General features: G+C 50.2%; 15 protein-coding genes and 2 non-coding genes across 17 annotated transcripts; 7 read left to right on the top strand and 10 right to left on the bottom strand.

Moving 5' to 3' along the window:
- Nucleotides 1-541: 541 nt before the first annotated feature.
- CTHT_0004040 (uncharacterized protein) lies at nt 542-1,673 on the top strand (the record flags this gene model as incomplete). Its single annotated transcript, XM_006690884.1, has 2 exons — nt 542-668; nt 736-1,673. 2 exons carry the CDS (start codon nt 542-544, stop codon nt 1,671-1,673), a joined length of 1,065 nt encoding a protein of 354 aa, XP_006690947.1.
- Nucleotides 1,674-2,920: 1,247 nt separating this feature from the next.
- CTHT_0004030 (putative transcription factor) lies at nt 2,921-5,038 on the top strand (the record flags this gene model as incomplete). The annotated part of the gene is made up of 1 exon (XM_006690883.1): nt 2,921-5,038. The coding sequence occupies one exon, from the start codon at nt 2,921-2,923 to the stop codon at nt 5,036-5,038; it is 2,118 nt and encodes a 705-aa protein (XP_006690946.1).
- Nucleotides 5,039-6,768: 1,730 nt separating this feature from the next.
- Nucleotides 6,769-10,948, bottom strand: CTHT_0004020 (helicase-like protein; the record flags this gene model as incomplete). Its single annotated transcript, XM_006690882.1, has 5 exons — nt 6,769-7,588; nt 7,945-10,068; nt 10,129-10,409; nt 10,555-10,860; nt 10,937-10,948. The coding sequence occupies 5 exons, from the start codon at nt 10,946-10,948 to the stop codon at nt 6,769-6,771; spliced, it is 3,543 nt and encodes a 1,180-aa protein (XP_006690945.1).
- Nucleotides 10,949-15,147: 4,199 nt separating this feature from the next.
- On the top strand, nt 15,148-17,378 carry CTHT_0004010 (uncharacterized protein; the record flags this gene model as incomplete). The annotated part of the gene is made up of 2 exons (XM_006690881.1): nt 15,148-15,770; nt 15,830-17,378. The coding sequence occupies 2 exons, from the start codon at nt 15,148-15,150 to the stop codon at nt 17,376-17,378; spliced, it is 2,172 nt and encodes a 723-aa protein (XP_006690944.1).
- A 6,698-nt stretch (nt 17,379-24,076) lies between these two features.
- Nucleotides 24,077-25,357, bottom strand: CTHT_0004000 (uncharacterized protein; the record flags this gene model as incomplete). The annotated part of the gene is made up of 3 exons (XM_006690880.1): nt 24,077-24,368; nt 24,425-25,099; nt 25,158-25,357. The coding sequence occupies 3 exons, from the start codon at nt 25,355-25,357 to the stop codon at nt 24,077-24,079; spliced, it is 1,167 nt and encodes a 388-aa protein (XP_006690943.1).
- A 4,803-nt stretch (nt 25,358-30,160) lies between these two features.
- CTHT_0003990 (hydrolase-like protein) lies at nt 30,161-32,311 on the bottom strand (the record flags this gene model as incomplete). The annotated part of the gene is made up of 1 exon (XM_006690879.1): nt 30,161-32,311. The coding sequence occupies one exon, from the start codon at nt 32,309-32,311 to the stop codon at nt 30,161-30,163; it is 2,151 nt and encodes a 716-aa protein (XP_006690942.1).
- A 2,204-nt stretch (nt 32,312-34,515) lies between these two features.
- On the top strand, nt 34,516-34,839 carry CTHT_0003980 (uncharacterized protein; the record flags this gene model as incomplete). The annotated part of the gene is made up of 1 exon (XM_006690878.1): nt 34,516-34,839. One exon carries the CDS (start codon nt 34,516-34,518, stop codon nt 34,837-34,839), a length of 324 nt encoding a protein of 107 aa, XP_006690941.1.
- Nucleotides 34,840-34,983: 144 nt separating this feature from the next.
- On the bottom strand, nt 34,984-35,066 carry CTHT_0003970. The gene is given in 2 exon segments: nt 34,984-35,018; nt 35,031-35,066. It is a non-coding gene; the product is annotated as a tRNA-Gly (tRNA).
- Nucleotides 35,067-38,123: 3,057 nt separating this feature from the next.
- CTHT_0003960 (uncharacterized protein) lies at nt 38,124-39,935 on the top strand (the record flags this gene model as incomplete). Its single annotated transcript, XM_006690877.1, has 4 exons — nt 38,124-38,131; nt 38,362-38,426; nt 38,821-38,839; nt 39,593-39,935. 4 exons carry the CDS (start codon nt 38,124-38,126, stop codon nt 39,933-39,935), a joined length of 435 nt encoding a protein of 144 aa, XP_006690940.1.
- Nucleotides 39,936-41,013: 1,078 nt separating this feature from the next.
- Nucleotides 41,014-42,232, top strand: CTHT_0003950 (putative cellulose binding protein; the record flags this gene model as incomplete). Its single annotated transcript, XM_006690876.1, has 5 exons — nt 41,014-41,297; nt 41,357-41,430; nt 41,490-41,531; nt 41,605-41,822; nt 41,906-42,232. The coding sequence occupies 5 exons, from the start codon at nt 41,014-41,016 to the stop codon at nt 42,230-42,232; spliced, it is 945 nt and encodes a 314-aa protein (XP_006690939.1).
- A 586-nt stretch (nt 42,233-42,818) lies between these two features.
- CTHT_0003940 (uncharacterized protein) lies at nt 42,819-48,832 on the bottom strand (the record flags this gene model as incomplete). Its single annotated transcript, XM_006690875.1, has 9 exons — nt 42,819-43,293; nt 44,073-44,491; nt 44,550-44,926; nt 45,406-46,254; nt 46,500-46,586; nt 46,912-47,317; nt 48,065-48,269; nt 48,338-48,443; nt 48,739-48,832. 9 exons carry the CDS (start codon nt 48,830-48,832, stop codon nt 42,819-42,821), a joined length of 3,018 nt encoding a protein of 1,005 aa, XP_006690938.1.
- Nucleotides 48,833-50,757: 1,925 nt separating this feature from the next.
- CTHT_0003930 (uncharacterized protein) lies at nt 50,758-51,554 on the top strand (the record flags this gene model as incomplete). The annotated part of the gene is made up of 3 exons (XM_006690874.1): nt 50,758-50,796; nt 50,866-51,127; nt 51,193-51,554. 3 exons carry the CDS (start codon nt 50,758-50,760, stop codon nt 51,552-51,554), a joined length of 663 nt encoding a protein of 220 aa, XP_006690937.1.
- Nucleotides 51,555-51,995: 441 nt separating this feature from the next.
- On the bottom strand, nt 51,996-52,069 carry CTHT_0003920. Its single transcript has one exon. It is a non-coding gene; the product is annotated as a tRNA-Asn (tRNA).
- A 1,227-nt stretch (nt 52,070-53,296) lies between these two features.
- On the bottom strand, nt 53,297-55,305 carry CTHT_0003910 (hydrolase-like protein; the record flags this gene model as incomplete). The annotated part of the gene is made up of 7 exons (XM_006690873.1): nt 53,297-53,579; nt 53,654-53,784; nt 53,842-54,168; nt 54,223-54,629; nt 54,684-54,862; nt 54,919-55,232; nt 55,297-55,305. 7 exons carry the CDS (start codon nt 55,303-55,305, stop codon nt 53,297-53,299), a joined length of 1,650 nt encoding a protein of 549 aa, XP_006690936.1.
- A 1,617-nt stretch (nt 55,306-56,922) lies between these two features.
- Nucleotides 56,923-60,018, bottom strand: CTHT_0003900 (uncharacterized protein; the record flags this gene model as incomplete). The annotated part of the gene is made up of 3 exons (XM_006690872.1): nt 56,923-57,524; nt 57,588-57,755; nt 57,822-60,018. The coding sequence occupies 3 exons, from the start codon at nt 60,016-60,018 to the stop codon at nt 56,923-56,925; spliced, it is 2,967 nt and encodes a 988-aa protein (XP_006690935.1).
- A 1,478-nt stretch (nt 60,019-61,496) lies between these two features.
- On the bottom strand, nt 61,497-62,937 carry CTHT_0003890 (uncharacterized protein; the record flags this gene model as incomplete). The annotated part of the gene is made up of 3 exons (XM_006690871.1): nt 61,497-61,792; nt 61,861-62,413; nt 62,503-62,937. 3 exons carry the CDS (start codon nt 62,935-62,937, stop codon nt 61,497-61,499), a joined length of 1,284 nt encoding a protein of 427 aa, XP_006690934.1.
- Nucleotides 62,938-65,603: 2,666 nt separating this feature from the next.
- On the bottom strand, nt 65,604-67,028 carry CTHT_0003880 (uncharacterized protein; the record flags this gene model as incomplete). Its single annotated transcript, XM_006690870.1, has 2 exons — nt 65,604-65,716; nt 65,783-67,028. 2 exons carry the CDS (start codon nt 67,026-67,028, stop codon nt 65,604-65,606), a joined length of 1,359 nt encoding a protein of 452 aa, XP_006690933.1.
- Between the last annotated feature and the right edge of the window lie 1,314 nt (nt 67,029-68,342).

Here is a 68,342-nt window from a genome sequence, read left to right as displayed (position 1 = left end):
TTACACGTACCGCAAAAATCACTCTGCTTCCAAACGATGCAGAGGGTTTTCAGCCCTTCATCTACACAATCAATGATTGTATTTGGCCTTTGGCCATTTATGCGCGGGTTATGGATAAACTTATAAATCAGGGCTGAGCCTGAGTATGATGACTCGAATAATGGAACGGGGTACGCAGATACCTTGGTACTCTTTCAAGGCTTTTAGGGTTTGTGACAATCGGAAACAGGGGCATCGTGGGGTGCTTCAGGACAGCCCCTCCATGCTTCATCCAATCAACCGCGCAAGAAGCCCCCAGTAACCACGGACTTGGCCAACTCCACCATTGCACCCCGCGTCTTCGTGGCAACCGACCAACAACGCGGAAAGCGATCGTGCCTGAATTTCAGACTTCTGTCGTCGCTCCCCATCTCTGTCAGCTTGTTTAACATCCGACCTCATCCGCTGATTCAACCACTTTTCGACCAGCGCAACAGCAGTCCGCTCCTTACCACTACACACTCTTTTTGGGACTAGCTACCTCTCCATCTACTAGATCATCATGGGCGAAACAGCCCCGCGTCAATACGTTCCTTTGACATGCCACGGCCACTCGCGGCCGGTTCCTCACCTTAGCTTTTCACCGTTGGAGAAAGACGATGTTTATTACATGATTTCTGCTTGCAAGGGTTTGTACAGACCGACTTTCCTCAAAAGTCGTCCTCGTCCGGCCACTGACAAACCTACCTTCTACAGATGGCAATCCCATGCTTCGCGATGGTCAAACGGGTGACTGGATCGGAACTTTTCTGGGGCACAAAGGCGCTGTCTGGCAGGCGAGACTGAGCCCTGATGCCTCGACTGCTGCAACCGCATCTGCCGACTTCACAGCCAAGATTTGGGACACTCATACTGGAGAGCTACTGTTTATTCTCCAGCACGAACATATCGTTCGTGCTGTCGCTTATCCTTTCGACCGATCGGATTTGATAGCGACCGGCGGCTTTGAGAAGAAACTCCGCATTTTCGATCTCCAGGAAGCAAGGAAACAGGGTCAGCCCACCGATGCTCAGGGAATTGCCCAGCCCATTACCATCGAGCCGAGCAAGGCCTTTGAGATCGGGGAGGGTGTTCACAAAGAGGCCATCAAGTTCATTGTCTGGGCGCGGGATCCTAGCATCATCGTCACAGCCTCAGGCGACACACTTCGCTGGTTCGATATCCCTAAGCGGGAGTGCATCCGTGAGGCAAAACTTGACGGCGAGATCAAGTCTTGCGAGCTCGTGTCTCTCGCGCCCTCCTACACCTCTCAGACCGACATCGGCGGTGGCCTTCCCGTCCTGGCCGTTGCTGCGGGAAAGACTGCTTATTTCTGGGGCGGTATGCGAGCTGATGAGGAGCTTAAGCAGATGAAGCTTTCCCATGGCATCGCAAGCGTTGGAGTTGACCTCAAGAATCGAAAGATTGTTGTTGGAGAAGAGCCAGGCACTTGGGCCCGCGTCTACGACTGGGAAGATGGCAAGGAGCTCGATGTGCACAAGGGCCACCATGGCCCTATCTGGTCGATTGCATTTTCCCCTGATGGCAACCTTTACGCAACTGGCTCGGAAGATGGCACTATCAAGATGTGGAAGAACTGTGAGGGTTACTATGGGCTCTGGAGGGGTGGCGTCTCGAACAATAACACCGACTAGGAGATGGTCGAGAACCCACCTTCCATCCCAAATGGTGATGGTCCTGTTGGATTGCCTGTTACTCGAGCACCTGTTCAAGGTGTCGCCATTGCTGAAACTGCCTTAACGAAGGCAGTAAGTATTTCGACTCTCAATCCTGAAGCTAGCGGTCCCCTCCAGGAGAGAGTAGGTGGCCCCAACTTTCTCGTCGTTGGGAAGACAGAAAAATCGGTGTTGCCAGCAAACCCTCATCGCCCCATTCGCTCTGCCTGCTCTTTTCTGGTCCTCAACTACCAAGAAAATGAGAGACCGTCAGACCAGTCGACCCCTTCCCACCGTTCCGCACAGAGCATGCATTCAAACATATTGGAAGACAGCCCTGGCAAACGGAGGATGGAAGAATTTATGCGTCGATCAGCCCAGTATATGATTAGTGCTGTCAAGCCTCTGTCGTGAGGTTTCTCCAAGATGGCGGAGGACGATGCAGGAGGAAACATGGGCTGGACGCCTTCATCTACGAGACTGCATGAAGGGTGGCTGTTGTATGGCTAGCAGTAAACGGTCGACTATTGACCTGGCAGTTTGGGGTTCCCGGTTATCCAAAGTTATCCAGCGACGGCGAGCTTAACCCATTCCATCTATGTCGTATTGAATTCGGTAGTTTGAGAGCTCGCCAATGTTTGGTGCAATAACTGAATAGCAGTTAAGCCCCTGAAAAGCATCTGGGGCCCAAGGACATGAGATTAGAATATTTGCTCTATAAATAACATTAGTTTAGTCCCTCCGGCCATTTGTTTGCTGACAATCTATTGCAGTGTCACATGCTTTATCTTGGATGCATCAACTGGAGTCCATTTTTGTTGTTTCGTTGCGTTGATGCAAAGTCCCAATCGAGGTCAGCTCGACGGCATGTCGTAAGTTACAGTGTATTATGCTTCACTGTAACACCTGATGCGTGACAGAATGACGGATCAGAAGACAGTGGGGTAAATCGTGCACCCAGGTAACATGCATGTGCCAGGGTCAAGGCGCGTTAGTCTCCCCCACACCCACGCGCCTCTCTCTTCGGACCACAACGTCTGAAGTGACGTTCTGTGAAGATCGATTTGAGCAACCTGTTCACAGCGTCCGCATTTTTATTTTCCCCTCTTGTTTTTGCTCCTAACCAGACCCGGTAGTGTCCTGCATATTGAACTGTTCGCCAGATATCCACGCACGATTTGCGATTCGTTACTCAAAGTACAACAGCGCAACTCTCTAACGCCAGCATGGACGATGACTATGGGAGTTCCGAAAATGAGCAAGATGAGCTGGAGTTTGGTGATGACATGGAGGTAGACAATGAAGTCGAGGATGAAAACGAGGACGAGGAGGAAGACCAGGATGAGCAGGACGAGCAGGAAGCAGAAGTCGAGGCAGAGCCCGACGTGGACGCGGAAGCCGAAGACGATGCGCAGCCTACCGCTCCCGATGGCGGTGCCACTCAAGATGCCACGACGCGTGTGTCAGCATCGCAAGCACCGCCAAAGACTGCTGGCCAATGGCGACCCATCCTGCGCCAAGAGTATATTGACGCTCCTCTCTACGATATCGTGCCTACTATTGCCGCTCCTCAAGCCACCAGCATCAATGCTATGGCCATCACCCCGGACCTGCGCTATTGGATGACCGGAGGCTCTGATGGCTATATACGCAAGTACGACGGTATGGCAACCATTAACGGCAAGCAGCTTTTAACAGTCGCCCAGCGCCATCCCTTTGTCGATAGCGTCGTCAAGGCCGGCGTGCTCATGAGCTACTGGGAAAATGAGGAGCCAGCCCCTCCGAACGCACGTCCGGAGGATAGAATTCTGTCTCCAGTTTACAGTTTGGCCATTCATAGTCGGGCGTTATGGCTCCTTAGCGGCCTGGAGAGCGGTGGAATCAACCTGATGAGTGTTCGTCACGATGAAGGCAAAAGAATACATTGTCTCAAGGATGGACATACAAACGCCGTTAGTGTGTTAAAGCTTGCTCCTGACGAGAAGAGTGTATTGAGTGGCGGCTGGGATAAGGTTGTTCTCGACTGGGACCTCAACAATGGCAACGTTATTCGCCGTTATGAGGGAAGTGCTGGTCAGATCTCCGCGATCGAGTGGCGTCCGCTGAGCGGTGCTCCGATACCCGCCGAAGCAGGCGAACCCGCAACAAAGAGTGATACTTTCTTCGGTGATACGAGGCCACGGATTACCGGCTTATTTGGGCAGGACAACAGTTTTGGGGGCAACACCGCTAACGGCACTTCGGGAGCTGGCGGGGAAACCGGCGGCTCGGACGATCACGATTCCATCTTTGGCAGCCCCGCCGGATCGCTTTTTGGCGATAATGACACCATGGGTGGAGGCGGAGGTTTTGGAGACGAGGACGACGATTTTACCAGGGCAATGGATATGGCAATTCGGGAGGGCTCAAACAACAACACACTGGATCACTCGGGTGATTTCACAATGACTGACGTTAACGGGCCGTCAACAACGCAGTTGGAGTCTTCCACTGTACAAGACGGGCAATCAGCCCAGCAGAAGGGGACTGGTACCAACAGAGGGGAATCTCATGTCTCTAATAGCGACACCATGAGCAGCCAGACCGTTCAGGGGCAATCAGATAGTCAAGCCCTAACAGTTACAGATTCGCAATCGCAGCAGCAGGCTTCTTCATCTGTCACTGACGACCGACAACAAACTCAAACCACCAGCACAAACGATGCAGCACAAACGCAACAGCAACCGCAGCAGTCCTCCGCAGACCAACAATCACAAACCCAGCCAAGCCTCATCGTTGAAGCACCCCAACCCCCGCCGCACAACGACCCCACTCAGTGCTCCTCTACAACCTTCCTCAGCGCCGCCATTGATGGCACAATCCGCATCTGGGACCGCCGCATGCCCAACCCTGTCGCACGCATTAACAACCGGCGTGGCGTGCCCCCCTGGTGCATGGGCGCATGCTGGTCAATCGACGGCAACTTCATCTACGCGGGCCGGCGCAATGGCACAGTTGAGGAATACAGCATCCACAAGGCAACCTCCTCCTGGGAGCCCACACGCGCACTCAAATTCCCCAACGGCAGCGGCCCAGTGTCGTGCGTGCGGCCCATGGTCAACGGGCGACACCTGGTGTGCGCGAGCTATGATATCCTGCGGTTGTACGACCTGAGGGAGAATGCAGCGTTCAAGCATAGCAAGGTGCCGTTTATCATTATCCCAGGTCCACCCAAGGCAGGCGTCATCTCGGATCTGTACATTGACCCGACGTCGAGAATCATGATCTCCATTGCCGGCACGAGAGGATGGACCGGTACCAGCACAGAGGTGATGATTGGGTACGAGATCCACGTCACAAAATAAGTGTGTGAATGACGAGTTGAACGGAGGAAATACTGATATGGGGCTGTTTATACGCCTTCGTGCCGTGATGCGGTCGCTATGTTTTTAATTTTGTATAGGATCCTTTACCTCTCTGTCTGGCCTGGGTTGTGCTTGATCGCAGACGGGTTGAAGGAAAGGAAGGTGCTAGTTGACTGCATCATGATACGGTAGGCAATGTTATACCCATGAAATGCGTTGCTAAGCTAATACCCTAAGGGCATGGCGTCGGAGTGAAGGTCATCTAAAGAAATTTTGAGGAATTGCGCTCAACTCGGTTGCTAGCAATGCATAATCATGTCGCTTCACTGTCTCCATGTTGGACACTGCTCATTAAATGATTTCTTTTCCCCCATTGACTACAGGCCACGTACAGCAATATTTGCCCAATTATCCCCGATAAGAGGAACTGCACAACATCCTAACTTTCCGCCATCTGGACCCAGCACCGTCGAAACGCACGCAGCTGTCAATTGAATGGGTACTCGCTATGCCATACTGCATAATCTCGCGAATAAGGACAGGTTCTAAAAACTGCCTTAATGGCCGCTTTGCCTCTCCCAGCCAGCAGTATAAACAGTTGCGCAAATTAAGTTGGTGACTAAAGTGCTTGCGGATCTGCGTGAGATTTCCTGTCTTTCAGATCCATAAGCCTTGATCCCAATCCGAACCCATCTCAGGAAGGCTTGGTGGATCGTCACTAATAGGATTTAGAGAACAATATTATGTAACTACTAACAGAAGAAATACTTAGAATCTTCGAAAATATAGGTTATATCTATGAAGGGGGAACGCGTATAAGTTAAAAACAGTAGGTTTAAAGCCAGCCCCAGCGTGCTACGATCAATAAGGATATCGCACGGGAAAAGCGGAGCCGGGCACAAAGGACCAACAAAAAAGGTCTCGTGCGGCCCCAAATGGCCGTCTGGCCAAGAGATACTGACGAGGTACCAAAGGACCCTTAAGAAATAAAGAAAGGCTTGAATATACAAGGTAGATTAATTCCTCGTAGGAAGAGGAGAAAGAGTTCCTCGGTCAGCAATACAGTTGCCCAGAACAACTGGCGACCGCAGTGCTTCTGGATCTGCGCAAGAATTCTGGTCTCTCAAATCCATAAGTCTTGAACCAAACCCGAACCCACCTAAGGAAGGCTAGCTGGATCGCCACACTGCGTTTAGTACTTTTACGGGCGCTAGATTCTCGCTTTGCTAGTTACTAACTCACGTTTGGCTTGGCTAGGCTAAGGACCCTTAGTCAGGTTTGGCCAGTGAGTGTAAATAGGGTAATCCTTTCCTTCCAGGTGGTTTAGGACCTAAATGACCAGCAGAAGCAGAGTAGCCATCAGGGCAGTTTTCACAACATGCAACGGTTTAGTTTGTTCGTGTCTTGGCGAAGTTTACGGCGCTCAGGGACACTTCTTGAGTATGTAAACATTCCCCTGCTGGGGTTCACCACCAAGGACGATTTAGGCATGCAGAGTCTTCCTCGAGAGACACGAGCGATATCCTGACACTGCTTAACATCAACTAAGCGGAGAGTGGGGGGGGGGGTAAAGAACTACTTGATTAATGACAACTCCCATGGAAACTTTGTCAGGCTGAAACTTCATTTGCACTGAATATCTCTTGCACTGATGGCCGTTTATGAAGAACAACGAAGTCGCACTTCAGCATGGAAAATGTGGTAACATGTACAAATAGGAACACATCAGATCAAAGGTCAATCAGCCACTCCTCTTCATCAGGCTGCTTCCATTGTGTGGTGCTCGACAGATTGGTATTGGTATTGCCATCACCGGTAATCCCCCTCGAAGACGGAATCAGGGGCTCCAGAGAGAGTTGTGACATGCCGCGAAGTCCAGCAGGGACCGATCCATTCGAAGATGAGCCACTTAATGGGATAAGAGGCTCATCGAGAAGCGACGAAGTGGCAGTGGTGGGCGTAGCAGATTGTTGTTGGTTAGTGTTGCCCTGACCATTGCTGCGTTTGGATGTCTTCGACCTCTTGCTCGACGCAGACCCCTTCTTATTTGTGCCTTGAGGAGCCGAAGATGCAAGAGGAGGGAAGTCACCGGCGTGAATCGGAGAAGAAGTTGAGCTTGCGACACTGCTCCATGCCATATCATCTCGCGTGGTGGTCCTCTGGTTACTGCCCCTCTGAACACTCCCGGCAAACCTGTGGCCGTGGTTCACTCTCTGCCCATCCTGCACAGTTGTGCGCTGGGAGACATTGAAAAAGAGAGATCCATCAACTGGTTGTCTGGCAATCGTTGGGGCTACAGTCTCGTTTTTGTTGTCGCTTTCCATATTGGTCTGAAAGCTCACCCTCCTAGAGGCTGTTGAAGCTGCTCGGGTAGCAATCAAACTGGTGGTGTCACGATACGAGTTGAGCTGATTGTTTGCTTCGTTACCCCGGGAAGAAGGCCAGTTAACTGTGGGAAGCACGGCTGTGTTGGTGGGCGCAGGCTTGATGCCAGGAGGAGGGTTAACTCCGGTAGCTGGCAGACAGGATCTCCGAGCAGCCTGGCGTTCTCTGAGAGACGTCATCAACATTTCACTGGGCTCAGCGCCCATAAGAAGCAGTTTCTCCTCTAAGGATATTTCGTGCCTTACCGACTGGTCTTGGGCCGCAAGTGCTTTAAAATTTTCACAGTCGCAATGGCAAGGCAGGCTGCACATTTTCTGGCATGCATGGCCACAACCTAGTAACTTCGGGCATGGCTTGTCGCATGGGAGGTTGTTGTGAGAAACCCTAGAATGATATCGCCAAGAGCTTAGTGAAAAGCGACAACAAAACTCACGATCACACAAAATGGGATAACCTACGGGTGACAATTGAGGGAGCAAGGGTGGCCGCAAGGACGGATCTCACCGCATGGAAGGTCACACCCTCCAGCATTACCCACCCAATCATCAATATCCTTTATCCAGATCTCGCGCCGATGTTTCTCACACACGAGGGGAATTCCACGCCCGGTATCAGCACACCCTTGGTCAAGAAAACCCTCGTAAATCTTGCCCCAAAGCTCTCTGGACCCGGTGCTTGCATGAAGAGCATTTTCAATGTTGCCAAAGATGTAAAACCCACGACGGGCACGACTTATGGAGACGACAGCGCGGTGGGCATCCTCCACGAAACCCATGCAGTAACGATTGTCCCTAGGGCTTCGAACAATCGAAAGAAGAATGATATCGTTTTCCTCACCCTGATAAGCATCGACAGTGCAGACATTGAACTTCGGGATGCCAGCCAGACCTGGGTGATTGCGCAGCTGTTTCACCAGCGTTTTCCGCTGGCCCTTGTAGAAACTGAGAATGGTAATCTTCTCAGGACTGGTTCCGTTGTAGACGAGATATGCGAAGAACTTAGCAATCATCTCGGCTTCCCAGTTGTTGAACTTGCTGAAATCCGGATTGGTATCTTCGGGCCAGTTATGAGTAAACCACCAACAATTGCGGCCACCCATGCCAGGAACATCAGGTCGATTCTTGGGCGACAGGACGGAGGGGTGATCGCGGAGAGTCTCATAGAAGGGGTTGACGATACATCGGAGTTCCGGCTTCATTCTGCGCTGCTGGTTGAGCATTTCAAAGTGCATATTGAGATCAACCATGCGCTGGAAGAGAGAAACATTGATATTATAAGGCCACTCTGAGAGGTATATAATGTCGCACTTGGGCGCGAGCTGCTTATGGTCACCCACCAGGATCAATTGCTGGATCGATGGGTAGAGAGCTGATACGATGTTTGCTTCTCGAGTCTCAGCAGCCTCCTCAATCAGCATAATGGTTGGCTTGGTGGCTGCCAGAAAACCTCGGTACTTCGTTAGACCTGTTGTAGTGCAACCGATGATATCGAACTTTCCATTGCGGACTAGCTCCACGTTGCCGAGGAATTTCCACTGCTTGCGCTCCTTGCACAGGGCATCTCTCTCTGCCAAAAGTCTGGAAAACTCGGGTGTTTTGGACTCGAGAAGCTTGGCTTGGAAGTAGCGGTAGACCGCGCCTCGAAGTTTCGGCTTGATCTCATAGAGATTTTGGTTGTCTCTGAGGGCTTTCTCAACGGCACGTCTTGTGGAACCCAGGTTGTCTGGCGCCCTGGCCGACCAGACATGCTGGATGGGAATCCACGTACCACGGAGCTGCCACTCTTCATCATCCGCATCTCCGATATTCTCCAAGTCTTCCTCTTCGCATTCAAATCCGAGAAGCTCTTTGCGAGCCCTCTCATCCGTTTCATCGAACTCCTTTTGAGTTATATGACTATCCCTAATGGCCTCGGCTGGGATGAGACTATCTCCGAGCCAAAGGGCGAAGGGGCCACGCTCATCTAGGGTTGCCTCTGTCTCGTAAGAATCATCCTGCAGAGAGTCTTTCTGTTCTTGGCTGATGATGCCGGCTTCCACCAGGTCATCAGGGTTAAGGAGCCCCTCCCCAAAGAGTTTATGCACGAGAGCTCGAATCCTGGCTTCGTTCGCGTGGAGCTCTCTATCGATAGATCTGACTTTCTGCTCTGCTTGGATATCGGTCTTTTGGCGAAGCTCCCAAATAGTGCGTTCCTTGACGAGCTCGTTTTGTGTTCTTGAGCCAACACGAAGGACTTTTGTCCCTGCAGCTATACAATGAATGAGAATTTGATCCAGTGCATGATTGGTTTGAGCGGCTACTATGATGGGCGAGGCCCGAGTACGACGACGATTTGCAACCAAAACCTTGATGGCTTCGACTGAGGTGAACGTCTTGCCAGTACCAGGTGGGCCTTGGACAATCGCAAGCTCCTTTGAAATAATGTGGAAGAGACCCCTCAACTGGGACTCGTCCAGCGAAGTTATGTCCCCTAGATTGGGCTGGCCCCGAGAGATGTCGTAAGTCCTCAAGTCGTCAATGATAGTAGACTCTTCTTCGGGTGGTCGGTGCACAAGTGAGGACAAATCCATGAAGGTGTTTCCTGCCATGAACTCCGGGAAACCGTCATTCTTGCAGGCGCCGATGAGGTACTTGTCGAGGGGGGAGCTAAGCAGTGTTATGTCAGTTTCTGCGCTCTCCGCAACCGAAACCGCCGTCGCCACTTACTCACAACGAGCAGCGTGTTGCAGACCGACCAATGAATGACGGGCAGCTTCATAATAGCCATTCCTGGACTCGATCATGACCATTTCAAGGTCAGGATCGAGGACTGCATCTTGAGGGTTGACCCAAAGCAAGTCCACGAGAGGGGGGTCCTGATCTAGGGCATCCTTGTACCGACGTTGAGCAACCGTTGCAATTTTGCAGATGGTCTGAAAATTGTCGGTGCTCGGTGAAAGTGCAACAACAGTGCCTGGGAGCAGACGTTTGGACTGTAGCCATGGGATCTGGTAGTGAGACTTTTCAGTCGAAAATGAGACCCGACAAACCGCACCAAGGTTACACATCAAATATTTCCGAACATGAACCTAGGGAGCAGAAGAAGAGGTTGTTAGGCCAAAGGGAATCCATGAGACCGATGGGGCAACCTACCCTGGTATAAATACAGGTATCATTGTCTTCCATCACGCCGCGACGGCTCCGGCGACATTGAGCTGCGTACGTGGCCACGGAGTAGCGTAGGCCCTCAACGGCCTCATGCCGCAGAATCTCATACTGAGCCTTCAGATAATCCTCTTTCGAGGGCCACGGTGTGTCGACATGGTTTTCGGGCAAGCTCTCCCGGCCAGATTCTCGTGCCAGGATTTCTTCGGCTGAGGGGAATTCTGGCTTGGTGTGCCAGCTCTCTGGGCCGGAAGGGGTAAAATAGATGTGATCCCTTACAATTTCAAAATCAGACTTTTGTGGGAGTCGCATGTGAGTTAGCGGCATACATGACAGACAGCAAAGTGCTACGCAGCGGATAAACACTAACCTGTCCAGCCATTTCGCCGCCTTCGATCCCCAGATACAGTAATGAGCGCCGTAGCTGACGTTACGGCGGCTCACCAAAAGCCCGAGGGATCTTACTGCAAAAAGTTGAAGAGCTGGGCTGAGATTTTCTTAGCACGCGGTTGGTAAGTACAGGGGATGCTCAGGAAAAAGCGAAGGTAGAAAGTAAAACAGACGGGGTTAAAGTTGCGTCGGTTTCAGGAAGATTGTTACTAGTGGGTTCGCGTTGGGCTTGTAAATGTAGTTGGCATGAATGCGGGGCAACAGCGCAATCAATGCTAGCAAGGAAGTAACAGAAGGGTCCGACCACTGAATGTTTGGCTCAAGCAAATGTTGGAAGTTCGGGTGGCCTAAAAATTGCGGAAATCCGCTGCAAAACTTAATATGCTGGCAGAGTGGGGGGCAAGGGATCCTGGAGCACTAGAAATAGACTTTTTGTTTGCTCCAGCAAGCTTGAGACGAGCAACCACCTCCATACATCACAACCCCTCCGTCATAAGCCGTTGTAAGGTAGCCCGCTGCATGCATTCGGCACTGGTTATAACCGCACCGACACATTTGCTAAACTTGGTATGGCTTGAATATTTCTGGTGCCAGTTTAGTAGCTCATGTATTCGATAACAGGTGCTGACAGCATATGAAGATACAAGAAGTCAAGTGGCGTTTCAATGGTGTGAGGCCTACGACAGGTAGGTAGCAGACCAAATGTTCACAGATCCATAAGCGTTCAGGAACAAGCTACCGGTTTACGTCGCGGCCCTGTGGAGTACGCTTACCTCCTTTTCAAAAGCTCTTCAGGATGAGACAGGCCTCAGCTGTGTGAGTTAGAGTCGTGCGGAGTCTGTCCCGCAAGTGTCTGCAACCTAAGATATGACGAGATTTGAGGGTGAAGCCGCAGGTTCTAAGCTATTATTGAAAGGGAGGGGGATTCAAATGAACTCCTCATAAATATTTGAACCCACAAGGCAAGGTTTGCGCATCTGCTTGCTGCTGGCGCATCCGTCTTTTATACGGGACAAGATCCCAGAGGCCGTGTGGTACCGATAGCCCGTACATGATCCACGAAGTACAGCTCATTGGCAGCGGCGATAACTGTTCGGGTGACCCGACCACCATCTTGAATATGTACTATAGTCTGAGACAAGTCAGCCTGCCAGGAGGCTCCAAGACGCATAGTGCTTGGCAGCACTCACCTCTCTGGGAACTGATACCCAGTTGGGCAGCGACATTCACATATCCCTCAGATAGAGGTGCTCCTTTTCGCTCGATCTTCCTAATTGAGTCTGAGTCCCCGTCCCAGACGCTTCGACAGTACGGACAAGTCACCTGGGCATTCCCCCCTTGTCGCCGTTTGGTTGCCGCCCTGTTTCCTAATGTTAAAGCGTCTGCGATGGCGTACTAACGTGCTTTTCCGGCAAGGAAGGAAACAATAGCGGGTACATACCATGTCTCGAAGCACCCTTTGTGAATGTTTTGGCCACAGGCTGCTCGACACCAAACAACGGGCTCCGTGTTCGGCCCTTCTTCCATCTTAGAGAAGCAGATCGGACAGTCACCTTCAACCGGTTTCCTCTTCCCTCTCCCATTGCAGACATCTTCTCCAACAGGAGAGGGTGCGTTCTCGAATATCTCTTTCAGCTCCTCGCTCAGGAGCGCCAGTTGGTACACAAGGTCGAAACGGGCGCGCAACACACGCGCCAACACATAAACCACATGTTTGCACTGATTTCCTGCTAAGGCATGCGGGCAGTTGCAGCTCGGTTGACGCGCAACCACGACGGTGTATATATTTCCCGTCGAGCCTGTCAGTTCAATCACCTCTTCCGGGCATTCAGGAGTGCCTCGACGAGTGCGAGTTAAAACGTAGAAACGCTGGGTGGTAGCGCGTTGGTAGATATCTTCGAAGGACTTAGGAGGCTGTGGCCGGAATCTGGACCAGAAGGTTTTAGCGGATCATGAGCGCTATAGGCAACCCAGAAGTGGTGAACCCCACCTGCGCAGCCGCTTCTCTGTTTGATTGGATTGACCTCTGTTTCTCGTCTTCGGCTTTTTGGAGGACTGAAGATGATCTTCATCGCTGGCAGGGCGGCAACAGGTGAGACTTCTAGGTAGGATGGCGCCTGCTGTGCCGCCGCTGGAATCGTCGCGCTTCCGCTTGTTGGAAGACATCCTTGGGGAAAAGGTTGCGAAATCAACGGCAGATAGCGGGCCCATTTTGCTTCTTGTTACCAACTACCCAGGGGCGTAAGAGTAACCGAATGACCAAATGACCTAAAAAAAAAAAAAGTCGAGTACGAGCAAAAGGCAAAAGTCTTCGAATATCCCCTACGGTTCAAAAGCGGGAGCGAGGATTTGCTCTTATGTGCTGCCACAGCTCCAACTGTGACGTCGAGATGGAGAACGTGGAGAGGGTCTACTCCATCGCATTGCAACCAGCGCAACCCAGGGAGAATCGGGCGGTCCAGACCTCTTGGCAGAAATGTTGAGGCCACAGTGAGAATTTGAAAGTTCCTATGAATGGGATACTGTACTGGCTCTGCGGTACTGGGGATGTATTTCGTGCTCGGGATTTCCTGTCACCAGGCTGGAGCAAAAAGGCGGGCTCCAACTCTACCATAGTTCCAAGTTGGCTTGATGAATAGCCGGACGCCTGAACCTTTGGTATGGAAAGAATCTGAAGTTCGTTGCTAGGTAAACGCTGTTGCTTCTGCTAATGGTACGAAATCTGTATGAGCAACTGAGGTGTTGGCGCGTCGTCGTTCTGTCACGTGGTACGTCTTTTGGGTACCTTACCCTGACGAGGGGTGGTAAACGATCAATCTCCAGCGCCTCTGGGGATCGCCACACCCAAGGAACAAGAGCCAAAGAACAACTTCGAAGCATCTGCAGTTTGCTGGTAATTTTGCTTGATTCACACAGTTCCTGGTTTTTGAAATTATGTTCAATCCTTAGGTACTTCGAGAATCATCATATCTCTCTTGAGATGCCTTTACCATTCAACAAAGAGTTGTTGGCTTGCCGCACTCATTCCGTCTCAATTCTACTATAAATTTTCTAAGGCCACGTCCGGATACCAGTCTCCTTCTCCAAACTTTTGATCAGGAGAAATTTCACCGGATTCGGTTCAACTGAACTTGTAGCGCTCATGAATTCATGAACTACCCTTATTGGCAATATTCCTTCCCATGGGCAGCAGAGTGTTAAGAGTCTACTGCTGACAGCTGTGGCACCCAACATCGTTCAATGAGTGAGCGGACAATTGACGCAAAAGTCAGATGCTGATGTGAGATGAACGTTGTCACATCTGACCAACAAACGACGTGTCAGGTCCATTTGCCTGCGGAGTACTGGGATCTTTGATCTCCGTTGCATTACCTGTTCCAATTCCAAACCATTTGATCTGTTGAACAAAGCCATTCGCAGTGAGGACTCGATCTTGACCTCGCTCATGAGGCCATGCCAAGCATCAGGTTTGATGAAGAGATAGAGGCTTGACATCCACCATCCAGGCTGGAAAGCTCAGCCTCCAGCCGCGATACCAGGCATCATCTGGCTGGAAGGCCCTGACAAGCCAAATGCTGTGATTGATGTCGGTGTGAGAGCACACACGCAGGGGACCTGCAGTCATCCGGGAACAGGATTTCAGTGGAGAAGACGAGGGATTGCTTAAAGCTTTGGAATACTCACCCATGGAAAGCGCCAGTTATGACGAATCTGAAAATTGAGGACAACTCCCAAAACCATGCCCATACAGGCAGTAGTGTGAAGTAGTTTTTGTGGCTTCTGCAGCAGCTCAAATTGTGATAGCAGGGAGCCAATAAGGCTTTTGGGTCACTGGCCGATTGTGGAGCTTCCATGCGATCCTTGGCCGTCAGCTTTCTGGGCTGCCTAGGCTGCCTGCGCTGCCTAGCTCTACCTGCATCTCTCAGCCTCGCCGAACACTTGCTTGACATGAGCCTCCGAGGCTGTTTGGTGCGCAGATAAAAGGACAACTTCTCGCCGTCCAAACCTCCACGATTCTACATCAACTCTCGAGGCAACAACCTACCGTCAACGTCTAATATTTCGTCTTTGCTCAGTTGCCGCGTGCCGTCAAATTGTGTCGCACTTAAGTAGCAATCTTTATTCTTTTCTCGTCTAAATCTGCGCGTGTTATCCTCAATCGGCCTGCTTCGGCCGTTGCTAAACCCCGAAATGCCCCTCTGCTGGCCCTCGGGCCTCTCGGCTCGCTTGTTCAAGAACCGGGAGAATGACCCCACCAATCCGGAGAAACTTCCCGACAGCGGGTCCAGCACTACCTCCGCATCCGGGTCCACTCTCGGCCCCGAGGCCGATACAAAGCCGCAAAAGTCCAAGAAAACGAAATGGAAGGGTCGCCGAACAAAGAAGAAGAAAAGCGACGACAACAAGACGACGGAAGACAACTCGGATCTAAAGAAGGATGGAGAAGATGCCAAAGTTGAGTTGGAGGGGAACAAGGAGGGGGAAAAGCGCAAGGTGGCAGTAGGCTCCGTCTGCGAGGCCAAGAACATCTACAAGGGCCCAGCCGATGAAGAAGGCAACTGGACCTGGTCAGACAAGTGCCCCGACGATGTGGAAGAAGCTGCTGAGAACGAGGAGACGGCTAAGTTCGCCATCATCGTCCGCAAGCAAAAGAGTAATGACAGCCGGAAGAGTCTCGAGGCTCACAGCATCATCATTCAGAGCCCCTGGCTCCGAAAGGCCCTTTCCGATATCTTAAATGGCTATCACGGAGTCGTCTGCGAACTGTCTCGACTCGAATTCGAGGCACCCTTCAAGCCATTCGTGCACCGATGGTTCGTGTTGTGTATGAAGATATGCCGAAGCAAGGACATGTTACTTACAGATTGCTCAGGACCGAGTTTACCAAATACCTTGAGAAACCCGACCTAGACGAGAAGACAAAGGAGCACATGCAGCTTCTGTACAACATCCTGGATTACGAGATCGGGGACAAGGTCAGGGCCTTCCAGGACTATCTGCGCAATGGTGTTGTCAGTTTCAAAGATCTCTGGATGATCTTCCAACCAGGACAGATTGTCGTGTCCAAGCACATCGGCAAATTAAGTGGTTTTGAGATGCTCGAAACCGAGTACATGTCGGATCAATGCGGCAAGTTCTTGCAGGTTCGGTGTGACTCTGTTGAGTACGATGGCAAGGAGTTTGGCCGCTACATGGAGTCAATCAATATTCCCGAGTTTTTGGGAACCAAGAAGATCACTGGTCTCAAGGTTTACCCTCTTCACTTCCATGAAAAGCAGGAGGGGTTGAAAGCCGAACTGATCAAACGCGGCGAGATCTTTGAGAAGCTCGCTGGCCACCATTACAAGCAGTACACTGGAAAGGCCATCACATGGGATCGGGAGGGCAACGAGGTCGAAGTCCAGATTAACGGCCGCATTGTTGTCGATATTGACAGCTTCAATCGGTTCAGCCCGTTTAGGGCGCGCTATGTTAACGAATGGACTCCTGCCGACCTAGAGAACTTTACCAAGTACAAAGCAGAGAAGGGTTTGCCCGACGATAAGTTTGTGTTACCTCCCTACTACCAGATGATTGCTCGTCCACGAACGAGCGGATACTCGCTCAAGTACAAGAAGTGGGTGGACTTCTTCGTCGATCAGATCAGCGAGATCGAGTGGAATGAACACGCTTTCGACAGGCTGGTCCTTCCTCCCGACCAGAAAGAGCTCATTCTTTCTTTTTCCGAGTCTCAGCTCGCTGGTAGTAAATTTGACGACGTCATCTCAGGCAAGGGCAAGGGCATTATCTGCTTGTTGTCAGGCCCCCCTGGCGTGGGCAAGACCCTGACCGCAGAGGCTGTCGCCGAGAACCTCAGGGTTCCGCTACATATGCTTACTTCGGGAGAACTGGGTTCGGATCCATGGGTAGTCGAGCGTGAGCTGACCTCCATTCTTGAACTGGTCGCCCGCTGGAATGCCATTCTGTTGCTTGATGAGTGCGACGTATTCCTCGAGGCACGCAGCACGCACGAGTTGGAGCGCAACAAGATTGTATCAATTTTCCTACGCACGCTCGAATACTACGAAGGCATCATGTTCATGACGACCAATCGTGTCGAGGACATTGATGCCGCGTTCCAGTCACGTATCCACGTCAGCATCGAGTACCCCGACCTGAACTCCGTCTCGCGTCGTACCATCTGGTCAAACTTTCTCAAAGGCTCAAGCCTGAAGAGTTCGCTCACGGATAGGGACATTGCGGAGCTGGCCGAGCTGAAACTCAATGGTCGTCAGATCAAGAACGTACTGAAGACTGCGCAATTGCTGGCTGCCCGCAAGAAGAGCCCTACGCTTGACAGGGAGTTTATCGAAACAGTGTTGAAGATCGAGAAGAAGAGGCCAGGTGTTCCTCAGCCTGATAAGATGTTGCACTATATGTAATTTGTCGGGACTCTTGTGCTTTCAGTACATGCCGGCTTGAAGGCGTTGGGGAGCAAGGCGCCACGGTATCTCGCTGAACTTCAGCAATACAAACATGAGGGATAAAATTTATATAGCTGATTTCCGCATACTATCTGGGTGTTAACACTCAGTAACAATTTGGAGTTAGTAAGATTTCAGACTCATGCTCAACAGAATCGTCTTCAAGCCAGTAATAGGTGAATCTCGAAGGGATTGTCAAGGCCATCGATGCCCAGAAGTCGTGTCACGAAAGATTCCATGTGTTGTCGACGGGATCGTTTCATAGATGTATAGTTACGTGGAACTCGAACTGTTCTGAAGGTGATTTGCGCATGGTAGTGAGGTGCAACTTAGCTACAGCAGCTGCTCATTCACGTGAACCAGGAACATCATCGCTCATCTCCGCAAATGCACATATGTAGAAGTGTATATATGGGTCATTTGCATAAGTTTCTCATGCAGCTAGTTGCGATACAAGGCCTGAAACAAAGATATATGACGCCTGTTCCGCTTCGTATGTGCCTCATCTGCCCCAATGGTGCCACGTGCTCCCTGTTAAGTAGACAGAATTGATCATTACACTTCGAGGTAGGTGAGTGGTCTACTCAGGCTGACTTTCTTGAAATATGTTGTAATGGTTCCATCTTCGAGTTGCAATATGATCTTGACAGCTTTCACCCACGTGCTCCAGCCTGCCCCTTCCGGGGCCAGCAATTTAGAGTTAGGGCCAAAGCTGTCAACAAGACCAGGTACTATAGTTTCCTTCTACATGCCTATCATTATAGGAGGTATAAGAACTGGCTAATACCGTTCTTGATAAGCAGAATCTAACTTGAGATCACCGTTCAACACGTCTACCTTAAGATCTGGGGGTCTCACACTGCTGTGGAATGAGAAGAGTATGACTTTCTAGGTGAACTAGTGTAAAAATAAACGCTTACAACGTATACCGTGGTCAGATGCAAAGACGGATGAGGAAGGTGCAATGAGACAGCATAGACTGGAGTGTGGAAAATAAAGGAGTTGAACCGAGGGGGTTGGTGCCTAAATAGGCTTAAAAGGCGGCGGAGGTGTGGCCGGGGACTAGTCACTTCTGAGCGCGTGTTGGTGCACTTTGGGGCAGCCAGGGTAATGAGTTGACAGGCTGTCATCCTGCAGGTTTGCACCAGAGGAGGAGGTGTACCAACGCAAGTAGTACACAGCCTAGCCCAAGCAGTTAGCTAGGCTTTAAGGTACACCGATCGTCATAAGGGAATCAAGAACATACCCCGGGAGGACACGTAGATTAAGTGTAAAGCTTTGTACTTGGTTGTCATCTGTTATGTACCTTAACATACTTGCGGGAGCGATGATTTGTCAGCTCAAATGGAAACCAACATATTTCCTCTCTCTCTTGCTTCACTCTAAAAGTGCAGTTCTTTAGGTTAAAACTTATGTACCCAGCCCTATTACATAACATATGACAGGACCAATATATTGCCTAAGCGCTCATTAGTTAAGTAAGATGCATGAGCATCCAACGATGCATGGTGTTTTTCGTTTCTCGTATGTACTCGGGGTAAGATCTCTGACCTCTCATGAAATGGAACCGTCGTATTTTGAATAGTCACGCCCATGTATGTATTAGACAGCTATAAGACTTTGTGCGATTAGATGAAGTAGGCACCGTAAAAACTGCGTTATCATTACTTATCTATGGGCAACATAGCCACTATGCCACGGCAGTGTTCAGCCTAGGCTTGTTCTCAAGACAGCTCTACTATCTTGAACCGGGTCAAGGCTCTGTTGTCTATATTGCGCGAAACTAGCAAGTGACCGTTACCCAAAAGACTAAGGTCCATTTCCGGGGTTGACAGCTGACCTCCGGTATCTTGTTAAATTTTTTAACAGTTCAACCTGTACCTTGGACTGCGGTAGTGAAACGAAATGGTAGGTGTTACTGGTTAGACGAAACCAAAAACAGCCGTATTTAGCGCCATTACCCCACCTGAGCAAGGAAGTCTGCCGTGTCTAACGTGCTCTCCTGGTCATCTTGGTTTCAAAATCACACAATTGATCTTGATTAGATAACTATCACTGACAAGAGGCCTCTCGTTCATCGATGGGCTTCTCTCAACTTCGTTCAAAACAAAACTATGCTGCCTGAGCCCTCTCACTTATCTGAATCAAGCATTTATGAGACGATGAAAGGAAAGGATCCCTTGGATTAACTCTCCTCTACGAACCGTCGGAGCCTTGGATGGACCCTTGTTCGTACTTCTGCTTACTCCAAGGTTGTTATATGCCTAATTTATGTCATCTTGATGTCAATCATCACTTAAGTTCATGGTCTCTTCGGGGGTTACGAAAGTCATAGAGATATTTTTTTTAAAACTGGGCATGGCTGCCCAGTGAACCTGAAATCAAGCATGTCCGGGTTCACAGTTATGGCTATAACATAGATTGGGTTACCAATAAGGAAAATTCTGTTTACAATTCATGACCTGGGGTAAAGCTTACTTGCGGATATCTATGACAGTAGCTCTGACTTCTGCAAAGATGGGAATGCAAGTCCAACCTTGATTGCCTTGTTACCAAGCACCCCGTAACCTGTCCGCATATTGACACTAAATGCCGCTTTGTCAGACGCCAATTGTTTTCATTGCCCATAGCACCGGGGAGGGGACTGAATTGGTTGTTAAAAGAGCAAATTTCAGCTTGACTTTTATGGGACCCCCTCCCTCGGGAAAAATATTACCAAGCCAAGTGCAAATGCTTACTAATCGTTACCTTTTGTCATACAGGAAAATCTCCTAGCCAGCCAAATCCGCTGTACGCTTCCGATTTCCGAAGAAGTCACGCTATGTTCTTTGGAGCCCATTATAGGGGAGCCATAGCTGCTTGAATAGTTAAACTTATTCGATCTTTGACAGGACAAGCAGCGAGGGCTGTTATCAGAGAGTTAGCAACTGGAATCAGTGCGTTTGACATAAGTCATCAACTCTTAGAACACGTTTCATGGATCCTAACCTTGTGCTTCACGTATCAGCAAACCAATGAAGAATTTCGACATATCTGCAATAAGGCACGGCTTTGGTCCTTTTTGAAGGATTTCCAACTAGTCTAGAGCAGATCTTCTCACTAATTGTTGAAAGAAGCTCAACCATTATGGGTATGCATATCAATTCCCTCCCAGAGCATTCGAGTTGTCCGTACAGTATGCTCATTACATCATTCTCTATATCCAGGTTTATCAGGTGAATATATTCAGTACACGGAGAGAGATTATCGCCGGCGTTGCAAGTTTGAGTGTCCCACCAACTTCAAGTACATTGTTCTGCAGCGAGCACTTCTGAAAGCGATTCAAGAAATTGAGCCTGAACGTCCATCAGATGTTTTCTCATCCTTCTTCTCCTTTTTCTTCCAGTTTTGCTTACATGAATAATACAGACTGATTCCAACATCGTGACAACTTTTAAGCACAGCTGAAGCAAATCTCCGACTTGTTGTGAATTGTCTCGGGTCTAGATGTGGTTTTTTTGCCAATAAATGAGAAGCAACAAAATGGCTCGTGTAAATGGTTTACAAACGCATTACCGCACTGTCCACAAATCTCAAAAAAAGACAGGTTGTCTGCCGAGAAGGTGGGTACCTCGATGCGAAACTGTTCATCCGGCAGTTATATCCGTTGTAATGGCTGTAAAGTTTCAAAAAAGAAGTATACCCATCCCTTCGTCTTCAGCTTCTCCTGCCAAGATACGCCCATCCAAAGTAGCAACTAGAATGAAGAAGAAATCGGAAGAATACATTTCCTGTTTGGCTTTTGGGCGAGTGAATTGCATGTGACGACATCTTGTTAGGGATAGAAGTCTGGATCAGCTGTCCCGCAGCGGTGTAATGGGGAGCCAATGAAGAGCCCACTTGGATTGAAGGAAATGGCCGATAAACAGGGTAAGAACGGGTCCGGGGAGCGACCAGTCAGAAGGAAGAATTATCACCGTCGTCGCTGAGTGACGACGGTGACGAAGATGCTTGGCAAGGACTTCAGAACTATGGCAGGCACCCCAAGGACTTCGAATATTGATATGTAAATAGAACCGCCCATTCCCCCGAGTCATGACGAAGACTCCCCAGTAAGCAATAGAAACAGTTGTCAACCAACAGCTAGTGGCCGCGTTAAGTCACGTACACTACTTTGTGAGGACCCAAGTTCTTCAGATTCTACAGCTTGGCCATTACCTTCGAATCTATCTCAGGAGGTTATGGAATCGTCACATATCCCTATCTTTATACGAAATTGCTAGAAGTTTGAGCTCGGCAACCGGATCATAGCATATCGAGAGCAGGAGCGGAAGACACGTCGACGCCTTCTCGCTCACATTATCCAAGCTTGTGAATATGTTCCAAGTCCCAGATAGGGACTCCTGACGCGCGATAAGACATAGCCGCTAGCAGTTGGGAGGGATCAATCCATATGCGTTCCGCGACGACTCAAGTTTCTCGTTCCGAATGATTGCTGTCTGATGAATCTGAGCCGAGATTGTTAGCCGCAAGTGACCACGGTGTGGTCACCGTTGACATACCTCGGTCAGCCCGGGCTCCACTGAGGTCAGGTGCACACTTGACCTTATATAAGAGCCGTGCTCATCCACCTTCACGCGCGTATAGTTTGGAAGGTAGAGCGTTGTTATTCTGCGGCACCCATTGTGCTCGACAGATTCCCTCAGGGCCGCGTGTTCTGCAGGGCAACGCCCAAGTAAATACTCCCATCCACATTCATCATTTTCTTTTACATCCAACAGAGATACAGAGAAGGAGAGCGTCCCGTTTTGTCTCAGATAAAACGCTAACTGAAATGACCAGGCATTACCATGAATCGCAGAGAAAGATGGGATCCTTTTCCAGCTAGGACACCACTTGACTGGGTTACAGTCAAGGTCTAAAGTCCACAAGCACCCGAATTCCTTCTTAAATTGCGTATAATCCAAATAAAGAAGTTTTCACGCTGCAGGATGCTAAGAGGGAGGATGACGAATTAAATGACGACTGGCGAACTTTCGGTCGCCATGGACTAATGCCCCAGTAGGGCGGAGCTACTGTAAAATGCTGCGTCGTGAAGTCGTACTTCGCCATTTCGTAGCTTAATTGCAAGCAGGTGTTCGCTGCGAGCAAGCGGCTGTTGCTTCTTGCTCGAACAAGTACGATGTCAGCCGATCACTCCATTCTTTTTCAACCGACCCGCTAATTCTCAGAGGTTTCGTCAGTCTCACAAATAGTTCCTGGATCAATGAAGCAGAGGAGCAAAGGTAAGGAATAAGAAAGTGAATGCAGGCCGGTACAACCAGCAGTACTGTGTGAAAAGCTGCTGTTATGTGATGAATATGATCGACAATCGCTGCAACTGTTCGTTCCTTGACTAGCAGGCGGGTAGTACTTTTCCCTCCTTACGAGATATGTCTTGAGTCGTGCGCAGTTTGTTGCAGTGAAGAGAGATCGTCGGATGCAGTCAACTTTCCTATCCAGTTTTAAACATTAGGAAAGAGCAAGAATTGACTCAATTGAATGAGCAGGGCGTCAACATATGAGGGACTGTGCATTAAGTGATAGCCAAAACTTGCCTCCGCGTATGAACTTAGTGGGCTCCAGCTTCTTTTCCCAGTTGCACTGAGCCCCCTTCTCCTCGCCCTGAGCTGCATGAAGTTATTTTTGCATGATTCTGAGAGACATATCTTCGATATTATCGCGTGTGATGCTTGACGATCAATTCAGAGCCCATTCTTCGGCTTGGTAAGAAAACTAGATGTTGCTTGATGAGTGATATTGACCAAGGACCATTTGTCCGCGACGATCATGCGTCCAGTAATAGTTTCTAACTGCTTAGGTGCTTTGTGCCTTGCCACCGGGTGCAGCTCGTTCAGTTGCTGGACCTAAGCCAACCATTCAAAAATCAGTAACAGAAATTCTGTAAAGTCTGAGTGAGGTCTCGCTACAAGCACTTCTCGACAGAGGGCTGGACTGGAGTGCCTCTCTCACTATGACAAACGCGGTCGCCGGAGGTCATTGGTTCTGTGGACCAATTGTGTTTGGGGGAAGATAGCTACGACGCAGGGGACACTTATCTTAGGTGACGACTCAGTTGAATAACGTTGGCGCGTTTTCCGGGGAGCTCACAAAATTTTGTGCAAGGACGCCGTCAAAATGGATTATTGGTCAGCTTTTTTAAGGACTGCATTACCCGGGAGAGCATGAAAATTCTAGGATAGGAACGTGCCGCCCTAGGCGTTGCGAATGGCCATAGCTTCTTCGCTGATGCAGAATGGCTTGACGATGTGAATGAGACCTTTACTTTTCGACAAGTGGAAGCAAGACGCAGATTTTATCGCAAACTTCAGAAATTTCAAACCATAAAAAAGCATGATGAATTGACAATGAAGTCGAAGAAAGAAGCCTTCGAGGAACAACGGGTCGTGATTGCTACAAACACTCCAAAGAGACTGCAGTTGAGTGGGAGGGGATGATGAAGAGACATCAGAAGCTTCAAGACTGGACAGAAGCCGAAGCCGTGAGAATCTGGCTGTGAAGAACAGCATGAGTCACTTCAAAACAAGATGCCTGAACCCAAGAAACTTTACCTTCGATCTGTGTTGTACATTTGTCCTGGACTGAGGCTAAGTGAATTTTTGTCTCTCCTCAAGAACTTAAAATGTTGTCTGAAGCTTCGGATAGTCATCTGCATGTGCTTGAAGATCAGCGAAGATACAATCCAATTCATCTTTGCGGAGCTCTTTCATTCTCTTGGAGTCCTCCTCTGCCAGCTGCTCCATTTCTTTTGTCGGCTCAGTCCTTCCTTCTTCCTTGTCCTCTTTCTGAGCTTCGAAGGCTTTTTTGATCCCCGAAGATTCTCCAATCAGGAGGAACTGAGTGTTGACATAGTTAAGGTGTTTTGGCTGCGTTGGAATCCAGCGAAGAGAACGAAACTCTTCGAGTAGTCTGGGAGTTGATCAGAAGATGTTATCAGAACTACAGGGAAACTTTCTGATACTCACTCCCTGGGATACTCTGGGGGCCTTGGCAATCTTGCATTCTGAGGACCTGGATATTCAGGGTTCTTTGTACTGATAATGAAGCTGCCCTTCTCTTTTAGACCCATCTCTTTTTGCACTTCACCAAGTTCTTTTGGTATGGTCAAGAGATAGGCCAAATGACTCTCACGTTCCGTGCTATTAATCGCATAGATGCCCTCTCCGATTGGTATAGCAGCAGGTACGTGTCTCTCACCAGCTGTCTTGGTTTGATACTCAGACGATGCGAGAAACTCCTCCTTGATTTGCTGGAAAGAAGTTCCAGCCTTCTCAACGAAGCCCGTCCAGCGGTCACGGCCGCTCTGAGGAAGGACTTTCTTTGGGATTACGCACACTCGGCTGTTGCCAGCATCTCCAATGGGGCCACTGCCAAGTTTGGCATCTTTCTCAATAGGCCTCAAGATGATGTAACTCCGAGCTATCTCGCTGACGCTAGACGGCTGGTCCACATTGACTCGACCACGGAAGAAGAAGTAGATGATGCCCTTCTCGAGGATGCTGGCAGGCAGGGCCTCTGGTTCCTCTCTGCCCTGTGGTTCAACGGCGGAAGCTTCCTCCTTCGATCGTGGTGTAGGAGCTTGCTTACTCTCTTTCTTTTCCAGCTTTGCACCCTCTTCCTCAGTCTTTTTCGTTTCTCCTCTAAGATAATGTCGATCAATATCTACCTCCGTTGGGGCAAAAAAAGCAATGTACATACTTTCCTTGTACCTCTTTGGTTTCTTTTGGGTTTCCGCTCGCTGAGGCCTCCGGTTCTTCCTTCTTACTCCGTTTTGGGCTTGGTGCACGCTCTTCTCCCACTTCTTCTGTTTTGTGTTTGGATCCGGGCTGCGCCTCAGTGGCTAGAGGGGCACTTGTGGAAGGCTCCTGCTTTTTAGATGCTGATCGTGTTGTAGTCATCCTTATTTGTTAAACAAGGACAGGGTGTATGGGTTTTGAGGGTTTTGCCAAACTAGACAACTGCAAGCCGAGATGCAGAAAGTAAATGGCCAAGATGTATCACTCACATCCAACACAAAAAAGCTAGCTTGAAGGTCTGTGCATCTAGCTTACTCTGAGACCGAATAGAGTTCTTGATTTTCTGCATGCTCCATCCATATTACAGAAAGTACAGCGTATGGAGTGATGTCATCGACTCTGAGTCGTGCATTTCCCAGGAGAGGTAACAAGAGTAGACAGGTACATAATCTCCTGGTTGACCTCATTGGAAGATGCTCCAACAACCAACAACTGTGAACTGCCTACCTGTTTAATAAAGACACAGGTAACAACGAGATAGAGGCAAGTCCCATGAAACCCTTAAAGTGCCAGCGGAAGTCCACTTCCAAGTTGCAGTCATTCAATGCCATTGAATACAGGATTGGAATCCCGGCCTTGAGCTCATGAATGCATCAACGCACAAAATCCTCCCATAAATTCGTGAAAATCAACATAAACCCCCATGGCCATATCCAAAAGTTTCAGTCATGTTCTGTATGAGCAGCAAGACATGGATATACTCCACCCATCCATCATGAACCTGTTCACCCTGTATGTCCCCAATCTTGTTCTATCTTCTTCGCAAATGCCTCGTACTCTGTATGTGGAACACCAAACTCTTTCATGAGATCCTTGAACTGATTGGAAAATACAGCTCCCTGTACCAACTGCACCGAATGAAACCACTTCGTCATTTCTAGGTGCTCAATCTCTGCGAGATGCTGTAATGACAACCTGATCCCAGAGTAAAAACCGTTATCCTGCCTGGACAGCGCAATTTCAACAATCCTGCAGCAAATTGTCAGCCAGCTGAGGATCAGATTGGTACAGACCGACCCTTCCATGAAGCGAAATTCGACAGTTCGAGGGTTCCTTCGCGCCCGGTCATCCTCTTGACCAAAGGCGCTGAAGTTGAATCCTAACCTTCTGTACATCTCTTCTGGTCCTGATAATAGTTGCCCCAATTCTAGATGGGAAGTTGTCTTCCAAATCCGAGAAACAGCTTCCAGTTCCCGAGCGAGCCCCGGTGTCCGATGCAGGCTACGAAAGCTGTCCACCACCTGTTGATCGGGGATTCCAAGCAAGGGATCGTGAGTCTTCGAGGTCCGAATATGAGACAGGGAACTAATAGCATTTGCAAGCCGGCTTTTGTCTCGTAGCGGAAATCCCCAGGTGAATATGTTTCGGAAGTTTGGCGACGCCGGGTCCCGAATGCGACGCAGCGTCGGTTCAGCTACCCACACGAGCGTCCCGAGTCTTTTGAGAGTCCATAGCGACCATGTATGCCCATCCATTCGCCCGATGTGGATGTGAATCTCGCAGCTAGCGTTGGCAGCCAACCGGTGGCGAGAAGTCAGGGCCTCTAGTACCCGTTGCAACCGGCTCCGGGTCTCAGGGGCCTTGAAGCGCACCCGCGGTGAGCATATCTCAACCGGCACCCAAATATAACCCACAAGTGCGTTTTCCTCATCAAGTGGCATTGCTGAATTTGCTTTTTTGACGATCCAGCTAGACTCCCAATAATCTCTCTCAAGATACCCTTGCGGGATCGTGTGCGCCATAACAGCATGCTCACCGCAGTCTCGAATGGTCTCAGCAACGCAACTATAAGCCTGGGCACGGAGTGCCTCAAACTCTTTTTCGGGATGAACGGCATGAGCCTTCATAATCGGCCGGCTGTCTGTGGGCCGTGGGTCCTCTGCTCCTCTGGCTAATAAGGGATAGAGAAGCTTCCACTCAATCGCAACTGATATCTCATCTGGGGAGTCCTCGTCTGCCGGATGCTCCTCTTTTGAAGTCCTTGCTCTGCTTGCTGGGCATCGGGTTGACCTCGACAGTTTTGCCTTGGGGCCGACTGGAAGTGCTTCCTTGGGGATGTTGGTAGGCGCATCATGAGCGACCTTGGTACGCTGCCGACAACTGCCGCCCGCAGTCGGGTGAGCCATGAGGCCTCAAAAGAGCTGATAACGTTGACTGCCTGGGTCAATGATTCTTCTACCTCTCGCGCCAAGCCCGGATTCTATGGCCACGTGCGGCTTCTCCAGCCTTCGACGAATGAGTTCTCGCCGACTATTGGTATATGTGTCGATTCTAGTCTTTATCATCTATGGGGTCAAAGACACGACCTTGCGAATTGTAAGTGTTAAGCGTCGATGTGAATGGGCTCTAACTGCTTACTTGATTAGATGAGACCAGGGTTTCAGAGCCACAACCAATCAGCCATATAAATTCTGCAGATTTCAAATCAGACAAGCACAACGTCTAATGTCAGGCTTCAAGGGGAGGTTAGGCCTCAAAGAGTATCAGGCTTCAAGACGCTTTCTCTGATCGTGTAACCCCACGATACATGTATGATGTAGACGTGGCAGACCGTCAAACTGACGTAGAGATAAGGGCAGGCGCGTAGCGTTAAGCATGCGTCGGTGCCGACCCCCAACCGAAAGCAAGCTCGCTTCTTGGCTCTGGGCCTGGGCCTGGGCCTCTTCGTCAGACAAGATGCAAGGCAGGTGGACTTTGCCGACCCTTCGGAAGCGCCATTCAGGTCATCGCTGACAGCATCTCGACAGCTGCCGTTGGCTGTTAAAACTCCATAGAACGCATGCTCTTGACTTGATTCGGGTGACTCGCACTGCACGATACCCGTATGCGTGCGTAGTGCAGGGCATAATGCATGCATGGCACATCATCAGAATCCAGCACTGTCCACTATTCGGCCAGGCTGTTGACGGCGCTGAGCACCCCCGCACAAACCACTCAAACTGTAAAGTCCCTCAAGGTATGCTGTTTCTGTGCACGCCCTAATTGCATACCCCGCCGGTCTTGCGTGATATCCTCGGCTTCCTCGTCCCCGGCTTTGTGTGTACGGATAGCGATTGAAGCGAATCAAGTCCGAAGAACCGCCCTTCATAGGGTTGCGTACAGCCCACACGGCCTGCAGGGGGATGAGAAGCCCATCAACTCTCATCTTGGTACTGTTACCAACCAAGCCATTTGCTGCTACCCAGGGCGCATAGCCTAGCGGCAAGGTGCTTTCAAACGTTGGCCCCCACCACTCGGTTTCCTTCAAGTACAGAAGGATCGGCATATTGGCCCCCGCGACTTCCATGGCTGTGATAAGATGTTCAGATGAGATCGAATTGCAAGATGCGGTCATGTTCAATGTGAGGTTGTAAAATCAATGTGAGGTTGTGGAAGGCGGCACGCATAGAATAGAACATCGGCAATGAATCACAACAGCCCTTTTGGTACGGATTAGCTGTTGTCAAGCCACCCGGCGGGATATTGCGAGGATCTGCATCATCACTGGCCCGTTCGAGATCAAGGCCTGGTATATAAGATATCTAGCCTGCATTAGTATACAACCATATCTGCAGGTGCTAACAAGAGCGTGGCAATTCTGTCAAAGCAACCAAGACTTGCATTGGGCTGCATCTTGATCATAATGTAGGGTGACTATAAGGCAACTCACATTAGTGTTTTGAGAACCAAATGATAGTGCATCCTGATCTCTGACCCAAGTTTTGATGTTGTTCTCAAAGAGCAATGTCTTCATCTATATCTTCTCAACGTTTAGGTACTTGTTCGTGGTGCTGATCCGGAGACTTGTAATCTCATCGTTAGTTCTCTGAGCAATGTGGCGTTCATAATCAAGTTGACTAAATTCCAGAACGTTCAGAGGACAAAGATCGCAGGTCACAGGCATGACCTTTGCTGCAATGATAATAAGGTGAGATGATAGTCTTGCAATTTTAATTGCTGTATCAAGTTCTCTAACGTACCACTTGTCAGTGGCTTGGACCCTCATCAAATGTTCAAGTGCAAGATAGAACATGTACAAAACGCTTAAGGACAGACCTCTTGAGCTTGAAAAGGGTTCCAAACAGGCAATGCTAATGTTGTAGAGAAAAGTGGTCCCTGTTTGACATAGGACATCGTTAGGGGTCCAATGGCGAATGTGTTTCAAGCGCGGCGAAGAGTTCGGTGCATTCGTTTGAAAAGCCAGGCGGGGTCATGTCCGAACATACTCTCAACAAGATATTGGACATCACCATGAAACAGAACACCACCGTTAGTTAAAAATTGGACTATATATTCTACAATGAGAGAAGCGGCGAAAGACATGGCTCTCAAGACAGTAAGCAGTTGGCGGTGAAAGGATATCAAGTAGGCCCCTGGGGAAGATGGGCCGACAAGCATATATACTACGGACAAGGGAAGGAAAGATTGCCACCGCCACAGCCATACAACCGACTTTGAGGTTCCCAGCCTCTTCAGTCCCGGCATTGAAAGTATGGTATCACCGAAGCTGTGGAACACTTGTGGAACATGGGCACACAGCAAGCCTTCCAACCTTGGTACCCCTTTGGTGATACGACAGAAGCATGTGCTAGACGATTTCAGGGAAGGATGAAAAGTGTGAGGAAGTGAAGGAGCAGCAACACGATTTTTATCTTTCGAACGCATAGCAATAATGATACCCCTAATTAGCTAAAAAGGAGCACAGGACCGAGGACACGTCGAGATCGCTCGACAAAGGTATGCATATACACTGCCCAGAGTGAGAACAACCAAAGCCCAACGATGAGATCCCGATTTGTCGAAGTACCTGGATCATTGAAACCCGAATGCCCCATCGACCCAAAACTCCGGTGCTACTCATGGAGGAGAAAGGAAGCAACAATAAGTAATAGAAAAAAAAGAAAAATGGAGGAAAAAGACAGGGAATTATGAGATCCGCTTCCCTCCACAATCTGGGATCTTGAGACCAGGCTTCAAATTCCGGTTGACATCAAACAAACCCCAATGGTCCTCCCACTCTTTACCCTCGGTATTAAACCGGACCTTCCAGGGCTCGTCGAAAGCTTCGAACCAGAAGTAATTTGTGCCATCCTCGAGCGCTTCACAGACCCAATCCTCCATAAATATATTCATTTCCTTTATACCGGCCACTGCCTTTTGGGGGCAGTAAATCTCAAATTCGTTGCCACAACCAGTACCTCCTTGCGAGGGCCACCCCGTCTCGGCAATGATATTCATCGACTTGTCTTTCTTCATGAAGTCGCCAGCCTTGTTCTTCCAGAAGGTACGTGTCCATTTTGCCGCAGAAGTCGCAGGCTCTCCAGCAAAGAAAGGGTGAATGTTGGCCATGATAGCATCGCTCTTGCTGGCGAGGGTTGCATCCCAACGGTCACCGAGGTCACTAGTGGCAACCGGAAGGGAGTAACCTTTGCCAGTCATGTTCAAACGGACCTCTTCAAGCAGCTGACCCAAGCTCCAGATGGTCATCTGCTCGCGAAACAGAATCTCGTTGGCAACAATAACGCCCTTGAAGTAATCATGGTCATACTTGTCGAGGATGTTCCACATTTGGTTCAGCTGGCGCTCATTGGTCGTCGCGTTGTTGTCCTGCCAAACACCGAGCCAGATCTTGACGGTACCCTTAAGCTCGAGCCGGTCGATAGCGTGGATAACCATCTCGGTTTGGTTGCAGTCAGTACCGTAAAGTCGGACGACATTGGTAAGCTGCGAGAGGACCGCCATGTCACGAGTGATATTGTTCTGAGAGGGCGGGAAGGTCAAGCATTCTGGATATTGAGTGTTGAGCGGGGTATAGTCGATGCCGGGAAACACCTTGCGCAAGTTGGGGTTGTTCAGAAGGGCCTTGATCTCGGGCGAGTTCTTGTTCAGATCACCATTGGTTGCAAGGTCTTCTTCTGCTGTCGACACTGAGCTTCCAGATGAGCTGTCATCTGTTGACGCGCTGGCATTCTTGTCCTTGTTCTTGAAGACGACGCCGAGCAGAATACCGACGATGATGGCACCGAGCACGATGGCGCCCAACAGGAAGATGACCACCAACCTCCATCTCCTAGACTTCTTAGGAATGGCTTCAGCTTGCCACTCGCCCTTTTCGGCACCACCAATGGCAGCACCGGCATTATATATACTTCCAGAACCCCCCGATGTGACGTCTGCGTTGTTAATTGACGCGTATTGGTTGTTAACGCTTCCGCTCCCGTTGCGGCCGGAGGTGGAGTTTAGCATACCGCTGCTCGCAGCACCGCCAACGGCATTGGCGCCGGCTCCACGGCTTGATCCCAAGCTGAGCATGCTCGTCCTTGGTCCTTTCCTGCCGTACTCGAGTCCGTCGTCACCGTCGTCTGCGATGTCTTGAGGGTTCACAACACCCAAGTCGGAGTCGACATGTCGGGAGAGGTTCTGATAGGGATCGTCCGTGTAAAAGGATGCTCTTTGTCCTGGAGTTGATTGACCTGTGGGGGCGGCTGTGGCAGCTAACCCCTGCATGCTACCGTGTGAATTTCTATCCCCGGAATGATATTCCCCTGGTGTCAGCAACCCCCTGTCGACGGAGCCATGATCTTGTTCCGCCGAGCGCCGCGGATGGTGTTCGAAGCTGTTCATGGCAACACTGCTGCTCATTGCTCCGGCCACAAAACTGTTACTAACGTTTCCGAAGCTGGGAGAGGTACCAAATGTGCGCTGAGAAGAAGGATATCCGTAAGGAGAGCTCTGTGCTGTTGCGGGCGGGTATGGGCTGTTGTGAGCCCAGTAGTGACCTTCCGGGTCCCGATGTGGAGATAGTTTAGGGGGGTCACCACCAGCTGCAGCGTATGGGGAAGTGGCCAATCGATTCGAGGCTTCGCGGCCGTTATGGTGTGTCTGTCCTTGGAAACCGTCAAACGCGGTGTCTGGATGGGCTCGGGCCCAGGTTTCGGAATGAGAGTTGTACGCGTCGTGGTAAGGAGGATATGGCTGCCGATACTGCTGCTGCTGAGGTCTATAAGATGAGAAGACGCCTGAGCTGAGCGGCTGGCGTTCGCCCAAGTCGTCTGAATAATACCTGTGCTGCTCCATAGGTAAACACTGTCGGCAGATCGGGAGACCAGGCGCAGAACGTCAGCCTGGGGGCCCACCAAGATCGTCGCGAGCTGTCTCGGCTCACGCTGATGGGCGAGCGGGCTGGTGGGGAGCTATTCTCGGCGTCCAAGCGTGTTCGAGGCCCTGATTTTCTTGGTTTTTGCAGCGTGGAAATTGTGGACGCCTCACAGCGAGAACGGTCAGGTGAACACGGTGTGGGACGGAGTGCCTGCGTACAAATGAGAAGCCGTGGCTTGTTAGACGTGCTTGTGTCGAAAAGCCGCGTGGTGTTGGCGGCTTTCTCGGGGCTGGTTTCTCGTATTTGACTTCTGCCCCCCCTACTACACTAGCGTCGTGCTGACCTGGGGCCTCGCTTGATGAGCCTTCTTGGGCCGCCGTGGGCGACTGAAGACCGCTTAAGAAGCAGAAAAAAAGGGTTGGATCTCAGATCCTAAGGGAATCACACATGGGCAGCGAACGGAGCAGCATCTATCGCATCGAAACGGAATGGGGATGTAGTGAACTTGTAAACGATTAACAATAGACTAATGCGTACCTCAGGTAGTTATGTACTCAGTACAACCGATATGAAGAGAAACCCAAGTGCAGTGTCAAACTGCACCGAAGAAACAGCAGAGAAGAAGGGCCCAGAAGCAATCTGCGCTGCATGCCAGTTTTGGATGCCCAAGCCTTGACCTGCAAGTTGCAACGGCCTGCTGCCCAGACCGGGGATCTGGGTTGCGCGGTGCGAGAGGGATGCCGCATCCGTCTGGAGCAAATGCAACAGGGGCCTGAAGCCTGCGGCCTGGGAGACGGGCAGGCAGCCTTGGTCAGGCGCAACGGGCTGATCCTTGGCACACCTTCGAGAGTGGGAAGAGGACATTGAGCTTCGCAACATGTTTGAATGAATCTCGTCGGGCAGGAACCCTTCAGCTTCACGTGCGTGTGGCGCGCCAAATTGATGTGGCTGCCATTGCTGCCACCCCCTGTCATTTCCCTCTGGCCTGTTGTGCCACAGCCACCCAAACGCTTCCCCGCAGTTCCTGCGCTCAACCGTTCCACAAACCTCTCGGAGAAGCGACAGTCGGCAGCCATGGCTGGGCTGATTAGGTCCTACGGACAGATATCACATTGGATCGCATTGATAGCAGAGTGTGAAGGAGCTAGAGAGAGCGGACAGCAATATACTGCACATTCTCCTGCCAAGCCAGCCGTTTGACCACCCATTCATTCCGTACGAATTACCTGCGTCTAGGAGTCGGGCAATCAATGGCCCTCGAGCAAATTCCTTGGCATCATTTTGTGTTCCTCCCTGCGATACCTAGTTCCCACGACACAACGGCAACTGGCAGTCAAACGTGATTGTCAGGGTAACCACACTGTAACCTGGCGGATGTTCGCATAGAGTTCCATCGTGAGGCACACTTTCTCTGCTTCCCACTGAGAATGATAGAACAGTCGCAACAAGAACGGCCGTAACAATTCCCCCAGCGATCTCTTTTATGTTGCGCTCACGGCTGAAATCAGGGAGGACACTTCGAAATCTCTGGACTGCACATGGTCTGACATAACTTTCAGGTTGGCAAAGACTCGATCGAGTCACGTTGTGATTCACTCAACTCCTGGCCTCTTCGTCCGGCCTGACTCTTGTTCCCATAGAATGGGTTGATAAGCAGGTTCTAACCTTCGTAATGGGGAACTGGGGGCAAAGTGGTCGCCGTTGTCCGCGCCGTGACGCAATCCTAGGGAACGGACCATTTCCAGTCAGCCTGACATCATAGACGAACCGATCCATGGCCATATTTGAACCCTTGGAGAGCGAAACAATGCCATATATTGTCAATAGGGTCTCTTCCCTGGTTTCAATAGAGATCAGGCAAAACGTGAATACATTGAACAAATCATGTCAGCCAACCCGGATTCGGTGGCCAATCAAGGCTTATTCCACTCTCGAGTGCCCCCATCCCATCCAATAACCAACTCTGGGGTAAGCTTTATGGTGTTGCTCAGCTCGAAGCTATCGATAGAGTCAGTCAGCGACTGATCATCTCTATTATTAGCACCAACTCGGCCAAAAGGTAGGCCATCAAGGTGTGCCGGAGTTCCATGCCAAAACCTATCCTCCCGGGACGGCGCCCAAGGAGCATTCCTTCCAACCCAATCCTTTCTCCACGGTTCCCGGCCAAGCACTCAACGAGATAATGGACCCAAGTCTGCGCACATCGGCCACCGACACTCTACGGGGAGCCAGTAGCGCTGATGTATATAATGACTCGGCCTTTGCCCGTCCCATGGGTGGCCAAACCAGCCGGGAGCTACGCAGCAACCGTAACGAAAAACGCGGGCTCGAGGGCAGGGGTGCTACGGCAACCACGTCGGACGAGACAGTCGAGGGCCGGGCTCGCGCTCTTGGAGCGGACCTGCCGGAGGGTGTGGAGAGGGGCATTCGGGACAAGGGTCCCGGAGCCGAGGACAGGCAACCGGCTTCGGCAACCGAGATAGCCTCCGAGAAGAGCCGTGCATGATGCTTAGTCAGTGGTGGTGGGCTAAAGGACAGGATTGGCAGAAGATTGTTGCCTCTCCACTGTCCGAAATGATGTTAAACATGTTGTAACTAAAGTTGGAAAAAAAAGTCGGTAAACGCTGAAACAGATGTGTGAAAAAGCTTGTGCGCCAGCCGCGAATCGAACGCGGGGCTCATCGAATGTTGCCTAAATGGCAACGATGAATTTTACCACTAAACCACTGGCGCTTTCATTCGATACTGCAGCGCTTATGTAGACTTGTAGTTATGATCATGGTGTAGGTACGAAGCTGATCAGTTGATGGCGTAAATGTCTGAACATCCTCAGAAGATTTGTGCTGAGGCTGTATCCATTCCATTAGGAGGATATTTAGTCAGCGCCAATGCTCTGTTATCTCACTCATTGGTGTTGTGGCGTGTATCGTGCAAAACCTTCAAATCTAGTACGAATCTCATGTGCACTGTGCCTAGTCTTTAATTGGTCTCGGACTTGACCAAATTTCTGGAACCTGGATCTTAGGATCATGACGTATCACTGCGGTAATCCTGGTCATCTGAGCTGTATCGATCGCCTATGGTTTGCTTTTTCTGCACGAGGGCTGACTGCAGATGCACGCCTGAATTGCATGGCATCTGGTCTCAAACGGCCCCACGGCTAAGAGGACTATCAGGCTGAAGAATGTAAGCTCTGCTACTGTGGCACAGCGAGCTTCAGTTTCCGGGTCTTAACCAACTGACGACAAATGTAATGTTTCACAGAACTTAATCTCAATATCTTGGTTAAATTTATGAATTTTGATACAAATGTGCTGCGTATTAGAGCAGACAAACAGTGAAATATCAACAAGTTACGAAGTGGTGTAAGTGAAGCCCAGCACTTCGCCAATACGAGTGCGCGGACCAACATCAAGAGAGTAATGTAATGCACTTAGGGTTGGCTGAGACAGAAGATAGGCACGACGCTAATGCTACAGTTCTACTATATTTTTGAAGAACGTGGTGCCCTTCGAGGAGATAAAATTCTGGTTCGGCAGTGAGTGTCAATGACACCCCATAGGCGTAATGTCCTTACTTCCCAGCAAGACTAGGGATAGCTGTTGAGACCAGTGTGCTATAGATTCACGTGTTTGTAGAAGCTCTAAAAAGAAAAGCATTGCATGACCAGTTTATTGTGTGCCATTTTTTGAAGTTGATTCAAAAAAAATCTAGCATCCGAGTTCAGTGTTGAGTAGAGACGGAGAGCCATCTATACTGACAGAGAGAAGTCGCCCTCCAAAATGTCAGAAAACTGTAGGTGTGATGATCCAGACAGGCTTCCTGAGATGAGTTCCAGAGGTGCCAGGCCGCTGGACCTGAGAGACAGGAGTTCTCACAGAGTTAGAATGATCGCTGTAATGACCAGTTGAACAGACAATTGTTTGTATTACTGACTGGAGAGCTTCTTCGGCCAGATGACCCTGCCTGGAATCTATCTATATCTTATACCCCCTTGTGGCTTCCTTTGCTTCTTCCTCCTCAATGGAATGGACCTTTGATGGTCAACACATTTGAATGTAGAAGACCAATGTCTCTTGGCATTGAGGAACGCCTGCCCATTACGTGGGGTTGTTAAGGACAAATACCATGGTTTGATGCACCACACCCCCTTTTACTCCGATCAGTTGGTTGTATGGAATCCACTCCTCTAGATAGAGCCCTGGTTGGTCATGACAGCAAGTCTCTAAGCCAAATTTGATAAATCAATACCCCTATGTCCAACCCAGCGGCCGCGCACTAGAATACAATCATATTGCCCTTATGCAACTTCTGGAAACAGTGGAGATTGCCTTGATATATAGTAGAGAAATACTCCTATCCATGCACAATATGCTTCTAAGCATCCTAGTGGTTTTATACTAGGGAAAGCCACTACACTTAACTCTAACCCTAGTACTAATGTTGCACCAAGGCGGTTATGCCAAGCCTTACCACATGCCTACTTCCGACTCTAACTCTAGTCTGTGACTTAGGGAGTGAATACCTGTGAAAGAAACTAAAATTACCCAAATAGAAGCGCAATATAACCGAACAACAAAAGAAATTGAATTCAAGTAGGGTAAATAAAATATAATCTTAAAGGTTAATGGGTCTTTATAAGCACTTCGTTACAAGATTCATTATATATATGTCTGTGTGTGTGGAGTAAAGCGCCTAGTGATGTCTTGGATTGTGCATAAGTGTATACCTATTAAGTGCTATGCGTTGTGGTTCCACAGTTTTGCGACACTTTAAACAGTAGCCTCTCTCGGCCATTGTAGCTATGCCTGCGCCGGGTAAGAGCTTCATGACAGATGGCGACTGAACAGAGAAAAGCATGTTGGTCAAAATCAGCGAGCAATGGAAGCTTGCCAAGTTGATGAAAACCCGGACCTTACAAGCATCGGGCAGCAATAGTGGCATGACAGGAACAAGGCATTGCCCATTTAGCCCGTAGTTTTTCAGCGGTGTTAACTACTAAGGGCCGTCAACTTACCGCGAGTCCTTAGGCATGTCTACCAGCAGACATTGTGTTCAAAGCGTCGGTTTGACCGGTGTCAGTTCCGGGCCTGAGCCTTTAAGAAAGACAGGGAACTGAAGAAACCTATGATATGCTCCAGGCATGGCTTATAGCATACTTCTGCCTATAAAAGATACTTTGGGCTATTAGTGCATCAATTCATGCACAGCTCAAGACTCATACTCCGGTGAGAAACTTATCAGGGGTAGGGTTAACTATGGGATCTGCGTTGCTCAGGAAACAAATGCCAAGACATCTCCCCTGTTTACTTCACTCAGGGGCAAGGCGAAAACACTCTTCAAGTTGGGCAGTAACACGGGCTGGATCGAAAGTGAATGGTTATGAGTAAAAGACAAACGTAAATTACGTTCATATGTGTCTGTTTCGTCGAGCGTCACACATGCGTGCTGGTCTGGTGGAGTCACTACCCCCAGGAACTTTGACTTGGAGGTCTGCGGCATATAAGCAATGCTTGCCATTCCAGAGCCCTACAGCCAACCCTAGCAACAATATATGGCAAAAATTTGTCTACTCTTTCTCAAATAATATCCTCAGAACGCGGGGTTGTGGCGCAGTAGTTTATGCTCGGGTACCTCATCCGTACCATTTCAATGGGTTGCGGGTTGAACTCCTGCCACAAGTTCACGGTACTCTCGGCTTTAGGGATCTACAACATATCACTTGGAAATTCTGTTACTTCGTTAGGTAATCACCTTGAATGAACCATTTCCTACTTACAGCCTTGAACCATGCACTTGTGAGTCTGGGGATACCGAGGATTGGCGCTCTCTGTTCTACAAAAGATTTTTTTCATGATTGCTTGGTAGCAAGAGACACGCATCTACTAGATCAAGTTTCCGAGTGGACTGTTTTCTATTAGTGAACATCCGTACGGTCTCAAAACTCGCATGCTTGGATTGTCGCAAGGTTAAGTGCTCAAATACTTTGCAGGTGTCAATTATGGACAAGCATAGATCCCTATCTAAGGTTGATCAATACCATCGCCCTTGCTAGTCGAAAACCTGGAAGTCCTAGACAAGACATCTACCAAGGTATGTAAAACACAGAGTTCGTGGGCCGGCTGGGAGGTGAATCTGCTGGCGTCGATTTCCCTTGGTTTTCATCCCATGTCGCATCTAGTTGTTGCTTCCCCTCTACGCCCTAAGTGGTCCATGCTTCCAGCAATTGTCCAAGTAAACTCCTTGACCTCTCGTAATTCTTCTCTTTTCTTTTCACACCAGTCGATTTCGTTTGTTCGTTCATTCTCCCAAACCCCGCAATCTCGGTCGCTATCGGTTCACCGACTGCATAGAGGTTTATATGCCTTTCCTTATCTTCCTCCCACAAAATGAGAACCATCCTCTTTAACATGAGTCACTTTTTAGTCAAGCGTTCTCATTGTTGACGAGACAATATGCCGCGATTGTGGTAATCGACAACTTTTAGAATTTGCCGATCTCAAGCGGTAAGTTTATTTTCCATTTTGATTTGCTTTGCTATCTTGCCTGTCTTTTCTGGTTTCAGTTTTTATCTAAGCATCACCTTCTATCTTTTTACCCATTAAATCTTCGATGCTAAAGTCAATTCTGTTCTTTTCAAGATTTAGCCCTAATTATCGGTGCACCTCCGATCCCCTACTAACAGCATTCGTTAGAATGGCTAGCAGATCTTCGTTGTTTCTCCTCTGACATCTTGTCATACTTTTCCCTTCCCTCAGCGACCTTGAAGCGAAATGCATGACGCCTACCCCTTCCCCCTTCCTCCCCTTTCTATGCCTGGACAGCAATCAGCTCTTCCCACGTTTCGCCTGTCGCCGGCCCAGTCACCGAGATATTCCCAGGACCCACGCAACCAGACAAGCCAGCAGTCATCGACCAGAACAAGGTCAACTTCACAAAGTCGAGCTCTGTGCTCCACGAAGTCTTGAGACATCAATCTGGCAGTGAGGTTGCGGCAGCAAAGCTACAAAGGATGTCGCAGAATGTTTCATCCCGTCATATCTGCCTTTTGTACCGCTGTTTCTGTATCATTCGGATATTGATTTAATATTTCCCACTGCCCAAATTCCGTAGTTATTATAAACGGATAGCTAACAGAATCTTCCAGGACGACTGATGACGTTGTCCATTTTTTATTCATAGACTTATAAAACAGTCTGCCCACCAGCGTCGCGTGGTTGAGATTCTCAGCCAGCAGCAGACCAGGCTGGTGTGCTTAGCAGAGGAGTCGGAAGGCTCCTTGAGCCCGTCGACGTCAACGTCGATGACGACAAAAAGAACATCCTCTTCGTCACTCAGGTCTACCCACAGCCCAGGGAGGAGGATCTTGAGCTGATTCGCGCCGTCACCCCCAGCTTTAGTGCCGCGCCCACGGCTGGTTCGGTTGCTTCCTCTGCCGGCGCTTGCGCCGGCGTGGGACTCTCGTTTAATGAGGTCATCTTGACCTCCTGGCTTACGCTTTCGCAAAGCTTGGGCTGCATTCCATCCCTACCGGTGCTCCTCATTCGGGAGGTACCGCTGCCAGCGCTGCCAGCGCTTCCCGCCTGGCATGCCTTCTGTTGACACTTCAGAGGACGAGTCGGCTGACCAAGTCGTGGAGATAAAGTGAGGAGGTACTTGGTTGACCTATCGGCCGCCATCTCTGCCTTTGGGTCCGTCCTAGGAGGAACGTTGGTGCCCGTTAGATAAAGGCCCAGCTTTTGTGAATTATGGTGGCTGGTGCAGAGGTCAGGGGAGGATGACTGATGGGGAGGGAAGAGGGGGAATGGAGGATGAGAAGATAAGGACATAGGGGGTGATATGGTTCGGGGCTGTGGAGTGACGAAAGTTGGTTTCAATGTTTTTAATTTTTTTTAAAAAAATTGATCTGAATCGGGGCTCTTGCTCTTTTTTGATCTTTATAGTTTTATAGGGTCAAAATGATGAGCCCGCGGGAGATTGGCAATAAAGCTTGTTTCAGAAGAGGCTACCATCTGGAAAGCTTATTAACACCATGTAGTCATCATTGTGCCTTGGACATACCTAATATATGAAATACCGCACACCCGCATACTACTGCTGTATGCCATCCATAACGGCCTGCGGATCCGAAATCACTTATTAGCCAGCATGACACATACCTCGGGACTCTGCACAAGATCAGGCGTGGGACATTGTGACGTCGGCTCAGGCTTCACCAGGTTACCCGGTTGTGGGGTGCATGAAACACAACCCTTCTTGGCGGCTAAATTGCTTTCGTCTGCTATCCCCAGCCCAATTGGCCGACAGAACCATCTCCTCCATTCCGATTTGAGTACCCGGACGGCTGCTGTCCGTTGTTTCCAGAATTTGACGCCCAAGTGACCTCGCATGTTGGCGCGTGGGGAAGGTCGTTTACGCTGAACGTTGTTACGATTGTCAATGCCACCTCAAGTAGAGCCAGATTCCGGAGATGGAATGTTGTTTATTGAGTATCGGCCCCGATATGGTGATGGATGGCCTATACCTCCGTGATTCGGTGCTAGCTCTCAAGCAGAGAACACATATATGTTTGCTCCATATATGCCTGCCGGTCTCTCGCTTGGGCTCTGACACCTCTCTGCCCAATACCCAGTGTCCAAACTGTCGCCAAATCGGCTCAGTGTAAGCGAAAAAGATTACGATGAAGAAGCTCCTGAGTGCTGCCGCCCTGTCGCTGGCCATCAGCGACGTCTCGGCCCACTACATCTTCCAGCAGCTCGCCATCAACGGCAACAAATATCCTGTCTACAAGTACATCCGCAAGAACACCAACCTTAACCATCCAGTCATCGACCTCGACTCCAATGACCTGAGGTGCAACGTTGGTGCGAGCGGCGCGGACACCGAGACCATCACTGTCCGGGCTGGTGACACTTTCACTTTCTATACCGACACCCCTGTCTATCACCAGGGCCCGATCTCGGTGTAAGTCCTGCAGATAGAGACGGAGAAAGGCACTATAGAGTTGTGCTAATTCTTTCTAGATACATGTCTAAGGCTCCTGGGAAGGCCTCAGACTACGACGGCAGCGGTGGCTGGTTTAAGATCAAGGATTGGGGTATGCTTAATCCAGCTCTCTAGGTTCGAGGAACTCAGTTTTTGCTAACCTATCTTCAGGCCCGACCTTCAACGGCGGTTCTGCAACCTGGCCTCTGACTGGTTCGTTTCCCTCCAGCGTTTCCCAGCCTCTTCTGTCAAGCTGGTGATTCTAAACCCAGTTTTCCATCACCAGACAACTACTCGGGCACCATCCCTTCCTGCATCCCCGACGGTGACTACCTGTTGCGCATCCAGTCCTTAGGCATCCACAACCCCTGGCCTGCGGGCATTCCCCAGTTCTATATCTCCTGTGCTCAAATCACCGTGACAGGCGGCGGCAACGGCACTCCTGGTCCCCAGGTTCTTATTCCAGGAGCCTTCAAGGAAACCGATCCCGGCTATACCGTCAACGTAAGCCATCCTGCCGCCCTCGCCCCTTTATCAAAAGGCCCATTTCTCCTCATAGGTAGACTAACTTCAACCCCCTTCCCCAGATCTACACCAACTTCAAGAACTACACCGTCCCCGGCCCGGAAATCTTCTCCTGCAACTACAACGGCCCGGTCCCGTCCTCTCCCAGCAACCCCTCCAACCCGAGCAACCCAACCACCAGCTCAAACAGCCCCAACTTGCCTGTGACTACAACCCTGATCACGTCGACGACCAAGTCCCCGGTCACCACGACGACGAGCAGTACCCGGCCGGTCTGCACGCCTGTTGCAAAGTGGGGCCAGTGCGGCGGCATTGGGTACACGGGTTGCACTGAATGCGCGGGGTCGACTTGCACGAAGATTAATGACTGGTATCATCAGTGCATCTAAAGCCTTAGATCAGAGGAAGATATGGGGGAAGTTTTGTCGTCGGAGCATTCTGGGGAGAAAACGAATGCCCTCAGAAAAAGTGTCTAAGTTCGGGGTTTGATCCAACTTCCATCAGTACATATTTCCACTTTTAAGGTACATAGCACCAATCAGCTTGACTTTTCACTGCATGATTCGGAAATAGAACAGTGATAAGTGACCAGTCATGACACTATAAGGGCTTTACGCCTTTTCAATCATTGAGGTTGTGGACAGAAACCCTAGCTTGATGGCCACTAGTGCAATATAACAGAGCGTTGGACAGGAGAATGGTGTATCCTCAAAGCTGTGTGGTAACCTGGCAGAGTCCCTACCATTACATCACTCAATTTTTATCCAACCGTAACCTATCCTAAGTATGCAAACAACCCGATCCCATTACCTAAGATCACGATAGCCCGAAAAAAATGGCAGAGCTCTCTCGTTGGACGATTACCCAATAAAATAACCCAAAACCCGTGAACCCAGCATCCCTCAGGCCCTTCCCTTCCCTCTATAGTACCATGCCATATACAACAAACCCCCTTCCCAACAGACACCAAGATCATTACGCAGATGGTTCCTCTTCCCTCGTTGTCCTACACACCCTCTCCAATGTCTTTAGCCACTTCCCAGGCTTGGCCACATGTGTGTTCTTCAGGTGCTGACGGAAGTTGTCGGCACGATAAAACTTTTTGTTGCGGTCGCACTCGCCAATTTTGTGCACCGACTCTAGATGTGAAACCAGCTCCGCCTTATGCTCGGGTGTGGCCTCATTACTATCACCCCCAATAACACCATTCTCATCACTATTGCCTTTGCTATGATTTCGAGCAAATCCACCACCACAGAAGCCACATACGTCCCAGACCACACCATTGAAGGTCTCCGATTGGAAAGCAAGAAGACAGTTCTCGAGCGCCTTGCAAGACCAAGAATCGGACTTGAGATGGATAGCATTGATGTGACGTTCCGCCTCTGTTGGAGACTTGAAACGCTTCTTACATTGGGTGCACGGGTGAGGCTTTTCAGCTTCGTGTTGTCTGCAGAGTGAAATGAGTCAGCGATGTTGTCAGCTCAAGGGAAAGAAGTAGGTTCAATCACAACATACGCTAGCTCTTCTGCCGTATGGAAACGTCGTGGATTCCTTGGACAACAGCTGCATACAAAGGCTGCCTCGACGCTGGCTGGCTGGCTGGTAACCTCACCGAGTTGGCTCGCAGTCGAGATTTGCTCCAAAGACCGTTGTAATAACAGCCCTTGGCTGGGTGAAAACAGCGCGGCCGGATTGATGATCCCGGCATCCAGGCACATCTCAGTATCTATATCGCCCACCTTATCAGGACGAGATACATTAGCAAAGATAGAGTGCTCATAAAGACTGGTCATATCGGTTGACATAGTTCGTGCCAGACTGTCTTGGCTTGGATTGTGGCTGGAGAAAATCGTGGATGGCTGCGCAGACCAACGACTGTCGACCGAGTCTCTCTTGTTATGTCCGCGGCGGAACGGCCGTGGTGAAAGCGAAGTATCTATTGACATTTCAGTAGGGCTGCAGAAACTCGGTGACTTGCTCATTCCGGGTGTAGCGAGCGAAGTGTCAAGTGTCAAAGGAGATCTCGACCCAGATGTGGTGAAGGTGGCACGAGACGAATCAAAGAAGTCAAGCGACCCAATTTGGAGAAGTCGTCTGAGGAACTGATACGGCGTCTGGATACCGGCTTCTGGCCACTTGTCTACCTCACACACAGCCCGTGCAGAAGACTGATGAGTTGCGGGAAGTGTGGTTTCGGGAATGACTGAATTATCGGTCAAGGCATACTGAAGTCGCCCATCAAAGAGAGGGTCATATTTGGCAGACGCTGCGGTAAATAGGATTGTGGGGAGGTGAAGATATTGAGTGGCTGCGAGGTCTTCAGTAGGAGCGTCGTCGAGAACTCGAAATCGGAGAATTTTTTCGATGGCAATCAAAGCATGCCGTACATAACTCTGGATGTAAAGGCTGTAAAAAGTCGATAGCCACCATCTTCTATCGCGCATGTTCTCCTTATTGAAGATCACTGCAGACAGCTCATCGATGTAGGCTGCGATTCGAGTCGTGAGGTTTTGGATGCACTCGACTTGACAACGCCCTCCGCAGCAATCCTCATGAGCACTCGGGGTGAGCAACTGGGCTGAGTGAAGTCGCAGGGCTTCGAGGCAATGTCTTAGGCAGATTACTGAAAGAATGACCAGCGAGGTCTAGGAAAGTTGTTAGCCAGAACAAGTCGTTCAACAAAGCATGGCTGAGCTAACATACCTGGCCAATCTCGGATTCATAGATGCAAGCAGTCTCGATCATATTCATAAAATTGTTCCATTCCTTAATCTCCAACAAAGATAACAAACCATGGTTCTCTGCGAGCTCCCAGGCGATTATGGCTATCAATTCGGTGTACGTATAAGTCTTGCCGCTAACAGAATAGCTTGTGTGGAGAGACTCGTGGTCACGATATCTGCCAGCTTCAATAAAGGCTACAAAATAAGCCCGGTGTTTTGCATCACTGATAGAGAGCTTGTATGAGGCGCCTTCGAAAACCGCCTTCATGTCAGCCAGCCTTTGGCTCTCGGCAGACAGCAAACAGCGCTCAGCAACATCGACAGAGAGGCATCGCCGAGCTGGAATTGACTGGCCTTCTGTTCCAAAGCCTTGAGGGCGTCTAGACCAAGGGCATGGTAGTTGTGGTGGGATTGAGTCGCGCAGAGGACCACGTCGGCACCCAATCAACGGCCATAAAGGAGCATCGTCACCAAGATGCGGCATCGGGACGGCCTGCAAGCAGTACCTGCATGGGGTTCCCGGGTCGCACTTCACAACGCCGGTTAGAAACCACAGAGGGACGACCTTAATGGGGGTTGGGGCTTGCTTACTTTACGTCGAAGAACCTTACACCTCCAACAAGCACCGCCAGCACTTTCCAAAGCTCGCATATCCCGGCGCCCACTTTCACTGAGAGGACCCCGCCGACCACCTTTGGAAATTGAGGTCTTGATTGTCGAGAGCTGTTTGCTGATCGAGTCATTCAACCGCTCGCTCCGACTAGGATTTCGAGCTAAGTTTTGATCCTTCGCTGTCACAGATTGTGAGGCTGATTGAGGCTGTTGACTGGAATTACTGTCGTGGCGAGCAAGAAACGGGGTGGCTGCTTCAGCAAACACGGTCCCTTGAAATACTGGAAGAGTCGGCAAGCACAGCGCGGAGTCCAGCTCGGTAGATGATCGTGGCATCGAAGAGGACGGGCGGCGAGCAGAGGTTTGTGGGTTAGATGCGGGGGTAACGGGGTCGAGACGTGACATCGACACTTCACGAGTCCTCACATCGTGATTATAGCCCAGGCCCAGCTCGATCGCAAACTGGTGGAGGATGACTGCCTTGGTGGGGTCACAATTCTTGAAACGAATCTCATCACCAGCCCAGCCCTTGGACAGCAGCGATAACTGCCTACGCAGCCTCTCACTTGCCAGGCCATAGTTGTAGAGGGTTTTGTCCAGTTGCCGAGGATCAGCTGCGTTCATCCCAGGAGTTGAGACAGGGAATGACTGTGTCTGCAGCAGAGAGGTGGGTGCCGGGATCAGCTGAGACCCAGAAGACGGGGCTGTGCGTCGCTGTCCATCGAATGAAGTAGAGGACGCGGCCGAAGAGGGTAGAACGCTTTCATCTTCTGCGAAGAGAACGTCGGCAGGGGGGTTGGAGGGCTGATTGGTATTCTGCACACCAATGCTCAGATCGAGGTGATCTGGTTCGAGACGACGGACAGTGAAGTCAAGATCTCCAGCCCACGAGATGGTGTCGATGTCGATATCGAGCTCCATCGGGTCCGTGAGGGAAGGAGCCCCGGAACCAGTCAAGGGAATGGCATTCTTCACGCCTGCAACCGTGCCGAAACCGCCAAGGGACTCAACGGAGACATTGCCGGCAGTGCTCACACCAGAGTCTTCGGGAACGACAGTTTGATATGTTGTATCTAGAGAGAAGCGCACGGTCAGCACACACACACACACACCACACTGGAAGTCCTAAAGCTGGGTCCATCCATGACAGCCGACCGTTGATCCGGGGTCCACAATCCACCCTTCGCCACGACCATCGGGATCAGCGCTCCGAGTGCGAGTCGGCGTCGACATCGACGTTGAGAGCAAGGGCAGATGCCGATGCAAATTTCCATCAAGCGGTGCCCGTTCATCCTATGTCTGTGTTGGTAGCCCTTACCCATGATTCGGGATTCGCGCGTATCAGGCCCGAGGCCGCGATAACCGTCGTCGAGTCGTCGTGCGCTTGTGTCGCCGCCAGCGGGAGCTCGGTGTGGGGTAGTAAGACGCAAGAACCCACAAAAACGATTGACGAGCCGTTCGAGTCAACTGGGCGCCGGCAGCACGTTTGCAGAGGACCCGTGGACGTCGAGCAGCAATCACGGGGACTGATACATGTAAAGCTCAAAAGCGACACCGTCAAACCATCTTCTTCGCCGCTGTCTTCAACGCTTCGCCTGGATCGAATGGACGAACGGAGACCTGTGGGCTGTGGACGTCAAGGGCTAAAGCAACAGCGCAACCTGTACACTCTTAGTGTGTGCAGTGCAAATTTGCAGCCGGAGGTCTGTTTTAGGAATTCGCAGACGAACCTGGAGAAGAAAACGGCGCCATCCAGTCGCTCCTCGTTCGCTGCTTCAGCCCACCCCCGACTGGGTAGCCCTCCAGCGAATCGTTGCGCGTTGCGGTCCACGACCCACGGAAACACGCCCGACAGCCCAGCACGCCCACTAGGCTTCCCTTCAGGTTCGTGGACTGATCGCCCAAGACGCCTGCCACCTCGGTGAATGGTCGACGCTTGGTGCGGAGGGGGAGGAGGACCGGGGCCCTTCCCTTTTCGGAGAAGCCAAGCCCTCTGCTGGGCGACGCTCCCAAACGCCGCGGGGACGCGTCCCCTTCCTTTTGCATTGTGGTGCAGCCGCCAGCGGGCGCAGCAGTTCTTCCCCAGGCTGATGATGACAGGCTTGGGCTGCCCGTTGCCCAGCGAGCCTTAATGGGCTGTTGGAGATAATGGCGGATGGTCTGAGGCGTCCAGTTTTGATAGGACCGCCCGCCTTACAGGCATTGGTCCACTTCGCTCGCTCCCCCTGTTCTTTGAGGCTGCCAGGGATCTCGTGGCTGAATGCCAGCCGCTGCTGTGTGCTGACGCACATCAGGTCCCCGTTCGTATCAAACCACGTGCGCGAGACGTGGCAGTCAAGACTGAGCAACGGATTTTGGCCAAGTTCGACATCGCTATTCGTGACCCAAAAACTTCTGGTGTGGAGCTCATATCCTTGACTGTGCCGTTGCCGTACGGATCCATTCCCAAGAGTCTTTGCACTATCCCGAACCAGGAAAATTCCAAACAACTCTAATCCCCTTTTAAAAAAGAAAAGGCTTTGTGCATCTTCTGTAGGAAAGTTCATAATGTATCGACCTATGTGGCTATGTGGCTCAAGTTCTCATACGATATCCTTCTGTGTGCTACAAATTAGACACAAGCTGATAGTCCCTCGATGATGGATTACTCCGAGTAGAAACACTTGGCAAGTCTGCAGCTAAGAACATGAAGTATCATTATGTGCAACCAAACTACGGCAACTATGCTTATCCAATAATTTGGGCATCCTTATCTAGTCCAGAACGCCTGATCAGTATGACTGGTGTAGAAAGTCGGAGTGGACTGACGACCAACAGACGAGTTCACTCGACGCCAGGATCATTGCCCATCGTCTCTTTGGGATGTGACACCGGGACGCTTACAGCCATGAATTGGTCAGCATCCTCGAGCTGCATTGTTCGCAGAATGTAGGTGATATTTTCGACCCGACTGGAATCAACTCTCCCGCCTTCAGCAAGCACCTCGCGATCTACGTTTGTTGAGGGAACGGAGGGCGCGGCGTTGGCCTGGCCAAGGTCAAGTCCGGAGTCGACAACAACGGCGGAAGGATGAATGAAGGAAATATCGCTGTTTTAGTCAACCAATCATATCAAGACAATAAATTCAGCTTTTTTGGCCCTGGGGATGAGGCATACCATCTACACTCTCGGAGTAGTTCAAAAGTGTCAATGGCCTTAGCCGTCTTGCTCACGGAGAGATGCGTATAGGCCGGATGCCGGGTCCGACGCCAGTCCAAGCGAGCTTTGTGGAGGGTCCAAAAGAGATTGATAAAGATGTATCTTGGAATCCTCCTGCCCAGGCAGCAACTTCGGGCCGCCGTTGGGCTACCAAGGCGAGCTCTCAGCTGCCGATCTCGAACGCACCGTTGGGAGCGTCCTTCAGAAAAGGCCAGCCCCTTCAAACAGGCGGCAGAACCGAAAGTCAAGTGCCGAAGACGTCCAGGCAGTGAAACTCGGTTCCCTCTGGAGCGCCCATGCGACAATAGCGTCATATCTGGGTTTCCGCATCAAGTTTCTCTCGAATGGGAAAGCCATACCCAATCTCGGGGCATAATGCTGCAGTTCCTTTTGGAAATTGGAGTCGGGGACGGTAGGCTTCGACGGCTTCCACTTGTGAGTGCGTATTGCCATGTTAGGGGTCTCGAAGGTATCAATGCTGTCAAGATAGGAAGTCACTAGTGCTGCACCATTCGATGAGGAGTAATGAAGGAAAGAATGACTACCTTATAAAGGAAACATAGGGTGATCGACTTCTTGCAATCGGCCTGCATGATAACTACCCAGTTGCTGAACAATATTTTGGACAGTCTAGGTATGATCGGATTTTTGCTCACAATTACCTCTGTACAAACATTATCAGATTCACACAACCTTGCGGTAGTTCTAAAATGTGTTAGCAAGTGATGTAGTCCCTTTTAATCCGACGGGTTTCCACCTCGTCCGTTTCCCTGGTAAGTGATTAGGATGCTCGTGTCCCATAGGCATTTGAAATCACGCTGAAATTACGCAAGCGTATGATCACATGTTTGTCCTCTGCTTGTCCAGACATATATAGGTATTGTGATTGTAGACACCATACCCTTGTACGAAGAACAATCCTCGATATTTGCTCGGCTTGAAGGATATCGAGATGTGGGAAAGCATCGCGAACCCCATGATCGAGCAGTATATCTCTAAAAGAGCAAACAGACCGATGTGGAAAATGAGCCATGAAATTGCTGCGGAAAATAATCATTAGTGAAGGATATATTTTGGGCTTGGTCGTCTTGTGTCACTTTGACTTTCCAAAAAACAGGGCGACTTTAAAACATTGCATGTTTTTACTGTAGCGTGAACTCGAAGCTCAGGGGGTAATAACCAATTTGGAATTCAATTTGATGAAACCAGCTCAAATGATACTAGCACCCGGTATGAATAACAGTCAATACCCAGTTCAAACCTGGGACATTGGGACACCAGGTTCTTATACCTGTGTTTGATGCGTCGAGGATAGTGACGTCACTTGCTCTTAGCTGGGACATCGAATGACGTCACAGCCAAGGAAATGTTCGTAGGTAAGATGTTGGAGAAATGGTTGTCCAGGCAGCGATCATGTGAAACTTCACATAATTTTGCATGTGAGGTTCACAATTCGACTGTACAGGTCCCACTCGAAGCCAACTGTCTCGGGCGCTGCTGCTGGAAAACACAAGAATATTAGGTTGCCCCTGCATGTAGAGAGCGAGGGCATTCACTTTGGATGCTGCTCCTGCTACCAGCAACCTGCCAGTAGCTACCTTTGGCATCTAGAGCAAGTGATCAATTTCGGAGCTTCCTAGCTGCTCTCTCAATGGAATAGTTGTTTAATTGTGCCTTCATTTGGGGGTGGAGTATCCATCATCATTGCCACAGAGACCAGAATCAGAATTAAACAGTGGCACATACATCTTATCTTCACAAGCCACACTGCCCGGATCGGTGAAACCTGCTCAGTTGTGGTGATAGATCCCGGAGGATTCTCCAGAATGTGACACTTACAGTAGGTAAATGGCAACATTGAATTAATGCTGCCATTTATCTTTCCTTTGGGAACCCGGTACCCATTACCATCCACTCCCAGCACTTAACGTCTTTTTGATATGCAGGGTCTAAGCGCCTATGACGCTGTGTTACACGTAGATTTCGGCTTATTTGAAATCTGTGTACATATAGACGTAAGCGAGTCTTGTCCAAACTCTTGGAGCCATCCATCGCATCACAAATAGCTGGGGTGGCGAGCTGGTTGCCGCTTCCATGTGGGCTGAGCTTGCTGGCTCAAGCCCGTTCGTTGGGCTAATTTTGTGATGCGCCTGGATTTTCGATATTCATGTTAACCTGAAAAATATTGACGGCTTCCATGTGATTGCAGTTGCAAATGACTGTTGGTTAATGACCAGCCTGATTTCCCATACCCATCCTGATCACTATTATATAAACGACCGCTCCCTTCCTTTCTTTCCCGACAATCGGAATCGAGCTTTCCTCAATCAGACACTCCAGATACCCATACATACTTTCCCTTCACAACAAAACTCATCATGGCCAACACTTCGTCATTGTCTGCTCCTCAAAAAGATGTGAGTTCTCACTCCAAGATTCGCAACTTTCATAGCTTTCTTCCAACAACTCTGACCCCCAATTATTAGTTCATCAAGATGGCTCCTACTGAGAAAAGGCGCGCTGATCGCATCAAGCTTATTGATCCAACCCTGCTTGATATTGCTCCGAAGCGCAAGCCCAATGTTCCGGACTTCTTCTACGCGATTCCTGAGCCCCAGGTGGTAACTTATCCAGATAAAGAATCTACCTCCAGCAGTGACGATTCTGAGCACGAGCCCGAAGATGCTCCTATCCGGGCCGCGATTGAGCCCACTGCTGCCCATAGAGCAGCGAAGGCGGGTGACATCGGTAAGGATGGCTCATGTTGTCTTGTGTTTGAATCACCATATACTCACTAGTCGCTTCGTGTATAGCTGCCGTCGAGCATCTAGCCAAGAACCTGGGCTCTGATGCTGCCCGTGTTAGATACTTCAGCACTCCCACTGCTCACTACAACGAGTATCCCGTGCTGCTAGCCCTCCGCTACGGTCATTGGAACGTTTTCAAGACTCTCGTCGAGAACGGGGCCAATCCCCATTGCACCAACGCAATGAAAGACACTATCTACGACTGGCCCGAAGAGCGCGGAGTCTACACGAAGGACGATCTTGACGCGATTGTTCGCTATTGGGACCGCGTCTATGGCTCCCGATTTGACGAGCTTTGCGGCAACACTCCCAAAGGCCGTGCCGTCGACGGTTTGCGCATTCCTGATGATGGCCGCAAGTACTACTAGAGGACAAGTTCCCCCATCATCTCCTTGCGAGCCCCGGCGGTTTTGTGATTCCGAGCCATTGGTTGTTTCTTAATCGAGTCTGGAGGATACCTGGAGAGATAGACCAGACGCGCACGGTATTGGAATTGGCATTGTTCTTATTTTGCGAAGGTTTGTGGTTGGCGTCAGCGAGGGAACAGCTTAGTCGAGTAAAGGTTAGACAGGCAGTTCTCAATGCATCTGTATTTTTTTTTCTTTTCCCCAGTTGCTCGGCTATGGATACATTGGTGTGCTGGTTCGCACTTTCAGAGTGGCAGCATCGACCTGGCGCCAGGATAATGGTATACTCCTCTCTCACGACCAAGCTGTGACGCTTAGGGTTCACCAAACGGCCGAACGTATGTGCTTTGCGTCCCAAAAAAATATAGTGGATAACAGCAAAAGACAAATAATAGCGATTGACTCCTCCGGGAAGGCTCGAACTTCCAACCTCCTGATTAACAGTCAGACGCGCTAGCCAATTGCGCCACAGAGGATGCTGACTTTCCATCGGCTGGTTACAGTGGCATCAACAGAATTGTACCACTTTTGTTGCATCGTTTGCTCATTACCATAACGAACGCTCCTGATGCTTTCAACCGACACCGTTGCCAGCTTGCTTCCCTACCTGTTGCATTACGGGAGTTCAACAGAGCAGCGCAGCAGCTTCCGTTATTGCTATTTTGGTCAAAAGTAACATCTCGCAGCAAACATCGTAATTTTGGGAGGGAAGATGCACGCTATCCAGTCCACTGCATTTGGGAATTGGTTGCGTTGCATGGGGGAAGGAAAGGAGGAGGAGGATTCGGTTGTCCTGTTGATTTGTGTCTATGATGCGGCAGCGAGGTGGTGGAAAGATGCATGGAGTCCAAGCGTGCAAACAATCCAAGCTATAGACGCAAACTCTTGTGGTCAGACAAAACTGGACCAGTCTCACTTGCAGGAAAAACTGCAGGGCATGGAGGGCACTGCATGGTGTTGTGATTGCACCGGTGATGTCCAGTTCTACCGACTGCAAGGCGGGAGCAGGCTTCTTCCCCTCCCATTGAATTGTACGTGGCACCCGACTTGAGCGTCCTTTTCACTTCGATCCTCTCGATGTTCAGTCACTGTGATATTGCTATGGAAACCTCCTAAGGAACTGTTTAGAGAGTAGGAATGGATGGTTGTCACACGGGGACATTGTCTCGGAGAATTGTCATCGACAAACACTTAGGAGAAAAGTTCGGATGGCCAGAGCTCAGGCAACGCGTCGACAACGCGGGTCCCTGGCTGGGCAGCGCGTTTGAACCCCACAATTTGTGCGCCCTGAGCCTTGGAGAGGGGCTGCCTTCAGTAACACGCGCTTATCGCGGGGCCGCCCGGTTCCCGGGCTCTGACCCTCCAGCTGAGGCGCGCCTTGCCCCGCTTAACCCTCTCTGCCCACGCCGGCGAGCCCAAAAGCAATGGAATCAAACAGCTTGGACGAGGCTTGAAAGAGCAATGCTGAGGTAAGCCGTCCGAACGAATTATCGATTTCATTCAGATACTTTCTGACCAATAAGCACTTTTATAATATTGAAAGATGATGCCAGATAAACCATTGCGTATGTACCAGGCACTGCTTTCAGGGAAATGCTCTGTTGCGTTGAACCACCTCCAATCAGTAAGATCATCGCTATTCCTCCTTCCCAGCTGAGTTAGTCTATACCCCCCTCCCCAAGAAAATATTACAACACTCGACTTCACGACGCCCTCTTCTTAGCAGCAGCATACAACGCCTTGATGTCTTCCTTCCACTGCGTCTCATTGATGCGCAGCACACGCCGGTCATACGTCAGCAGCCCGTTGACCTCACCCTCGACGTCGGTCGTTTGTGTATAGACGGCCCCACTGCACGCATACTGTTCGACTTGTTGCCGCAGTAGCTCCAGAAGCACGTGTGCGCGGTAGTGATAGGACTCGATCGTTCCATGCAGCTCATATGTTTGGTTGATGGTGTTGACCGCGTCCGGGATGGGCCACAGGCTGGTTGGTTTTGGACCTAGGGTTAGCATTCCTTGTCGAAAGGAGAAACGGGAGGTCTCTTTGAGATGACGTACTTAGCATCGGCTGGGCGATGGCCGATACCGCCGAATTCTCCCTGAAAGCCTATTCGCTTAGGGTCGTATGGCGTTGAGGGAAGGGAGTGGAATGGTGTGCCGCATTGAGGCTCGGCGTAGTGGTGGTTGTCCTGCAGAGAAGGTCAGCACAGGTAAACGTTGCCGATAATGGTGATTCCTGAGCTTACATGGTAGTCACCAGCCCCATGATCATGCCAGCCGGTTACGCTGTTGATCAGACGCGTCGGATCAAGTTGGCGGATACGGTCTGTGAGGTGAAACTCTGGATGATAGTCCGTAATCTGACCCCAGCCCTCGTTGTAGATAACCCAAGTGAAGATGCTGGGGTAGTTCTTATGCTGATTAACCATAACTTCTAGCTGACGTTCGAACTCGGCTTGCTCAGAATTCGTGGGACGGGCATTCGTGTACACCCTCATAGAGGGCATATCCTGCATAACAAGAAGCCCGAGGACATCGCAAGCATGGTAGAAGAGAGCAGGCTCAACTTTGATCTGCGACATCAATGAGTCAAGACGTTCTTAGTGAATAACATAATATCGTCTTACATGCTTCCGGACCAGGTTCATGCCCAGTCGCTTGATGACCTGGAGGTCATAGATCATTGCTTCGTAGGTCGGCGGCGTGTAGATGCCATCGGGCCAGTAGCCCTGGTCGAGCGGGCCGAACAAAAAAACAAATTTGCCGTTGAGCAACGGTCTCTTGACTCCATTCACCACGCCGGTCGAGATGGTACGGAAGCCCGTGTAACTCTCAACCCTGTCCGAACCCATGGTCACAGCAATATTGTACAAGGTCGGTGACTCGGGAGACCACAGCTGGGGCGACGCAACGGTGAACTTGAAAAGCTGGTCCGAGACATGCCTGTGGATGGCTACAATATCTCCCTTTGAGTTCGTGACCGAGATCTCAATGGGAGTAGAGGAGTTGTTGTGAGAGTAAACGATGCCAGTCACTGAATCCTAGTCAGCAGGGCTAGTCTCCAAAGTTGGTAGCGCTGGTTTGTTACCAATCCCATTCATATCAGCACTGAGGTCAAGACCGGTGACGTAGTTCTTTGGCACGGTCTCAAGCCATACTGTCTGCCAAATGCCAGTGCAAGGGGTGTAGAAGATATGCGACAATCGTTTCGTTTGTTTCCCCTGGGGGATGCTTTGATCATCTGTTGGATCAAAGACGAATACATGTCTTAAAAGGTAGTTAGAAGTTGTCCTTGTTGGCTTTGGAAGGTTTAAGACACCTACAGCTGGTTGATCTTGTTTGGAACAACATGCTTCGTGATGTCCAAAGTAAAATGAGAAAAACCTCCACGATTGAAGCCAACGTTGGCCCCGTTGACGTATACAGTAGCTTCATAGTCGACGGCCTCGAAGTTTAGCAAGACTCGGCGACCATCTTTCCAATGAGGAGGAATGGTGAAAGTCGTGCCGAACCACATGTGAGTTACTCCCATGGTCATAATGCCAGAAATGCCACTCTCAATACAGGAGGGAATGCGAACCTCCTTGGCCAGAGGGAGCTGAGGAAGCGCGTTGATGGCATCTGGACCCTTAGCTGGCTGATATGTCCAGATTCCGTTGAGGGATTGCCATGTAGTTCTGCGTAAGTGCGGGCGCGGGTACTCCATCCATGGTTGCGATGTTCTGATCTTGGAGGTCCATGGGGTATCTAGAGGCGGGGCGAGTAGTTGATATGGCTCAGCAGCCCATGAAAGACATGAGAGCAAGGAATATATAAGAACGAGTTGTAGGGATAGCATCTTGTACAGCTTGCAGAATGCAAACTAACGAAGGCAGTGTATGTAGGACCTCGAGGAACAGAATCAAGGGCAAAGCAGTTCCCAATTCTGATATGACGGATATTGAGGGAGGGGGAAAGGCCCTAAAAGCCAGAAAATAGAAAGTTATATGGAGCTGTTAGCGCTGTTTTACTTGATCAAAATGAAAAGTTTGATTGTTCGCAAAAAACTTGGACTGCGCTTGGTCCTCTTAGCATTTCACCTCAACATCCTCTCTTCGAAGGGCCTCAGCTGTATTTAAGCCCCCTCCCCCGCCCCAAACTAAAAAAACCAAGCAATGACGGCACTGATCGGCGGTAAACGAGCCGGTATCAGTGTATCATCAGTGTTTTAGATGTCATTGAGCGGAGTCCAACATAGGAAGGAATCTGTTGAGGGACGTAAGTGCCGCAGCGTCGAGCCATCTTGGGTAAACTCGTGGAAGCCTACCGCAACTTCCCGGGCTCAAATAGTGAGAAACATGATAGAAGGATCAAATTCTTCACCGCATTGTTGCCAAGATTGGCATTCAATGGCCACATGGCTGAGTGAACAGAATGGGGATGAAATTGTGGTACAGTTCAGTCATTTGGTGCGACCTCGTGGCGTGTGACCTTCGCAACGTGGTGAACGGAGTTGAGCTGTTGTGGAAGCCAAGCATCAGCTTCTTTGACTCCTTGGATTCAAGAAAGAACGGTAAATATGGGAATTAAGACACAAGTGTGGGACAAGTAAGATAATGTTAGAGCATCAAGCATGCGGGTTGCCATTGTTCGGCCAATATATCTAGCCAAACTGTGATACAATGCTACTGGCTATTGCGCATACCATTGAGGTTAGTTGCATGGTTCAAAACCAACTTACACTCAACTTTCGACCTCAGTTCAAGCTTTGTTTTCTAAGTTAGCCCAATATTTGTTGGCTGGGTAATCAGGTGATATACTCAGTTGTACTGAAAATCTGTTGCTGATGAGTGTCATGCGTTGTTGGGAAGAATGTGAATACTGACAAAATATTCTGAGTAAGCATTAACATATCATAATAGCTATTGCCTGTGCAACTCAGTCATAACAAGGTTAAGTAGATGCAATGTTCTCACAATCCTTACATCCTAATGGCTTCAGTTAAGAAGTCCGTCACCCACGGGACCTCTAAATATGCCGCATGACCCACTTGAGGAAGATCAACTTGCGTCAACAAATGTGACATTCATAAGCTTTATTTGGTTTTGTGTCTCAGTTCTTGTGGACCCAGATGTCTAGAGAAAAGGCTTTGGTTGACTGTCTAGGAAATGCGTGAGAGGGGCCTCAAGATGTCTGTGAAAATCAGGAGACAAAGTAAGCTGAACAATGATCGATGGTCAATTCATCACAGCATTCTATTTGACTACCAGGAATTGACAGGCTACTCCTCATAACTTGAGCAATGATTCAAAATATCCTGCATTTGCCTCCACAACATATCTCCAAATTTAAAGATGAAGCATGATCTCCTTTGCTTTCTCCAAGAAAACCTCCAGTCCTCCCAGGCTGATAACCTCTGGCTGACTTTCAAGCCAAGAGCGTGCTTTTTCATCAACCATCTCCCACTCGTCCTGCCGGTCAGCGAGTTTCACCCGCAGAAAGGCCAAAACCAGAGCCGTAGCAGCCGAAGAGGTCTTCCCGCCAAGCTTCGCAGTCGCATCCTTCTTCTGCCGGCTGTCCAACCTCAAAATTCCGAGCACTTCATCGCTCCAGCACCAGAAGCCAGAAAAATCCTGTTTCTTCACCAAGGTAAACAGCACATCGCTGCTAACTCTTGATGTTGGAGTGTTCACCTCTCTTTCAGGAGGTGTGCAACGGCTCAGAGCCAGTCCGCTTGGAATGCTGGGCATTGCCCTCCTCTGTGTAGCCTTGAGTGCTCTCCGAGAAGAGAGCACAGGAAAGCCTCTCGGACCAGTAGGAGCCGTCATTCCATGGCCAGCCATGAGTTGACTTTGTTGTGAAAACACAGCATTGCTGGTCACCAAGGGAACCGATGGGGACGAAGGTGGAGGGGGATGTGAAAACAAAGATCCTCCATCACGAGATAGAACTGTTTGGGTAAGATTAGCTTGTTGGTTGTGACCGTCGGGCAAGGGACAATCTAGATACATACGGTTCATATTGGCATTGGCCGTGCGAACGGTCTTACTAAAGGGCCCTGACATGGGAGCGGGCGCAGGAGGGGGCGGTGGCGACGCTGGCATCCACGATGGCCCCCACGTTTCTACCTCGGCTGCTTCCTCGTCCGAATCGGACTTGTCATGAACCGGCATGGAAAGGTCTAATAGACTAGGTTTAGCAGCTCGGTCACGGAATGAAGAATGTGAGTGGGAGCTGTTGCACTTACGGTATATGGAACCTCCAGTGCCGCTAAAACTATAATTTCTGCCGAGCATGTGGCTAGGGAGCGTGTGGGATGTAGACCCTCCCTCTGGAGTAACATAAGCCACACCATTAGTCTCGACAGCGACGAAGCTACACCATTTGCCGCCAACTTGGTACGTGACACCAAGCCGCACGGCTTCGCGTTCCACCATATCGTCGAAATGGGCTGGGTATTTCTCCTTCAGCAACTTGCCGCCATCCTTAAAGTCTTTGGCATGGTAGAGCCAACCGCATCCATTCTCAAGTTCCTTGACAGCCTTTCGAGCCGCCAGTTGATGGATCGTCTCACCTTTATCTTCAAGGACGGTGACGGGAACCTCTAGTTCCAGTGGTCCGTGCGAGCAAGTGCCCCGGAGGATAATAGACTTCAGTCGCCTATCGATCGCGCCAGGAGAAATCAAGAGGTAAATGCTGGTGCGGCTGTAAGGGAACAGAGGAGGGATCCTGAACGGGGCCTGGAGAATCTTCGGCTCTGAAACCGCAGGAATATGGGAGAACTTGCCGCCCGCTGACTGATCAAGGGACGCGTCGGTTCTCTCAACATCAGGGTCGGCTGACGGGTCGAAGAGAGAAATCGGATTTTTGGGCGCTGCCTGCTTCTGTTGCTTTTGGGATGGGTCCTCAACCTCGATAGCGAGAGCGTCCATGACCTTCTCGATAACCTCGAAATCGCTATCTATATCCACTTCGCTTTGACTTTCCGTGTGATACTTGAGCTCCATGGTGTAGTCATTTACATGAGGGGTCAAGGAAGCTTTCAACATCCGAACGACTTTGCTGTTCATGTTTTCGTTGTCTCCAACGGTTTGTGAGAAGCCGTTACCAGCAGCAGCAACACCCTCGACAAGGGCATGGCTAACCGTGGACCCTATTCCAAGGGTGAAGACGCGAACAGCGCCGTTGCTCTCCGACACGTACCGGTTAATCATGTCGATAAGTTCCGACTGCTTCCAGATTTCACCATCTGTTAACAAGAACACCTCGAGATTGATTCCAGGGAGACGTTTCTTGAACGTCTGCTCCAATGGCTGATACATCTCGGTACCGCCAAAGTTCGCTTGGAAGCTGTCCACATAACGGACTGCTTCGGCCACAGTGGAGGCATCATAGGTGCGTGATCCTTTTTCGAATAGGAACTCGTAGTGAGAGCCAAAAGAGCAGATGTTGAACTTCACCCCGACAGGGAGTGACTTGAGAAAGATATGGACAGCAGATTGTAGTGCCGGAATCATGGTCGCCATGGAACCCGAACGGTCGCAGACAAACACGATCTCAGGCTTCTCAGGAGGCAGGGAAAACTTTGGGACAATAGTTGCCATTAGGGCTTGGTGATTGGGGATTGTTGGGTGAGTCTCAAGGACAGCTACGGGGTACCCAGAGTTGGTAGCCACGATCTGGAGCACAAAGTCATCGCCCAGTTCGGACTTTGCGAGCGAAAGGGTCGCTGAAGCCTTCTGCAAGGACATTTCGGAGCCAGAGGCTACTCCAACCGAAGTGTTTCCCACTGTGACTGAGATGGGATGAGACGGGGACTGGATGTTCTTGATGTTGGAACCATTTGGCATTTCAACATCAACAACAATGCTGATGCCGGCTTTGTCATTGAAGAAATGAGCGTTAAGGACTTGGCCGGGGTAGCTTCCGTAGCGAGGGGCGATGGCAGTTGGAATGGTGAACCGGATGCCGTCCACCTCGCCGTCATGTTTGAGCTCTCCGAGATAAGTGATCACGACCTTGATCGTAGCCTTGGCCGGGACATTTCCAATGGTAGTCGTGAAGACATCGCTGGCAGATGGCAGCTGTTCCAGAAGACCTGCTGTTTCGCCGCGTTTGACAGCAGCGGTATAAACGGCGTTGGCCTCGGAGCGCTCTTTCACAACACCACGAATGACCCGGTCATCGTTGATGGTGCAAACAAAGCCAATAACCGAGACCCCCTCATACAGCGGGAATGTGTATCGGAGCTCAGGGATCGCCTGGTCTTTGGGATTTGCGAAGATTTGCGTAAGGGTTGTCCGACTGGTATAGGATACGATCTTGGTGTAAGTCGAAAGGGAAAGCTGGGGCAAGTACTCTCGAAGAGGAGTATGCCAGGGATTGGGAGCTGGCAAGGCATAATACAGACCACAGACGTGACCATGAATTGTGAATTTTGTCATGCTGAGAATACTTTAAGAGCGTGCCTAGGCGGGACCCCAGAATGCTGGTTGTGATGATGGTGAGAGCTCTCAAGGAGGGACTTGTACCAATAACGACGGGATAACCACTTCCAAGCTTCAACTTGTGGGAGATGGTTGAGTACAGAGCCCGCCACAAATCCATAAAGGCTCCTGGTGGCATTTATACATGACAGACGTGACACATGAGTGTTGAGCGTGGCATCGCGTTCCATTAGATTAGAGTCGCGCTGACTCGGTCAGCCGTTGCGTCCTCTCTAAGGGAAATGCTCAGATGTGCAAGATCGCAATGTCAGCTAGCATATCCCGCTTCCCGAAAGCTGACTTTGTCTTCCAGTTCCAGCCAATCAAATACAATGGAACCTGGTGGGCCTGCTTTTTGGTGTGGCGAGGGTGCCAAAACGCACACTTGGGCAAACTCTCCAGCATGCATATGAAGACGGATGCCTTCAACTCTGGGCTGTGACAGAGTGTTGAGTACCACGGTATGAATGGAGCTGCTCTTCGCCAAAGGTTAGCATTATACAATTGACATGGCTTTTTGTGCTAATATGGATGACAAAGCCCACGTAACGGGGTTGTCGAAGACCCAGACTCCAATCAATCCCACAGAGTCTGCCGAATTATTGGAACTTAATCCTTCCCGTCCCAAACTTCGGGACTACTTACCTACGGTAGGTAAGCTGCGTCCCGAATATTAATTGTATGCTTCAAGGAGCTCGTTGAGATGTATTTGTTATTTTTCAAGTAGCTTGCTTGGGTTATCGGGCGCTTGCTCTAGCCAAACAACACATGACCCAGACCGTGTCGCCGACCCCGTACAGACTCCAAAAAAACTCCAAGCCCGATCTGGATCGACCCGACCGCGGATTACGAACGCTTGCGACAGTCATCAGATCTTGACCCCTTCATCTTCTCAGCCCCTCTCTTCCACATGGAGAGTGGAGTTGCCGTGAAATTCACCCAACAAGTGGATCATGTAGATCTGGGACAACCATGTTTGGAACTTTCGGTCACCAAAGGAGAGGTCCTGTCGGTGAAGAGGCAGCTGTCAAGTTTAGCTGGGGTCTGAGACTCTGACGGCGTGATTCTCAGAATTGAATAGACATGTGGAAGTAGAGGAAGAAGCAATAGCGCTACGATAGCCCCCTTCTAAGGAAATTAAGTATATATCACTAGGTACTGAGCATCGCTACCTATTCTTCCGCTTGCCGGCGATCCCCAGTTGACCAGCGGCTTATCCATGTGGTATCCGCCCTGCACCGTGACAAGCCCAAAACTCGGAAACTCCCTGTCTTCCGTCCTTCTAGCAGAAAGCCAACTGTTCCAAACCAAACCCAGGACCCAGGGCATTCATTAGATGGGTATTACCAACAACTGTCGAGGCGTAACTAAAGCACCGCATTACTACTACCATGCAGCGGGTGCAATTATCCGTCCAGAAAAATATCGAGACCCAATTAAGGTTTATGTATCCGAACAAGCGCCAGGAAGTAATCCTCAAGCGGGAGAAGGTTGAGGAGAAGATCATTGTAGTTCCACGCAATTATGCAAGCCGTAGCACCGGCGACGGCGTCCAAGACGAAGTGGTTCGCTGTAGCAACAATCGCCGACAAGATAACAAATGGGTAAACCATGCCGATCGCGACAATCGCAAGCCGGCGCCAGCCAAAGCGCCCGCGCTTCCGAAGGGGCACCGTGGCGATTGTAAGACCGACGAGAAACGAGTAACCGAAGTGCAGAGACGGCATAGCAGCTGTAAATAAGGCGCTGTCAGTCCAAAGTTTCAAGCGCATCGAAAACACCTGCGACAGCAAGACGCACCATATTGGTTACAGAATCTGTTCGTAGTCCACACGCTGCTGTCGCCGTCATTGCTGTGGACCGTGTCGACAAAACCAAAGCTCTTAGCCTCCTTGGCGTGTGGGCCCTTGTACGAGGGGTCGCTCAGCAGGCGAGGGGGCATGCACGGCCAGAAGGTAAAAACGATGAATGCCAGCAAGTTGCACATGGCCATGGTCCGCCTCCTCCTCTCGTACACGGCCGGGCCGAACTGGGGCGCCAGCTCGCGCCAATTGTCAGGAAGCGTAGACCGGCAGCCCTGCTCCTCCTGTAACTTGCGTCGCGGCCGAGCGGTCGTAACATGGTACAGGACGATGAGGAACAGAATGGTGCCCGGAATGTGGATGAAGGAGTAGATGCGATTGGTCCAGCGCATGAGAGTTGGGCTCTGGAGGAACCATTGCTGAACGGCAGGCTCAATGAAAATGCCAAGACGCTGTTCGGCGTGGATGACCTGCAGGGCATGCTCGCGTGCGGTGTCAACGGTCGAAGCTTTCAAGGTCAAGGCGGTGAAGGCGCGGCCAAGTTGGTACACCTGAAGCAGGGACAGGTTAGCAATTACGCGTTCATTGACTTGGAACATGCCAACTCTCGCGAAAATGCCGCGAGAAACAATTCACGTACCCAGTAGATCAGAGCCCAATACCAAACCTCAACCAAGAAGGGGAACCTCTGGAGAAGGCGGCTGAGCAGGCGGTCCTTGAAGACTTCGGTGTTCGGCGATGTGACCTCCTTCTCCCAGCCCATGAACTTGAGCTTGCGCTGACGCCACGGCGAGACCGGCTTGAAGATGTCGTCTTCGGCGAGGGTCCTGCCAGAGCTGCTGCTAGACCGGCTCAGGGGCATCGACAGAGGGACGCGCTCGTCCTCACGAGGATTGCCCGTTTCGACATCGTCGTACTCGCCATCCGAGCTGTACTTGAGGTGCTGCCATGGATACGGCCGGGACGCACCCGGGGACCGCGGCGCGGACGAGTAGTATTTGTTACGATTGATGAGCGTGCCGAAGGCCAGCAAGCTGACCACAACGAGCGGTTCTAAGATGGCGCCGATCGCCATCCTGGGTGTGGAAGGAGTGGAGGGGAGGAAAGAATAAGTAGGGACGGCGGGGCGGTTGTCGACAGGAGGAATTGGGAGGTTCCAGATTGCCGCACGTGTGAGACCCGGTGTGGTAAAAGGGCTTCAACGGGCACCGAGAGGGAGGAAAGAGACCGGAAAGAGACCGGAAAGAGGACCCGGAAAACAGGCACCTCGATGGAACGGATCGCCGAGTCGCTCAGGACCTGTTTGCGTGTCTGGGCGGGCCCTGGGTATTAGTTGGCGCTGCTTGTGGAGTCCAGTTGGCCGAAGCCCACGCTAAAAATGAGCACCCGGGTTCAGAACGTTGCCGGTTGGCCTGCGGGCTAGCTTCTTGGCCGGTCGCTGTTAGCTTACCACCCACCCGCGTCCTGGCTCACAGCCCACCCAATCTCAGGGCTTGGCCGAATCAATGCTGCCGGCTGGCCACCCAAATCCCGCCACCATCCAATGAGTTTTGCAGGGGCCACAAAACCTAGGCTCACGCGTCGCAGCCAAGCGCATAGACACTTTTGACACTGCCCCTGGGATTGTTGCCTATTCTGAGACCGCATGGCGGCCGGAGTGTGCTATACAATCCGTCCCGAAGCTGTTTATTTCGACTGTAGACGGTACGTACACTCCTTGTTCAGTCGATCGCGCTGCCGCGTAATGTTTCCTGCAAAAAAGCAGCAAGCTTCCGTGTCCATGGCGTACCGAACACGGTCCGAGACAAAGCTGGGTGCTGTTATGAGCGCCCAGGAAATCCACAAATCCACAACAGACCCCATTGTTGATTCGCCAGCCCCAAGCGATGGATAAGGGGTTCAAGGCTCCAGCAAACATGCGCTTGCTCGCGTTCTTGTCGAACCTTGTGGCCGCTGGTCTCTGGTGGCCCGGATCAGTCGGAGAACCTGATTGTGAGCGATGTGCACAGCCCAGCGATGGGGAAATGGTGGAGAGTATATCTGAGCCAATGACAGCCGGAGAAATTTTCAGCACCACATTTTAAAGACGACTCCTCCATGCTGCTGTGCAGTCAGCCTCCGCTATCCATCAATGCCGGGGTGTGGCCAAAGGCTTCGATGGTGGGCGACAAGCTCGTGTGACCTGTATTGCGGCAACCTTGACAGCATCGAGTGACCATAACACAGCACTCTTGAGCCTCTGTGCGAGACGGCAAACACATCGTCCACATCTACATGCGATACCGGTAAACCCGATCACAGAGGCTGTGGGCTCTGGTCAAAAGAAGCTTGCTCGTCAGATGCTCCCGCCACATGGCGAATTCCGTTCTTGACCAAAAAAGTCCAGTAGTGGGAGGAGCTAGTGGTCCGCGACTCTTCTGTAACAAAGTCGGACAGTTTAGGATCCGACGCCCAATGAGATGCGGATGCAAAAATCCCACATAGGACAATTGAGGCGCAGAAAAAGATTACAGAAAAGCATGATCTCGAAAACTTACCGGGTTTTCCCTGCCGGATGGCGTCTGGAACTTTTTGATGCCGCTGCAGTTCCACAGAGGGGTTAGGCCGGCATCCGCAGCGCTAACCCAAAATGTCATTCCTGGTCAACGAAGTAATCAGGAAGAAACACTGTGTAAGGTTTCCTTATGGCTTCGTTGCTCCCATGTTCCAAACGGGCTGAGCAAGAGTAAGTAACCTGGCAAGCCTAGGATCAATGAGCCGCTCATCATTTTCTATAGAAGTTTTCTGATGCCCCCAGAATTTAACAGGAGGTAGACTGGCTGCGTCGCCCGAGTCAAGTCAGCAAGATGTTGTACGTACAATCGATACGCTGGTGAGTAGCTATCATGAGTAGGATATTTTGGGAGAAGAGCTTAGGTATATATATGGCTGGAAAAAAATTGGGGAAGGTTGCTAAGAGTAAATAGCGGTAGACCTGGAGCATTTTTTATTAAAAGAAGTTTCGAGCTCTCCAGTGTCGTAATATTTAGGATGGCTCTTCACTGTACTCCGTAAGGTTTTCTATAAGCATACTGTGAATAGGGTTCCTGTCCTATCTGGCTCTCCATCCAAGACGGAGCGGATTGGGGCAAAAGCCCGATTCCCGATATTTCTGCAACCTTTTTTTTACAAGAACAATGTAACGCCAGCCGCTTATTTCAAGGCTCACCTGCAGCAAGTTTTACCTGGGTACTCCATCATACTTCTAATGAGCGGTCAATGTTAAGAAAGCTACGAGAGAGCGTATTTCCCACCTCCAATTGGCAAGCAAGCTGATGGTGACATCAGAAACAGTGATAGAGATGCCTGAACGGATCAGGATATCACATCATGACCAGCCTTCCTCTCCTTCCTCGTGCTGTCGACTCAGCTTTTGGCGTGATGTCATAGTTCGCGTCTGACATATGCTGCTCACACGTGCTCTTAGGCCCGAATCAAAGACAAGCAATGTATCATTCTCCAGTGAGCCAAACTCCTGGAAGTACTAGGTGACGAATAAGCACTCAATAATGACAGCAAAACTTAGAACAGGCCCTGGTAGCTCATGTTGTTCATCAGCTCATGGAGTAAATTAAAGAAAGGAGAAATAGTTGTGCTTGTTACACATGATATGCTATGTGTGTTGTCATTTAACATTAAATCGTGCTCATTCAATCGTATTGGAGCGATGATGCCCCTGAGAATGCTCATTTGCGATGGGTCTTAGACAGGGTGCTTCTCACCCCCTCGAGATAGTGCATACAGACCTTCTTCCTCGATTGGGTGATCAATCCTCATTGAGAACTGCTCCGGTTCATCAATGAGAAAAGACGCAGCTATATGCAAAATGATGTTAGCATCGCCTCATAGATTGTTGCTGGGGCAACCGGGAGAACGCTTACCAACCCCTGATAGAAAGACGAAACATCCTGCCGTAATCCACACATATCGGAAGGCCCAAACATATGTGTCAAGAAATGCTGTGGTCCCGCTTTGGATGATGCTCTCGGTAACGTTCGGGATTGCGTAGAGATCCGTGCTATTGTGGGATTCCAAGGCAGCAATGAACCGCTGGACGTCTGGCGGAGAAAGGCCTTGAGGGACAACCGCTTGCGCAACATTCTCCCACAGCTTGTCAAGTGCTTCATGGAAGACAGCATTGTAGATGGCCAGCCCTACTGTATTTCCAAGGGCGCGGAGACTGATTATCAGGCCACTGGCTATACTGATCAGTTCAGGAGGTGTAGACAGTTGGGCAACTGTCACAAGGGTGGTAAGCGTAATGCCAAATGCGGCGCCTAGGAAAACAGTGTATCCCCATACAGCATGATTCGATCGGAGTCCGCGGCCGCTTGTAGCCATACAGATAAAGAAGATAAGGAAGAGCGCGAAGGATACGGTAGTGAGCCAACGTGTCCGCCGAGTGACCATGCAAAACCATCCTGCTAGGCATGCGAAGATTGCTGCAATAGTATACTTGAAGCTGTATCGGATAGCCACAAATATTTCGTCTTTCTCGTAGAACGTGTTGACATGGTAGGTGAAATAGATGTTAACGGCCGTGAAAGCCACACCTTCGCAACAGATGCAGACAGATGAGATAGCGAAGTTGCGGTTTCGGGAGAAGAGACCATGGTGGAAAAGGCCATCTTTCTTGAATACTGTTTCGTAAATAACCAGAATGATGCTGATAGCGAGTCCAATGGTAAATATTGCGAAAACGTGCGGATTTGACCATGGATATGGATTGTAGAAGTATGAAAGTCCGAGGGTGAATAGTGTTAGCCCGGTTGCAAGGAGGGCATAACCATACCAATCGAGCCTTGACAGCTTTTCAGCCGTTGTAAACATGGTCTGAGTCTCCAAAGGCCTAGGTTTGTAAACGATGATGCAGACAACGGCAGCGATGAAGAAGCAGCTCATTGCCATGTAATAATAGTATCGAAAGCCATCGGATCCTGCAGATCCTGAACGGTTGAGGGCAGCGCCGACAAAGAGGCCAAGAAGACCACCAAGGGTGATAAAGACGAGGTTAGATGCTTGGCCCCATCCCCTCCAACGGCGTGGCAGGACCTCAGAGGTGACGACGTGAAGCAAGGGCTGTGTACTGAAGGCGATACCAGCAACGCAAAAACCGCCGATAACCATGTTGATGGATGTAGCTCGGGCGATGATGGCACTACCTGCGGCTCCAAACAGAGTCGGGATGATGAGAAACCATTTTCGGTTCCAGTAGTCTGCAGCTTGAGAGACAATAGGGCCGAGGACGACGGCAAATAGCCCGATGCTGCCTTGGAACCAAACGACCTTGCTTGTGTCATTAAAGTGGGATCCAATTGTTTGTGCTTGCTATCTTGCTTGTTAGCGCTACCACAGGCCTGCATTCACGTTCAATAAGGCATTGCTGGAATACATAGTAACGAAACATTTGTCAAAGGAAAGTAAGCATACCACTCCCGCGCCAATAACGCTGACAAGTTGAGCAAAGTAGATCAAACAAACCGCAAAAAGTGCAAGAAATGTCTTTGCATGCAGCCGTGGAACCGGTTCATTTGGACTACTACTATCGAAAATCTCCTCAGCCATTTCTGGATCTGAAGTAAGGGGCTGCTTTTGCGTAGCAGTTCCTGAATCGTGAGCCCGGATGTGTTCTGAGATATCTATTTCCTTGGGAATAGCACGTGCCATGGCTGAAGGTCTGTGTTGGTCCAAGCCACTTTTAGACCGTCAATGATTGTGCGTCACTATATGATTCTCGCATATATGGCGGTAATAGCTAAAAGAAGTGCTCTTATATGGAGCTAAGTCTCGATCAATGAAGGAGGAGAAAGTGTCTTCCAATCCATAAAGTATGAAGCAGTATCATCTAGATATATATGTATGTATTCAATATCGGTTTATCCTCATTTACTAGTGTGCAGCGTACGTGACATCAATATCGAGTGATCAGAAGTATGGTCTCACATTTTTCTCTAGTTGAAAGACCATATCCTCACAAGTGTTCAATATACATAGAACATGGAATATAACAAAACAATGCAAGGGACTGTCAGATTGTGTTATTGGTTATGTCTGTATTGTGTGGAATTATCAATTCCTATCGTGTCAACGACATCCACGTTTAACCAAGAACTGCAGTAAACTGTGTTCCTTAATGATGTCGTGAACCATTCCTTGCTTAGATGGTGGAACAGTCGGCAGTGCAAAGACACTAGCAAAATCCTTGAAAGATATCAATGAATGTCCATCAGATTTCCATTGTCTCATGATGGTAACCTCCGCTCATCGATCATATTCCGCCAGCATGTTCTCAGGCAAAAGCAGGTCAAGAAATACCAGATTTATAGACCCTTAGGGGAGTAACCTCCTCCAGCAGGGAGAACATCCTTGTCCAACTCAATGTCTTTATAGCTATCAACCTTCTTTATATCTTATGGAAGTGTCCCTGGCAACATCCTGTTG

The sequence above is a fragment of the Thermochaetoides thermophila genome, assembly GCF_000221225.1.
Source record: "Thermochaetoides thermophila DSM 1495 unplaced genomic scaffold scf7180000011806, whole genome shotgun sequence".
In the NCBI taxonomy this organism is placed as follows: domain Eukaryota; kingdom Fungi; phylum Ascomycota; class Sordariomycetes; order Sordariales; family Chaetomiaceae; genus Thermochaetoides; species Thermochaetoides thermophila.
Note: the sequence above shows the minus strand (reverse complement) of the source record. Positions and strands in the feature narration are given on the sequence as shown.